The 56,687-nt window shown below is 52.3% G+C and overlaps 23 protein-coding genes across 23 annotated transcripts; 10 read left to right on the top strand and 13 right to left on the bottom strand.

The window, feature by feature from the left end:
- Positions 1 to 374: 374 nt before the first annotated feature.
- On the bottom strand, positions 375 to 2,036 carry CDV56_106079 (putative amino acid permease family protein; the record flags this gene model as incomplete). Its single annotated transcript, XM_026759698.1, has 2 exons — positions 375 to 1,822; positions 1,892 to 2,036. 2 exons carry the CDS (start codon positions 2,034 to 2,036, stop codon positions 375 to 377), a joined length of 1,593 nt encoding a protein of 530 aa, XP_026611947.1.
- Positions 2,037 to 2,707: 671 nt separating this feature from the next.
- Positions 2,708 to 3,530, bottom strand: CDV56_105972 (putative GPI anchored protein; the record flags this gene model as incomplete). The annotated part of the gene is made up of 2 exons (XM_026759591.1): positions 2,708 to 3,268; positions 3,414 to 3,530. 2 exons carry the CDS (start codon positions 3,528 to 3,530, stop codon positions 2,708 to 2,710), a joined length of 678 nt encoding a protein of 225 aa, XP_026611946.1.
- Positions 3,531 to 4,024: 494 nt separating this feature from the next.
- Positions 4,025 to 5,928, bottom strand: SED2 (S53 family peptidase; the record flags this gene model as incomplete). Its single annotated transcript, XM_026759424.1, has 3 exons — positions 4,025 to 4,750; positions 4,797 to 5,773; positions 5,823 to 5,928. 3 exons carry the CDS (start codon positions 5,926 to 5,928, stop codon positions 4,025 to 4,027), a joined length of 1,809 nt encoding a protein of 602 aa, XP_026611945.1.
- A 2,471-nt stretch (positions 5,929 to 8,399) lies between these two features.
- Positions 8,400 to 8,788, top strand: CDV56_105594 (uncharacterized protein; the record flags this gene model as incomplete). The annotated part of the gene is made up of 3 exons (XM_026759213.1): positions 8,400 to 8,499; positions 8,590 to 8,695; positions 8,749 to 8,788. The coding sequence occupies 3 exons, from the start codon at positions 8,400 to 8,402 to the stop codon at positions 8,786 to 8,788; spliced, it is 246 nt and encodes an 81-aa protein (XP_026611944.1).
- A 155-nt stretch (positions 8,789 to 8,943) lies between these two features.
- Positions 8,944 to 10,716, bottom strand: CDV56_105444 (putative tannase; the record flags this gene model as incomplete). Its single annotated transcript, XM_026759063.1, has 1 exon — positions 8,944 to 10,716. One exon carries the CDS (start codon positions 10,714 to 10,716, stop codon positions 8,944 to 8,946), a length of 1,773 nt encoding a protein of 590 aa, XP_026611943.1.
- A 2,995-nt stretch (positions 10,717 to 13,711) lies between these two features.
- CDV56_105130 (uncharacterized protein) lies at positions 13,712 to 14,662 on the bottom strand (the record flags this gene model as incomplete). The annotated part of the gene is made up of 2 exons (XM_026758749.1): positions 13,712 to 14,323; positions 14,378 to 14,662. 2 exons carry the CDS (start codon positions 14,660 to 14,662, stop codon positions 13,712 to 13,714), a joined length of 897 nt encoding a protein of 298 aa, XP_026611942.1.
- A 2,544-nt stretch (positions 14,663 to 17,206) lies between these two features.
- On the bottom strand, positions 17,207 to 18,201 carry CDV56_104855 (uncharacterized protein; the record flags this gene model as incomplete). Its single annotated transcript, XM_026758474.1, has 2 exons — positions 17,207 to 17,887; positions 17,941 to 18,201. The coding sequence occupies 2 exons, from the start codon at positions 18,199 to 18,201 to the stop codon at positions 17,207 to 17,209; spliced, it is 942 nt and encodes a 313-aa protein (XP_026611941.1).
- Positions 18,202 to 18,464: 263 nt separating this feature from the next.
- CDV56_104632 (uncharacterized protein) lies at positions 18,465 to 20,845 on the bottom strand (the record flags this gene model as incomplete). Its single annotated transcript, XM_026758251.1, has 6 exons — positions 18,465 to 18,918; positions 18,967 to 19,497; positions 20,265 to 20,416; positions 20,513 to 20,646; positions 20,699 to 20,750; positions 20,804 to 20,845. The coding sequence occupies 6 exons, from the start codon at positions 20,843 to 20,845 to the stop codon at positions 18,465 to 18,467; spliced, it is 1,365 nt and encodes a 454-aa protein (XP_026611940.1).
- A 148-nt stretch (positions 20,846 to 20,993) lies between these two features.
- On the top strand, positions 20,994 to 23,933 carry CDV56_104346 (heavy metal translocating P-type ATPase; the record flags this gene model as incomplete). The annotated part of the gene is made up of 2 exons (XM_026757965.1): positions 20,994 to 21,074; positions 21,135 to 23,933. The coding sequence occupies 2 exons, from the start codon at positions 20,994 to 20,996 to the stop codon at positions 23,931 to 23,933; spliced, it is 2,880 nt and encodes a 959-aa protein (XP_026611939.1).
- Positions 23,934 to 25,379: 1,446 nt separating this feature from the next.
- Positions 25,380 to 25,739, top strand: CDV56_104165 (uncharacterized protein; the record flags this gene model as incomplete). The annotated part of the gene is made up of 1 exon (XM_026757784.1): positions 25,380 to 25,739. The coding sequence occupies one exon, from the start codon at positions 25,380 to 25,382 to the stop codon at positions 25,737 to 25,739; it is 360 nt and encodes a 119-aa protein (XP_026611938.1).
- Positions 25,740 to 27,350: 1,611 nt separating this feature from the next.
- CDV56_103859 (uncharacterized protein) lies at positions 27,351 to 28,800 on the top strand (the record flags this gene model as incomplete). Its single annotated transcript, XM_026757478.1, has 4 exons — positions 27,351 to 27,746; positions 27,824 to 28,057; positions 28,280 to 28,539; positions 28,632 to 28,800. The coding sequence occupies 4 exons, from the start codon at positions 27,351 to 27,353 to the stop codon at positions 28,798 to 28,800; spliced, it is 1,059 nt and encodes a 352-aa protein (XP_026611937.1).
- A 1,785-nt stretch (positions 28,801 to 30,585) lies between these two features.
- Positions 30,586 to 30,810, top strand: CDV56_103655 (uncharacterized protein; the record flags this gene model as incomplete). The annotated part of the gene is made up of 1 exon (XM_026757274.1): positions 30,586 to 30,810. One exon carries the CDS (start codon positions 30,586 to 30,588, stop codon positions 30,808 to 30,810), a length of 225 nt encoding a protein of 74 aa, XP_026611936.1.
- Positions 30,811 to 32,756: 1,946 nt separating this feature from the next.
- Positions 32,757 to 32,981, bottom strand: CDV56_103428 (uncharacterized protein; the record flags this gene model as incomplete). The annotated part of the gene is made up of 1 exon (XM_026757047.1): positions 32,757 to 32,981. The coding sequence occupies one exon, from the start codon at positions 32,979 to 32,981 to the stop codon at positions 32,757 to 32,759; it is 225 nt and encodes a 74-aa protein (XP_026611935.1).
- A 958-nt stretch (positions 32,982 to 33,939) lies between these two features.
- Positions 33,940 to 34,961, top strand: CDV56_103214 (uncharacterized protein; the record flags this gene model as incomplete). The annotated part of the gene is made up of 2 exons (XM_026756833.1): positions 33,940 to 34,520; positions 34,577 to 34,961. The coding sequence occupies 2 exons, from the start codon at positions 33,940 to 33,942 to the stop codon at positions 34,959 to 34,961; spliced, it is 966 nt and encodes a 321-aa protein (XP_026611934.1).
- A 631-nt stretch (positions 34,962 to 35,592) lies between these two features.
- Positions 35,593 to 36,361, top strand: CDV56_103050 (SDR family NAD(P)-dependent oxidoreductase; the record flags this gene model as incomplete). The annotated part of the gene is made up of 3 exons (XM_026756669.1): positions 35,593 to 36,057; positions 36,112 to 36,280; positions 36,333 to 36,361. 3 exons carry the CDS (start codon positions 35,593 to 35,595, stop codon positions 36,359 to 36,361), a joined length of 663 nt encoding a protein of 220 aa, XP_026611933.1.
- A 634-nt stretch (positions 36,362 to 36,995) lies between these two features.
- On the bottom strand, positions 36,996 to 39,849 carry CDV56_102622 (uncharacterized protein; the record flags this gene model as incomplete). Its single annotated transcript, XM_026756241.1, has 6 exons — positions 36,996 to 37,803; positions 37,855 to 37,985; positions 38,030 to 38,239; positions 38,283 to 38,964; positions 39,457 to 39,676; positions 39,738 to 39,849. The coding sequence occupies 6 exons, from the start codon at positions 39,847 to 39,849 to the stop codon at positions 36,996 to 36,998; spliced, it is 2,163 nt and encodes a 720-aa protein (XP_026611932.1).
- A 242-nt stretch (positions 39,850 to 40,091) lies between these two features.
- On the bottom strand, positions 40,092 to 41,333 carry fhpA (flavohemoprotein; the record flags this gene model as incomplete). Its single annotated transcript, XM_026756050.1, has 1 exon — positions 40,092 to 41,333. One exon carries the CDS (start codon positions 41,331 to 41,333, stop codon positions 40,092 to 40,094), a length of 1,242 nt encoding a protein of 413 aa, XP_026611931.1.
- Positions 41,334 to 42,672: 1,339 nt separating this feature from the next.
- On the top strand, positions 42,673 to 43,727 carry CDV56_102108 (aquaporin; the record flags this gene model as incomplete). The annotated part of the gene is made up of 3 exons (XM_026755727.1): positions 42,673 to 42,984; positions 43,035 to 43,335; positions 43,387 to 43,727. 3 exons carry the CDS (start codon positions 42,673 to 42,675, stop codon positions 43,725 to 43,727), a joined length of 954 nt encoding a protein of 317 aa, XP_026611930.1.
- A 1,458-nt stretch (positions 43,728 to 45,185) lies between these two features.
- CDV56_101649 (putative GABA permease (Uga4)) lies at positions 45,186 to 47,125 on the top strand (the record flags this gene model as incomplete). The annotated part of the gene is made up of 8 exons (XM_026755268.1): positions 45,186 to 45,279; positions 45,329 to 45,474; positions 45,525 to 45,572; positions 45,619 to 45,766; positions 45,812 to 46,344; positions 46,391 to 46,477; positions 46,534 to 46,918; positions 46,965 to 47,125. The coding sequence occupies 8 exons, from the start codon at positions 45,186 to 45,188 to the stop codon at positions 47,123 to 47,125; spliced, it is 1,602 nt and encodes a 533-aa protein (XP_026611929.1).
- A 247-nt stretch (positions 47,126 to 47,372) lies between these two features.
- CDV56_101533 (putative GPI anchored protein) lies at positions 47,373 to 47,990 on the bottom strand (the record flags this gene model as incomplete). The annotated part of the gene is made up of 1 exon (XM_026755152.1): positions 47,373 to 47,990. One exon carries the CDS (start codon positions 47,988 to 47,990, stop codon positions 47,373 to 47,375), a length of 618 nt encoding a protein of 205 aa, XP_026611928.1.
- A 1,167-nt stretch (positions 47,991 to 49,157) lies between these two features.
- Positions 49,158 to 51,535, bottom strand: CDV56_100986 (glycoside hydrolase family 55 protein; the record flags this gene model as incomplete). Its single annotated transcript, XM_026754605.1, has 2 exons — positions 49,158 to 50,786; positions 50,840 to 51,535. 2 exons carry the CDS (start codon positions 51,533 to 51,535, stop codon positions 49,158 to 49,160), a joined length of 2,325 nt encoding a protein of 774 aa, XP_026611927.1.
- A 1,834-nt stretch (positions 51,536 to 53,369) lies between these two features.
- On the top strand, positions 53,370 to 55,922 carry CDV56_100251 (threonine/serine exporter family protein; the record flags this gene model as incomplete). The annotated part of the gene is made up of 1 exon (XM_026753870.1): positions 53,370 to 55,922. The coding sequence occupies one exon, from the start codon at positions 53,370 to 53,372 to the stop codon at positions 55,920 to 55,922; it is 2,553 nt and encodes an 850-aa protein (XP_026611926.1).
- Positions 55,923 to 55,975: 53 nt separating this feature from the next.
- CDV56_100097 (uncharacterized protein) lies at positions 55,976 to 56,380 on the bottom strand (the record flags this gene model as incomplete). The annotated part of the gene is made up of 1 exon (XM_026753716.1): positions 55,976 to 56,380. A coding segment is annotated over one exon (405 nt), but the record flags the coding sequence as incomplete, so codon positions are not given.
- Positions 56,381 to 56,687: the final 307 nt, after the last annotated feature.

Genomic DNA, 56,687 nt, shown 5'->3' with positions numbered 1-56,687 from the left:
ACGGGGGTGTTTGTGAAAGCGCTGGTTGAGGGTCCGGCGGGGAGGTGGGTGTTGGGGGCTGATAGCTATCTCTCTGTTGGGGAGGTTGTGGAGGTCTGGAAGAGGGTGACTGGGTATGAGGTCGAGGTGGAGGAGGTGGATGTGCGGGTGATGCATGAGCGATTCAGGATCCCGTGGGAGGTGCTGGAGGCGCCGCAGTTTATTGCTGAGTACGGGTATACCGGCTCACTCGAGGTGATGATGCCCCAGCAGCTGGGGATACAGACGAAGCCGTTTGAGGAGTGGCTGGCGGGCAGGAACTGGGAGGAAATGATCATGAAGGGCGAGGAGGAGCTGAACGGTGTATCTGATATCTGACAAGATAATATGATAAATCACATCTTTTTCTGGGGCTCCGGCTCCAGCTCTAAACCTTGCGCGAGAATCAGCTGCGCAATCGCATCCTCCGTCTGTAGGTACGTCCGACTCCCCTGCACAAACCAGAACCCGACCGCCACCACGAGCATCACCCCAAAGACCGCAATCGCGTAGTTCATGTCTCCCGGGGCCGGGTTGGGCGAGCCGGGGAAGAAGAAGAAGACCGTCGTGATGGCACAGTACACGATGCTGATCCAGTTGACCGTCGTTCCCCAGCGGCCGAGGCGGAAGGGCCCAGGCGGCAGCTGGTCCCGGCCCGCAAAGAGCAGTGCGGCGATCGGCAGGGCGTACGAGATGGTCAAGGCGATGGTGCTGACGCTGAGGATCGCTTCGAGGACGGTGTTGGCAAAGAGGTAGAGCACGCCAACCAGCGCGATCAAAACCCCCTGCGCCCAGAGCGCGCGCACAGGAGCCTTCCAGGCGGGATCGACCACCGTCAGGTACCGACTCCAGGGGAGACCGCCGTCCCGGGCGAAACCCCAGGTCAGCCGGGATGCAGTCGTCAGGATGCTGATGCCTTGTCCGACGCCGTTGAAAATGAACAGAGCGAGCAGAGTGGCGCCGCCTTTGAGGCCGACCGTCTCGAGCATGAGCTCGATGAACGGCAGTCCGCTGGGCGAATCGACGACCTTGTCCACGTCCTGCATGCAGAACAGACAGACGACCATGAAGATGAACCCGGTGATGGCGCCGAACAGCACCGCCAGATACGTCACCCTCGGCGCGTTGGTCCTCGGCGCCGGCATCTCCTCGACCATGTGGATGACCGCGTCGAACGCAGTAAGCCCATACGCCGCCTGCACCAACCCAGTAAACCACACCACCCCGTCGCTCCACCCCGTCTGGTTGAGCCACGCCCCAAAGACAAACCGTCCCGGCTGAAACGACAGATCGGCCTTGGTCCCGACGGAGATCAACAGCGCAAGCGAAAGCACAACAAACAGCGCGCTGAACCACACCCCGACGAACCCATTCAACCACGGCAGGGCCTTCTCCCGTCGACAGCCCACAACATTCACCACCGTCAGCACCAGCACCAGCCCCAGATAGATCACAAACTGCAGCCAGCCGATCCCGGCCCCAGCCCAACTATCGTCAAACATGACCTTCATACCGAGCAGAAACTCCGTCATAAACGCAATCTGCGACGCCGTGAGCGTCCACCACCCGAACGTGTTGATCCACGCACACAGGTACGAGACGAAGCGCCCGGTCGGCGTATGCCACAGCCTGTAGACCCAGTACGCCTGTCCCAGCGCCGTGGGCATGCTACTCGTCAATTCGCCCAGCGACACGGCAACACAGAGATTGCACGCGGTCACCAGGACAAGACCCCAGAGGATAGTGATGGGGCCGCCGTTGGTGAGCCCGCTGCTGAGACCTTGCGCGAAAGTGGAGTACGTTCCTACAACCTTGTCCTTAGCATCATCGCATCCATCGCATCCACTATTCCCGAGGGAAGAAAGGGATATACCTAAGACGCAGAACGCAAGCGCGAGCATGCTCCACAGATCGAATTTGCGGGTCAGGGCCTGGTCGTGGCCCATGGTGGCGAGATCGCGCGCATCCTGCACGCTCTGGTCGACCGAATCGACCGGTTTGATGTTTTCCACGTCCATCAAAGACAGTAGCTAGGGGATGAAGTTGGGAGGTGATGGAGGATGTCCATTCTGGGCTTGCAGTTGCGGCAGGTCATATATGCCAGCGGCACAGACACTTGACACTTCCCCTCACGGAAGCGACAGGGGATATCGAGCACAGAGATAGAAGAGATACGGTCTAGATACTGACTCGGATTATTGGTAATGCGCGATCATCATCTTGGTGATGATATTGATAACTGGCTGATAACCGGCGCAGCGAGTGATTTGTCGGCGGCGCAGAGTCCGCACACTAAATTTTTTTCACTTTGCGGGGTTTGTGTTCTTCTCGGCTGGACCTCCTGACTGGGGTTGGCTCTTCAGCATCCACATCCGAGTTGATAGGAGCTTATTGTCACGGGAAATTCAATTGACCACTGATAATTCCTCTAAGATCGAAGAAAAAGGAGTAACCCTGAAAGGAAAGTCGATGCGAGTCGACCGAGTCAGACAGTCCGCGATCTGCAGTCTCCATCTACCAGAGAGTTACTTTACGTCCTACATCCATGATCCAGAGATGAGCCATTTTTTTCCGCGTCTGATGAGAGTAAATGCGGGGTAAATATTCATTAGGCATATATATTCGTCCAGCCGTCAAAGGACACAAGTAACGATCGAACATCGATTCATCGCTCTTTCAACCATGCTCCTCACAACAGAACAGCACCCAGAGCGACCATTTCAGCCAGAACGGGTATCCCCAAACCCACACCCGCGCTAGATCCCCCGTTATTATTCGGCGACGACGAACTCTGCGAGAACCTCGCTGTTGTCGTCGGAGTCGAAGCAGTCGTTGTCGTCTCGGTCTCGGCCTCGGTTACACTCGTGCTCGTGCTCGTGCTCCCTGCAGAGGAACTCGACGCGGACACGCGCGAATGAGAATGCGAAGTACTCTCACTCTCACTCCTCGATCTCGACGTCGTGGTCGTGGTCGCAGACGCCGTAGCCGAAATCGCCGTAAACATCTGCTCTGTCGTCGTGGTTCCCGTAGCCGTAGCAGAAACCTCAGTCATCGCGCCGAGGGTAAGAGTCGAGTAAGGCGTGTGGACCGTGACTCGTGTTGCTTCGCCTGTGCAGCCCCTGCGAACATCAACACCAACACCCTGATATCCAACAACGAAAAAGGGCCTGGGCCCACCCGAGGAAATTCCCACAACACCCGACAAACACATCCCCCTTGAACTGGCAACGTTCTGCGATCCCGCAGCCCACTTTGTCGCGTCATTAGTCTAGGAACGTAAACTGACGGGGACCGGGGAGCTTACGACCGCCATTATCCAAGGCGCAGCAGTTCATCGCGCATCCATCGCCGCAGCACGACCCCAGGAGACACGAGGTGCCATCTCCACAGCTCACGCGTTTCTCGAGGGACCCGTGTTGGGATCCGTGGCGGGAGTAGAGAATCGGCGGGCTGAGGTTCGTCGCTACCGCCAGCTGGAGGATTGCGGTGACTGTGACGAGTGAGAGGAGCATTTTCGACGCGGTCTTCCTTGTCTGCAATTGAGCAGTTTTAAGAATGAGAGAGTAGAGAATCGCTGTGCCTTTATGTTGATAGGGGTGTGGCTGATGTGCCGTGTTGCGTTGGACGGGACAAACTCGTATTCCTGCTTGGCGGCTTCAAAGTCTAATGCGCATAGGTGTGAGGATTGGGTAGTTCTCTGGAATACGAGGTCGGGCGTCGATCGCCTTGAAAATGATGAGGCTGTACTCACAACACTGACTCGCTTCTGTTGACCCATCGTTCGTTCTACAGGGTTGACTCGGCGAAGCGCTGACAGCACAGTGAAAAAAATCGCAGCAAAGTGGATATAAAGGGCATGGCAATCAATCAGTGAGTCGCACGGATCGCGAGTGGTACGAGCATGGTGCCGCTCGCTTTGGTTGAACGATTGACGTGGTTACTTAATCTCATACGATGCAAGGAAAATATCATTCAATACGCTGTATTCTTCGAAGTATGCCAGTGACTATCTCCGCATAGCAAGAGGCAGAAGCTTGCCAAAGTCAGGAGTACCGAGGCCAGTGACCGGGTCCCAGCCAGCGGTGGCATTCCAGCTGGCATATGGCACCACAGGACTGCCATTGGGAGTGCCCCCGAATCTGTTGCGACCATCGCAGCCCTTGCTGCCCCCGTTGACGATATCGTTGAATCCCGTGCTGGCCTTGCTGTACAGCCAGGGGTTCAAGAAACCCATGACGGGCTTGTGAGCGCGCAGACGGGCATCGTTCAGCAAAGCGATGATGGCGCTAAAGGTAGGAGCCGAGCAAGAGGTTCCGTCGAACTGGTGCAGCACCCCCTTGTCGAACACGGCGTAGTTTTCGGCCTGGGCAGCAACATCGGGGAAGGCACGGCCCTTTGGGTTGTACAGGCCTTGGTACCGAGGGCCAAGCTTCTTCAGATAGCTCTTGACCGCCCAATCCTGCCAGGAAGGACGATCCCACAGGTCGGAGAAACCGCCCGACGAAAAGTACACGGCCTCCTCGGGCTGGGTCTTGGTCGTGCCACCCACCGAGGTCACCCATGGGCAGGCCGCAGGAAACTGGGGAGGGAAGTGGGTGCGGTTGGTGCCGTCGTTGGTCAAGCAAGCCGCGCCAACACCGGAGTCGCCCGACGAGAAGATGACCGAAACACCGCGGCTGCCGAGCTGAGCGTACAGGTTGCAGACCGAGCGAGCATACGATTCGGGAATGGTCTAAAGAGGTCAGTCTATCGATATATCATGGAGAGCTGGCAATTACCTGTTCATCCTCGCCATATGAGGTGGAAATGACCTGCGGAAGCTTGTCCTGGTCCATCTTCAACACATTCTGCAGGAATTCCAGATAAGGCTCGTTGCTGTTGTCGTTGGGGTCGGGCTGGCTCAGGTCCGGAACGAGCTTACCCCGGCCACCGGTGCTGAATTCGGTAACAGGAATGGGAGCGCTGACACCAACAATATACTGCAGGTCGAGATTGGCCTCGCCACTGTCACTGGCGGAGTTCTGGTCGTTCAGACCGCCGTTGTACTCGATGACGCTGAAGTTCTGCCCAATGGCATACGGGGCCAGCTTCTCCTCGAACTTGGCAAGATCGTCGTAGCGGGCGTATTCCTCCAGAAAACTGGCAAACGCGACCTTGCTGCCCCGTTTGGGGTCGGCCTTGTAGTCCCCAATGTTGTAGAGATCCTTGAGGCATTGAGGGGTAATGATCTGATCGCAAGTGGAGGTGTTGCCGGCTTGGATGGCCGCCGACAGGATGTCCGCATCGACCTGCACGGGCCGGCCGCGCATGGTCGCCCGGTTGGCCTTGATCTGTCCGAAACGAGTGGTGGGCTGAACCATGTTGACGTGCGACGCGACCGACTGGGGGAGCGAGTATGCCAGGGTCCTCAGACGCTCAATATGGCCCACCTCGTTCGCGTACCACTTGAAGTCGGCATCGAGCAGATCATTGGCCACGCCCACTGTCGTGCGGAAGTTGATCCAGTCTGCATCCTCCTCAATATCCGTCACTCCAGCGGCCTCCAGCCAGCCACGGACGGACTCGACCGCCTCCTGGGTGGGCAACAGCATCCGCTTCATCTCGTCGTGAGATTGAAAGTGTTTACCGTAGTTTGGATGGTAGGGATCGGACATTTCCAGGAGGGCGGCCTCGAAACCGTCGACGTCATGTTGTTGCAGGGCGATCTGGAGGCGGATGGGATCGCTGTCATTGGGGGTGTGGGAGTATTTCCATCCTTGTTGTTTGTCAGTCTCATCTCCTCTTACTGATGCAAGGAAACGAACCTTGTGGCACCGTGGACAGCTTCTCAAAAACCTCTGCAGCAACGGAAGAGGAGAGGAGAGAAACAACCGCGAGCAGAGCTCCACGGTTCAAGAGCGACGAAAACATGTCGCTGCCTGTCAAGGGACAGATTGAGGAGAGGCGATGGGCAAAGGCGAAGGTGAAGAGTGTCAGGAGGATTGAGGAGGTGGCAGAATATTTATAACAGTGACAGATCACTGATCGGCTGCATGTCTCCGTCACCTACATACCTGTTCCTACAGTGGACAGTGGAAGTGGACGCTGGACAGCTCCATGACGGTTGACCCGAGGCCCTGAACAACAAATCGGAGGACCGACGGGATCCTGCTGGATCCAGGAAGTCGTCGCACTTCGATTGGATCTGCCCTGGCAGGAATTCCGGTGGTCCTGCAGAAGAGTTACATGGCGCGAGGGGCTGGTCTTGGTGTCTTGGAGGCTGGCTTATCAGGGAGGGGATCGTCAGGAGAGCTCCACCTGGAGACAGACCTCATTTCGGCTAGGGCAGATATGCAGTGTAGGCTGTAGATAGCCTGTAGCAGACCATTTAGCATGATATGAGGATCCATGTGCGATTGTCATCTGCTGAATTGATGAATGAAGGAATGGTGTGATGTCGAAGTAGTTTTGCTAGGTCTTTGATTGTTTGTTGATATTGAAACCTTTGAGAATTCGCCAAGACTGATCGCCCAATCGGGATATGAGCCAGGCTGCCAGGCACCAATCCCTTGTTGGCCTGAGCACGCACAGATACAGACTGATCCTGTCTTCTTGACAGTAATCAATTATTGAACGGTCGACGGCTACTATTGATGTGATCAAGGAATACTTTAATCGTTACTCTGTACTCCGTACACCTTACAGCCTGTACCTACCTCGGTCCAAGGGTGAACACTCCGTCCACAGTTGCATTGTCGGCCACGTCCGTACAGCCACTGTATGGAGATGGGGTAGGTAGTATCCATTATTCAACACGAACAACCGTCGCCGATAAGACGGGGGTGATAAGATGATGATTGATGAATATAGACCTATGATTGGTCTGGTCTTGCCATTCGACTGATAGCTCAGCCTAAGCTTGATCACTACAAGCATGAGTGGTCGAGGCTTGCATGGCTTGCTGTAGTTGGCCTCCGCTAGATGAAGGACTATATTAACGAGCTTGGCATCAGACATGGCACAATTTCCGTCCTGGCATCTCCTCCATTGGATTTTGTCAATATGCTCTTTTGGACTGGAATTGCTCATCTCTTGGCAATGGAGCTATATCACATGAAATATGGCGTGTTCGGCTACTCCCAAAGTTGCGTCTATCCCCAGTGGCATAGGTAGCATCCATAGCTCTGAGCAGAATAACAGAGTGCACATGTGATATGCTGGCTTGCATATACTCTGGAAGTCAGTATGAACTCTGGATCAGCCATTAGTTCCCCTTAACACATGTGGTTCCTCTGGTTGCATCCATACCCCAGAGCCTGAACCAAGGCTGTGTTTAACTCAATTATATTTACCTCTGTTACCTCCCTTGATCCAGACACTAATCACAATAATGATCAATCAAGTCACCTAAGCATATAAACATTTCCTCCGGTAAGAGATAAGATCACCGACAGTCAAGCCTCGAATCTTAATATATGTCGCTATGGCTCAGTGCAAATTACATTGGTAGTGCATATCATAATATAGCATCTGCATTAACTATACCACATCTCGTGGAGAATCCTCCGTGCTAAGAACCTGCTTCTGCACAGTATATACATGTTACTGTCATGCTCAGTCTTCGCGTCAATATCGAAAACTGACCATCATGCCAAGTCATCCCATCAATGGTTATTCCAAGGCGAAAGGATGTATCTTGGAAATATCAACCAGACCTTCGCTTGGACCATGACACCATTGATGTCTTCATCTCTTCTCTTGGCTGAGCCCTGAAGAATACCCAGACCCTGTCGCGTGGCTCAGAGTGCTTTCTACCGGTGAAATATCAGCTTGGCGCTTGGCCATAAGAACTCATCAACACTAATACCTCTCTATCCAAGGTATCCTGCCTGCAACAGAAGTCCAAGATCATGAGGCTTGTCGAACGTCAAGGTACTCCCTGTAGCGGTAGGCGAACGGTTTCACCTAGACCCAACCAGCTGGTACCTTACCTCAGGTATCCTCAGCCATCAATCACACAGAAACACACACCTTTATAGTAAACTCTTAACAACATGCATAGCCACACATCTATCATCCTCGTGAGCAATCACCATTATTGCGTGCGCTGCATAAAATCAAATTCCCTTGGCCACCCCCACATCCACCCACTATGACGCACGCCACGCACCTCCAACCACCCAGAGCGCAGTCCAGTTCAAGTCCGCATTTCATCAAGGATCATCCTACCTGAAAGAAAGGTAGATCATGATGTAATTATTCCTCAATCCTGGCTTGCGTATATAACTACCTCACCCATACCCCGGACACATCACCATCGCCATCACCATCATTTCATCTATCCACTCGCACGTATACCGCACAAGAACGAAAACAAAGCAAAGCGAAAAGAAACAGATACAATGGATCTCCTCCAGAAACACGGACACCTCAAACACGACCGCGCGAAATCCCTCGCCCAGAAACAAGAGGCGGAGGAGCGGCGTCATCAGAGTCAACAGGGTATGTCTCTTTCCTTTCCTTTCCTTTCGTTTCGTTTCCTTTCCGGGGTGCATATGAGGAGATGCTGACGGCGAGGTTGATGTGATGTAGAGTTCAACGAGCTGCTCGGGAACTTCGGCCAGTCGCATCACGATCATCCTGATCGGAGGAGTAGTGGCGCGGGGAATATGGCGAGGGATATTGAAGAGTTTAAGAGGTTTGTCTTGTGACTTGGACTTGGATCGGGGACAAGAGGCTAATGTGGTACAGGAGACTGTCGAATGGGGAGAGTTTGGAGCAGAAGGAGTGATTTGTCCTGTTCTTAACTGTTGATTTGTGGAAATGCCTTACGAAATGTTTGTAATATGTCACTGAATGACTAATGGTTAACTGAATGTTCTACTGTACATGTGCATAGTAGATAGAAGTGAAGAACGAATACAATTCCTGCATCAAAGTGATAGTCTAGTAGACTGGAACCTTAAAGGCAGGGAAGGTGTAGGTCCAGCTCTCGATCGATTTCTCGTCGCTGACACAGTTGAAGGTCGAGTTGTCCTTCCACAGAGGACGGGTGGGCCACTGGCAGAGCATCTGGGTCTCGCCGGCGTAGTCGCCAGAGGAGACCGTGGCGTTCAGCCGGGTCGGCTGCACTCCGTTCTCCACCCAGGCGATCATGATGTCCATGTTGTTCTCCGGGTAGGGACCGGGCTGCAGGGAGTTGGTGCCGCAGTGCGCCGCACCGGGAACAAGGTAGAACTGGTACCACTCCTGGAGCTCCTTCAGACTCTTCGAGGCCGACACACCGGGGTACATGATCGAGCGCACGGACTGCCAGTAGTGCACGGAAGAAGCCGCAGGGATACTGGGGTCGGATTCACCGTGGTAGTGCAGCAGCTTGCCGCCCGAGGATTGGAAAGCGGTAAGGTCCGGGACGGTGGTCTGCAGGCTGTCCAGGTAGCGCACCATGGCGGTGTTCATCCATTCGACAAGGGTGTCGTAGGTGACGTTGTCGAGGTTGGACAGGTTGTCGAGATCCAGAAGCTGGACGAACTTGGTCACGAATTCACCGCCGGTGGACGGGATGCTCAGCTCCCAGGAGCTGGTGTCGTTGTTCCACTCGGTGGTCGCGTCGGAAAATTCGGAGGCGATCTGCCAGGAGAGGTAGGCGCGCTCGCCCTGGGTGTTGTGCAGGCCATCGTAAATGGCCTTGGCCACAGCCACACCTTCCTTGGTGACAGTGCCGTTCTGCGCAGGCTGGTAGCTGGTCGTGCTGCCCTCGGCCTGGCGCTTGCTGAAGCCGAAGCCGAGCGAGGTGCTTATCTCCGCCGCGCAGTAGTATGGTTCACCGACGATCTTAGAAAGATCAAAGTGCAGCTTGCAGAGGTCGGTCCGGGAGACCACACCGTCCGTGCGGCCGTCGAGAGGGTCACAGGCCTCGATGGTGGCGTTTACAATTTTGGCCAGTTCGCAGGGGGGAGGGTAGTAGTCTAGGGTCTTCTCGACAGCCGAGGAAAAGACGTGGTTGACCTGCTGCTGGGCGTAGCGGAAGGCTGGGGCGCCCGTGATCACACCGTCGTACTGATCGCCGTAGCGCTGAACCTGGCTCATTCCCTCACGACCACCGTCGGAGCATCCTTCGTAGTAGGTGTAGACCTTGGCATTGCCGGACAGGCCGTAGAAATTTCTGGTCAATGTCTTACCGAGAGTGGTCATCTCACCCAGGGCCTGGTAGGCGAACATGTACGTGGCGTCCCAGTTGATCGATCCGTTGCCGTACAGAACCACCTCGTCGTAGCTGTAGCTGAAGGCATCGTAGCCCGCATCAGTGGCACCCGACGCCGCACCGTACTGCAGACCGCCGGTGGCATCGCTGGAGAGGGAGTAACCACCACCACCGGCAACGTAGAACCGGTTCTTGAAGTCGGAAGGCTGGGGGAAGGCATACTTGACTACCACCTTGTCGCCCTTACCGGGGTGAGTGTAGCTGACCGTCACATTGCAGTAGGGGTAGTTGGCACTGCTGCTGGCGCCACCACCCATACCACCCATGCCGCCGCTGGAGGTGGTGTTGTAGACCGCGCTCGCAGTCACGTCGGAAGGAATCAGGTTGATACCGAGAAGAGTTCCGTTGGAGGGAAGGGCGGACTGCACGTTGGAGACCGTGCAGACGTCGGCGAGAGATGCGGCGTTGGCTGCCGCTGCCAGGGCAGCAACAGCTATGCCGTGGGAGGTACGCATGATGAAGTCAATGAGTGACACGAACGAGTGATGGATTGTAACGAATGGAGAGTTGAGTTTGGTCAAAGATTGGTATGACGATGGGGGTATTTATATGAAGCAGCTCGCCCCAAGCTCATGCAGATCATTTCTATGCATTGAGCAGACTTGGACCCATCTCAGCTGAGCTGCGAACATGGCTGAGAGTGAGACCTCACGAATACGTAAGTCTGTGTTTGGGAAGAGACTACTGGCGACGGACCTGGAACACGTTAGATGATGGAAATAGCCTTTCAGACACATGTTGCCTCCTTCATAATTCTTCAGGATATTGAAGTACGTATACCCATGGAAGCTCAAGCATGCAGATGTGGGACTGATAGCCGTTCCTGCGTCAGGTCCTGGCCGTCCCGCGCCAGACCTACTGGTTTCCCACAACGAAGCGACTTCGGATAAAGTCGTATCCGGTGGGAGGTGAAGAAATTGTGGGGATTTGATCATCTCGAGCGGTGTTCCTCAAGGCTGCCTCCCTCAAAGAGTCGAACTCGCCCCAAATCGGGTGCTGTGGGACAGATCGGCCGCGTCATTGGCTTTCTCGAAGATGACGCGTCAGTTGAAAGAGGCCTCATGGAACTAACGAAATTGAACCTGGCATTGATGCCTCAAATAGAAAAGGTCGAGATATCAGTGGGGCTTGCATCTTATCAATCTATGCTTATTCTTCAGTCTCCTGAGCTCCTTAGATCCTGGAGTGTCGGGTTCTCCTGTTGTCTCCGCTACGGACTCTCACCGTCGTTCTAGCAGATCGGTGTGCTGATTTCGTTGGCTTCTTGATAAGTCATTGAGCCGCGGTCAGAGCGACAGAGACATGTAAAAGCCGATGACGATTTGATAGCTGTTTGAGCTGGCAAGATGGTTGACTGGGAGCACTGAAAATTACCAGTGCTACTGACAAGAGGAACACTCAGAGGCCACGGGATCCCATCAGGAATCTTAGAGACGGTGAGGGATCAAATCTGTAACGACCATCACGATTGCTCCAGGTCTTATTGAAAGCAACTATCGAGACGGTTTTCCAGCTGAGCGTGTCAAGCAAAGATCGTTGTGTCTCTCCTTGTGTGGAGGATCTCACAGTCTGTGCAGCACATTTGTGATTATCTGGCTCAGAACCATCCTTCTCAAGCCTCATTTAACGCTATCAACTACTGCTATCTCCTTTTTACCATGCAGATCGGCCAAAGCACAGACGTCTTTTGCCTCGATCAACTCTGACATTGTCTGCTTGGTCTGGATTCTGATTACTGCCCATGGATTTACTTTGTACATTATGCAGAGGAGACTCATCTTTCAGATACATGTGAGGCACCTCGAAAATGCTGCCTTGCATAGTAACCTCTTCACTAAATGCTCTCTGCTCGACCAGATACTGCTTTTCGACCCCTCGGGATAACGCAAAGAAACCCGACAAACATCGTGTCAACCTCATACCCTTCCAGCCCGTGAGCCCTCAGCGCGTAGCTAGTCATCGCAGAAATGCAACCTCCCCAGGCCAGTATTCCAGAAGACGCAGGCACTGGCCTCTGTAACCACTCGCATTGGCTCCTTGTACTCAACTTTTTCTTCACATGGACTAAAGCACTATTCTCTCTCCAGATCCCGCCCTTGCAAAATCCAGGCCAAAGACACTACACAGACGACATGTTCCTAAAAGCTTCCCTTTCCAATCGCGGAACCCGGCGCCAACGCCGTGTCTGTATACCTGGTTCTCTTCCTGCCGTTGTCATTGCGGTGCATGTGTGATTCCAAGCCGGAGAGCCGAGCGAGTCCGGTAGCCCTTGACCGATGGAAGAGCTTACCGGGTGCATGTCCTTCTCTCATTGTGGCATCGGAGATATTGCAAATCAGGGTTTGAAGGGACTGTGCGTCCTACATGGTTGAGGGTTGTTGCTGTCGGCCTAATGGCACAGTCGTCGACTCCACGAACCCTTGTTTTCATAATTGTCAAGTCACTCATTCAAGAGACGGCGGCAACCTGGCATGACGACTGAGGATGCTTCTCTGCACCTATTCCATTGGTATGAGAACTGAAAAAAGGTGGATAAGCGACTAGTCCCACGCCGATCTTCAATTTGGGAGTGGTACTCCGTACGCGATATATCGGCTCTCCTGCCTCGATTCCCTGCAGCATTCTCGGCGAAGATAAAGATAAAGTACAAGCGATGCATATCATCAGTCGCATTCGCATCCACATCCACCTCCACGTTCATCAAAAAACAAACACAAACACAGACACGAACAGCAGGGATCAAGCGGAAGATCCCGACTCTACCCGCCACAACTATTATCCATCCACACACTCTGTAGATTTCTTCTGGCAATAGTCCTAACCCTGTAGGCTGTAGTAGACATGGATGAGACGAGCACATGCCCAATGGAGCAAGTATCCATTGCCCTTAAAGGGTAAATCGACAAGGTAAGTACTTGCCAAGTATCCTTGGTGGACTTGGCCAGGGGAGCAAAGTACTTCGTGCTCAGTAGTCAGGACAGGCTGGGATAGGGTCTAGGTCTAGGTCTGGTCTAGATCCGCCACGGAGTGCGGAGTCCGATCTGCATGGAGGTGATTGCGTTACGTTATTGATCACTTGCATGGGGTACTTTCATCTGTCTCAGGCTCTCATATATTAGCTTGAGGATACGGGGGTTAGGAGCGGAGATGAGGTACCTAGCGACTGCGTTGTTTTTCCTGCATTTTTTGCTACGAATGTTGTGGGAATGGTAATTTGCTCATGCTCATGTTTTGGACGAAGGCTGGGACTCCACTTCACTTAGGGTACTTACCAGGATTGATTGTGGTCTAGCATTTTATGAATAGGACAATTGCATAAGTGAACTTAACTTTTGGGTATATTAACTAGTCAGAGTAATCCCAGCGCCGACCGATAGGAGAGGAACCCAATGAAAAACAAGATCATGATAGTCATACATCGTCATAAGAAGAGACTTGCAATGTGATTCGCTACGCGCGAAGCTTCTCACTTTCCTTGTTCTGTCGCCACAGCCCGCCCGGGAGCAGATTCTGTTTCAGAAGCGCCAGCTCTTTCTGCAGCGTGGCGTTCTCGTCCTGCAGCTCCTGCATGTACGCGATCGCATTGGTCAGGATCTCCGACTTCTTCAACGAGGCGGACGCCGACCCGCCCTTGGTGGGTTTTTGGACCCCGCTGCCGGACATGGCCTTTTCCAGCGCGACGAACTTGGCGTTCATGTTGGTGCGGTACCGCTTCTCGATGATGTTGTGGGCAGCTCGCTTGGCGGCGTTGCGGCCTGTTGCTGTTTGCGAGTCGGCGGAGAGACTGCGCGAGATCTTGCGGGACGTTGAGGCTGCGGGGGGAAAGGCGGGGGTGGGAGCGGGCGAGGTGGTGGTCTGTGAGGTGACGGGGTATTCTTGCGGCGTGATCTCAGGACTGGAGGACCAGCGGGGAGCTTGTTCGCGTTTCTGTGTGGCTGTTCTGCGGCGGCTTGTTGGCTTTTCGGTTGTGCGTGGCGAGACGGCGGGGGCGTCTGCTGCGGCCGAGTCGAGTGATGAGACACGGCAGGCGGGAGACCATGGTTGATCGTCACTTTCCAGATCCTGGATTGTCCTTGTTAGTACGATTGTAGAGATGACAGTAATATGAGAACATACCGAGGAGAGAGAGTCCTCGCCAGAGTGGGAGATTGCAAATCCGCTGATATTGGCCGGGGGAGCGAACAGATCCACAGGGAAATCCTTAGGATCGAGCAGCATATCATTGGGGATGTCGAGAGGGAAGGTCTCGGGAAGCATGGTGTTGAGCGAAAACAGATCGATAGCGCTGTCGTAACTCCAATTGGCCGATAATGGATCGGGGCCTTTGGCTTGTTGGTTGACGAAGCGGTCATCGTTGTCGAAGGTGAATGCCGTTGAGGCATCAGGTCTGTTGTAGGCCATGGTGGAGTGATGGATTATTGAGTACGGAGTTGAAAGGGACAATTGAGATTGTAGCTGTAGCTGGGGCAGTGATATAAATCGAGCGTCTCTGATTGACAGATATAGAACCGTGGATCTGAAGATGATCTAGGTCAGAAGGCCGCGCCGAGATATATATAAAGCCTGTGCACAAAACATACATGTAGGCCGAGAAGTCGACCGAGGTGATGTCAGGCATCTAGAACAATGCAAATAAACAGCTAGGATAGGTAAACATTGGCTTGTCTAGCAATCAACCTGTCACCGGTGACGCGCAACCGAGATCACCCCAGCCGGATGCAGGGTATTCCAGCATCGGTCGGCTCCGACGAGAGCCGTTGAAACCAGGAGCATCTTCTTGCATGAAGACAAAAACACACCGACGTCAGAGGTGACAGGTCCAGATGTCAGAGATCGGAAGTACCATGGTGGCTGAACGATGATAACCGCATAGTGGATGTAGGAAATTCAACGGATGAAAATGAGTGGACGAGCAGCTGCACTACAACCGTTAGACAAAAGGGAGAAAACGGAAGACCGTCGACTAACCAGGAATGGGTGAATAGGGGCCGATGCCAAGACGCTTCGGCCGAAACTCGTCAGAACCAGGCTGTTCGGCCCCGAGTCCACGGCCGGTATGTATGCTGATTACGTGTATTATTGCTTCTGGCATGCAAGCAGCAATACAATACAGTTCTCAGAATACGGCATCCATGCTGAAACAGCGCCTCGATATTAGGTATTATTACTCTGAGCATTCAGCCAATTGCCTTGATTCTGGGCGGAATTGAATTTATCCTCCTAGCCTTACTCTTGTAGCTCCATCAATCCGACGGGATACAGTACGGATGTGTTGGTCTGGACAGCTGGAGTCGCTGGAGTCTGGACAGAAGCTGTTGTAGATCTCGATGAGTGGTCATGGTTTATCTCGCCATCAATCTCAGTATCGGTAGAATCAATCAATGCTGTAAAATCTCATCCAGACGTATAGGATTCTATCTAATATAGCAAGTGTAGTACAATACAGCAAAAACACATACTCGCAAGAACCATTCAAATCCCCCTAGTCTACGACTGTTCAATCATTGTGCGTTCTGCACATAGTTCTGCCACTTTGTAGTCTGTACCTATGAGGCTATGCCTAGCTGTAGATAGTGGCTCGCGTACCCCAGATAGCGAACCGACGCCGTTGACGATGGATCCGTCAGAAAACAACCAATAACCACCTACGCAATTCCCATTACGAGCTCAATTGCCCTCATCCTCAGAGTTTTCTCGGGTGCATCCGCCAGCAGTACCCTAGTCCTACTGTCCTGGAGACAGTCAGTGCCAACCAGATATCCACGACCCAGTCACCGAGCCGGCACGGATGCCGGGTCTCAAGGGTCTCTCTGCATGCCACTCAGTGGTGTGATCCCGGATCTCTGATTGCGAGGACCCATCTGGTGCCTGGCACGTCAGCGGCGTGAGGTTACCCTTCATTGGTTTTCGTGTTGCTGCGCCGTGGCTGTTAAGGTTGTGGCCATGGTTTTGACCGGGGGGCGTGGATTTCGGATTCCGTGGGCGTGTGATACAACTGCATCATTGGGGTTTTCTTTCGGATCTGTATGCTTGCTGGAAGGTAAGGTGATTTTTCTGCGCTGATTCCGAGTATCTCGTCCGAGAAATTTGTGAGGAGCGTGTGACCTTGCCTCACGTTGAGAACATGGCTGGGATAGCGGACCGGGTAAGATATGTATCCTAGATGTGGCCATCTGCCATGACGGCTAGGGTATCGGATGGCCTGGTAGTCGAGCTGACTCACATGCATTGCTCAGCCCTATCGGTTACTTGGCTTCTTCAGACTTCAGCATCACTTTGCTTGGGGGATCGCACTATGGTCTACCGTAGTAACGCATAATGGCCAAAAGGGGTAATCCTCTTAGGCTAGGTCAGATACTATGACTCTAGAATTAAGTCTTGAGTGATGCCAGGTAGCTTTGATCTTCTACATGCTCATCTACTTCCCAAAGCTGTCAACCACTGATGCACTGACATTGGTACCTGACTCCTGGGTACAGCGGGGCATAGTACTATTTACTTCCCCAGATCCTGAGGAATAGACAGTAGACTATTTGCCTGACGTGCTATGACAGTAAGAAGTGGAGTCCTGTCAAACTGCTACTGGTTGACCAGCGGATGAGAATATTGCCGCAGGCCAGCCGAGCCCAATTGCTGATATATATTTGAACCTCCCAACGAGCATACTGATCCTTTAGTATATCTGGGCCGCTACTCGGCTGCCGTGGCGATGATTCCCGGCGCCTTACATCTTGCAGCACTATGAACGAGGATGAAGTGATATAGCAACCCAACTAGTCTGAGGTTGCTATGAATTGCTAGTCTGAGTCTATGCAGAAAGGGGTTTCCTTTCTCTATACCTCATGGAACCGCTGCAAGCATCAGAGCTGGAATCTGGTGTATATTGGCTAGGGGAGACCTGCCTGAAAACCATATCGCACGGAATCATCCCATGCTTGGCAGCGTCTACTGTCTACCCCCGACCAACCCCCGAATCGTAGTCTCAAAATCCTCCGGCTCCCTCCCCAGAATCTCCGCCAGAACAGGCGACACAACCGCCGTCTCCCCTGCCCGGATCGCCTCCCACGCAGTCGCCCACTCCCTCGCCAGATTCACCCCGTGGTACGTATGCTTATCCCCAACCTGCGGCAGCGCCGCATACTCCTCCGGCGCGATCTCCCGGATCCGCACGGGCTTCCCCACCACCCGCCCCAGGATCTCCACCGTCTCCCTCAGACTCACCTCCCTAGCACCAGAAAGCAGCACCACCCGGTTAAGATACGGGAAGCCCGCCGGGTTCTTCGCATACGCATAGATCATCTTCGCGGTGGCCTCGCCCAGCTCGTCGCGCTTCGCCCATGCCACCCCCGGCCCCGTACCGTTGTGCGGGATCGTGATCTCCTCGACTGGATTGTGCAGGTCGAACCACGCCGTGTAGATCGGGAAGGACTCGGAGTATAGGCCCTCCCGGATGGCGGTGTAGGTGAAGCGGCCGGGGAGTTCGGCCAGGTACTTTTCCGTCGCGAGGTGGGCGCCCATGACGTGCGCGAGGCTGGACTCGGCCAGGTCGCCGGCGAAGGCGAGGGAGGCGTAGAAGATGTGTTTGACGCCGCTGCGGCGGGCGGCGTCGATGGCTGCTTTGTGGGCCTGGTTGCGTTAGCTTTGAGCAGAGGAGGCGGGGGTGGAGGGCTGAGGAGTACCTCTACTCGGTATTGGATCTCGAAGGAGGCGTAGGAGATTAGCATGAGCACGCCGACGTTGTCGAAGACGCGGTCGAGGGTTGCGGGGTCATCGTAGTCTGCTCGGCGGATTGTTGCGCCCTCGCGTGAGAGCGCGGCTAGCTTTTCGGGATTGCGGTTGATGAGGATGAGTTGTGAGGCGGGGACGAGCTTGACGAGGTGGTTGATGATGCTTGTTCCTAGGCCTCCGGAGGCTGGAAAGACGCCGATTTTCTGGCTCATCTTGTCGTGGTTGTGTAGATTGCTATGATGTAATGGTGATTGTGGAGAATGGTCGGATGAGGGGAGACTACTTATATATCAGTTGCAGTATGCGGCTGAGGATATGGCCTAAAGATAATTATTAATACATTGATGCAAATGCTGATGTCTTGATGCTGTCAGTTAATAAATGATGCGGATTACAAATCGTGGTGCTCCACTGTTGATCACCATGAGGTGTTCTATTCCAAGGGAACGCAAATGATAGTATAATACAATGCTGGCTACATCTTGTTATAAGCCAGAATGAATTGCTCCCCATCATACTCCGTCACGGTATAATACTCCTTGCGCACCTTGTTATAGCTCAAATCCTCATTCCCCGCCATGAACCATCCACTACGCAGTTCCGCCATTCCTCCAGGCTTCCACTTGAACATATCCCCGGCTTTGGGTGACCTTCCATTGCTGCGTGAGAGGTAGAACGTGTTGCCGTATGAGAAGCCGCCCTGCATGCGCAGAAAATCGGCGCAGTACGCCCATGTGGCTGTGACGATGCTCTTGTCGTTGGTCTTGAGCTTGCCAGTGTTGCTGTCGAGTGGGTACTTCACAAGACGGATCGGGTCTTTGGATGAGTCGCGGATGAACTCCCCGACCAACAGCGTATCGTCGCTGCGATCGAGAGAGACCCAAGAGAAGCGGAAGGGAGACGAGGACCCCGGTGTCCATTTGTAGGATCTGTCGACGTCAATAACAATTATCTAACCATCGCAGAAATGAACTTACCGAATCTGAGGAAGAACATAGAGGTATCCCGCTGCAGAGTACTTCCCACCATTCTTTCCAACATCATCACCATCCTCAACCTCCCAAATCTTACCCAAATCTAACACCCGGATGCCATGCGACGTATCCACAACATACAACCACTCCCCGTACCACGCAATCCCACCCGCATGCACTGGCACGGCAGCAAAGTTATCCTCCGCAGTGGGCTCCACCAGGAGCACATGGCGGTACTTGTGCGTCTTGCGGTCGACAAAGCTCACGCGCACGCTTTTATCGTCGTCGCGGTGCCAGCTGACCAGCCACATCTCGCGGCTGTCCCATTTGCCCGAGGCTGAGGCATCAGCGGAACCGGTGATCCTCTGCGGCACCCATTTGGTAGTCGCCATGTCGCCAGAGTTCCATTTCCAGGCTTCGACCGGGCTCGTCCCGACAGGAGGCTTCCCCTTGACGAGGTCACGGTTGGCGGAGTCAAGGACGTGAGAGATGCTGACATTTTGCCGGCGGAAGAGAACATATGAGAGAGGGAGGCTAGATGCGGGTTGTCATTGGTTTGTTGGAGGGTAAAGGCTGAAGCCGTGAGAGGGCCATTCCCTTTGGGGCAGAGACGGGGGTCTGCTGCAGTGGTAGAGAGAAGGAGAGAGAGGAGACTAGTAAGGGCGAAGATGGACTTCATTGTGCGTTGTTAGATTATTGAGCTTGACTATTGCAGTTTCCATTACCCTTATATAGTCCTAACATGGATGCTTGTTGAAATGATTTCTTTCTTGGCAGAGCTATGTTTAGCTGGATACGAGCTCGTCATGTTGCGGATATGCGAACACGAGGATCAACACAATAGGGCTCAATTTCAGTTTCATTACTCGTGTTCATGCAACCTGCTCTGTAGCTTTGAATATCATTATCAATGCCCTAGAATTATCAACACGAGTTATTTCTGTAGAGTCGGAACGAGAGACATATTTAGCACTGACAAAATTAAGGTTGGACCACAATCCCAGTTTACAACATGAGGACTAGCATGGATTCTGTCGGAAGGGATGTGAACCTAGAAAAGAGAGCAGAGAGCTGCATGATGAAGTTCTCATTACATACAATCATTAACAATATCACCATGTGGTGGATGTTGGCCAAGTCGAGTCCGAATCGACATGTGTTAGTCCAGATAAATCTCCCCAGGTCACATGAGTCTTGCCCAATCAATTAAGTTCCCCGCGTCCCCTTCGTTTTCTTCCGTTCTCTCATCAAGCCTCAATTCCGTCTTTCGACCCCATCTTTGTATCTCCTAACAACCTCACAGCCAGAGTCCATCAGCGTTTGCTTTCTCTTGGTCTGATCCTAGAAAGCCGTTCCTTGGATCCAGCATGCCTTGTGGATCTACTGCCTCCCCACCTTGCGGGAGCTCCCGACGCTTGCCACCGCCACAGGACGGTTGTTGTGCCGATGGGGGCTGGTGCGATAGTACGACTAGTCCATTATGAATTAAGCATGGGTGGTCCTGCTAAATCTCGATGTAGATGTTTGCATTGAAGTGGCTGCCTCTTACGAATGTGGCCATGCTTCCCACCTCACCGAGGCCGATCGAGGATGTGACAAAGCATGCTGTTCCAAGACTGAGCAGACGTGCGATGGTCGCGAGGATTGCTGCAGCACCACCCGGGTGAAAGCCCCCGAGAATGCCTGTACCGACCAGCCCTACCGCCCAAGCAACTGTGGAACCAGCACGCCTTACGCAGGGAGGTTTGACGGCGATGATACTTGTGGCGGCCAGGGCTGTCGGGACGCTGACAACGATCACGCCTCAGTTGGGGCGGAGAAAGACAATTCAATTTCTAACTGCCAGAGTCAGTGCTGTAGCCCTGTAAAAGGTGACAGGCATGGACAAGGCGAATATGCGACAGCAAGCCGCGATGACAATGCAGATGTCAAAGTTGACCTTGGCTGCCAGATCACTTGCTATGACAAACCATCTGATAAGGAAAAATGCAAAGAAAATGACGGTCTCGATAGATGCAGAATTGACAACGATGGGGAGAAGTGTTGCGCATCTAAGGTTGAGCAAGCCGACGGAGTTCGCAACGATAATTGTTGTTCCCCTGGCCGTAGCTGTAGCCTTTCGAAAGTGAGCATTGATCATCTGCTGAAATTCAAGCTACTAATTCATATAGGCAACGCGCCAGATCCCGGCAGAAAAGCAAGCATGCGCAGGAAAGACACCGTTTCGTCAAGCCTGCGCCTCTCATCTGAGACTTGCCTTCGAAAAGTATTCCTCGTATCTCGAGACTGGGCGTTGTATCTGCCGAAACGTATTATCCCAGGCCAATGTCTGCTGCGACAAGGAAGTTCGATCCGCTGCCATCAGCGCTGGCACGAGTTCGTCAGTGGAATTGGGCCCAAGTAGATCCACTGCGGCTGTTTTGACCAGACGTCGTGATGCCCTACTTGATAAGCAGTCCACCGAACTAAGCGCTAGCAAGATACACTCCCGCTGTTCGATCGATGAAATCTCAGATAGGATATTGCCTAAAAGTGCTGAAGTCTTGACCAAGCAGCCCGACCCGGAGATGGCTGCTGCTCGCGAAACAGTCCGATTCAGTATTACAGGCATGACCTGTACTGGATGTTCCAACAAGGCTTTGAAGACTCTTAAGAATTTGGACGGCGTTTCCCGAGCTGAAGTTGTTTTCATTTCTTCCGTCGGAGAAGTAGATATCGACCCCCATGTCACGTCGGCTGAGACCGTACTTCGGCAACTTGAGCGCGAAACTGGATTCAGGTGCACCCGCATTGTACAAAACGAGCAAGTTCTCGATGTCATTATGCCTGCTCATTGCGCAAAGCAGTTGCAGGACAGACTGCCCACGGGATTCAGCTCAATCACCAAAGCCGGTCAAATCTATCGTGTCACCTTTGATCCTGTGGTTACTGGGGCTCGGTCGGTGCTCTCGACCATCCCAGATGGCAGATTGGCTCCGCCACAGGATGCCTCACTTTCAAAAGGGAAGAAAGAGCTTCAAAGATTGGCCTGGAGCACTGGACTGGCAACGGTGTTTACTGTTCCCATTCTTGTCCTTGCATGGTCTGACATGTCCACATCCTATTCTATACGCTCAATCACCTCGTTGGTCCTTGCCACCGTTGTCCAAGCAATTGCAATTCCGGAATTCTACGTTGGTGCATTAAGGTCGTTTTTATTCAGTGCAGTGGTCGAGATGGACATGCTGGTTGTCATCAGCATTACTGCTGCTTACGGCTATTCAGTTGTCGCTTTCGCCTTGACCCATGCCGGTCACCAACTGGAGCAAGGTGAATTCTTCGAGACCAGCTCTCTGCTCATCACCCTTGTACTTCTAGGGCGGTTGATCGCAGGTACCGCAAGAGCTAAAGCTGTTTCCGCGGTCTCTCTCACGTCCCTCCAGGCGGAGACTGCCTTTCTTGTACATGCGTCTGGTGAATGTCAAGAAATCGACGCACGACTACTTCAGTTAAGTGATACAATCTTGATCCGACCACATTCGCAGATTGTGACGGATGGTGTGATCGTCAAAGGCACCAGTTCAGTCGATGAATCCATGCTCACAGGGGAAAATCTGCCTGTCGCCAAAGGCCCTGAGGACCCGGTCATTGCTGGTACCATGAACGGTCCTGGCCCTCTTACCGTTCGCCTTACACGCCTGCCGGGACAGAACAGCATCAGTGATATCGCCAGACTGGTAGAAGATGCCATAGCAACAAAGCCTCGGGTGCAAGATCTGGCCGACAAAATTGCTGGTTGGTTCATTCCCGTCGTTGTTTCTATTGCGATCATTGTTTTCGTCATTTGGATTGTGATTGCCCTCGAGGTCCGAGGGAAAAATGCCAGTGGCGCCGTTGGCCAAGCGATCACTTATAGTATCGCAGTACTGGCAATCTCCTGTCCATGTGCTCTTGGCCTGGCTGTTCCGATGGTCTTGGTGATTACAGGCGGGGTTGCCGCTCGAGCTGGTGTTGTTGTCAAACAAGCCGACGCAACGGAACGAGCCTTCAAAGTGACTGACGTCGTTTTCGACAAGACTGGGACACTTACCACCGGTGTGTTAGAGGTCGTTAGTGCGCAGACTTTGACTGAAACCTTTGGCTCGGGAGAAATCAGTTCTCTTGTGTGTGCCTTGCTCAAAGACAACAATCATCCTGTGGCGTTAGCCGTTCGGTCTTTCCTACAGCAGGCACCGGTCTCACCGCTGGAATTAGAAAGTATTGAGACAATTCCAGGAGCTGGCACTCAAGCATTGTGGAAAGGGATGGCCATCAGAGGGGGCAATCCCTATTGGCTAGGCATTGAAGATGAGCCCTCAGTGACTGCACTTGCTGCTCAGGGCATGACTCTTCTTTGTATCACTGCTGGTCCGGATATATTAGCCGTTTACGGCTTGAAGAGCGTTATTCGACAAGAAGCGACTGATGTTGTGGCCAAATTGCATCGCAACGGCATTACTTGCCATACCGTTAGTGGGGATGGATATCAGGCTGTCAAGGATACTGCTTGTGCAGTTGGAATTCCTCCTGACAACATTACTGGCCGTCGGTCGCCCGCGGAAAAACAACAGTATGTCAAACAGTTGATGGACCAGGGCAAAACTGTCCTCTTCTGTGGTGATGGAACAAACGACGCGGTTGCCATTGCGCAAGCCAGCGTAGGTGTTCAGATCGGTTCCGCTTCGGACGTCACTCGCGCTGCGGCGGATGTTGTCTTGCTTGGTGGTCTCGAGGGCATACTTGTTCTGCTGGATGTGTCTCGCCGCGCATTCAATCGGATCGTTTTCAACTTTGTGTGGTCGGCCGTCTATAATCTCTTCGCCATACTGCTCGCGGCGGGAGCTTTTGTCACATTCAGGATTCCTCCAGCATATGCAGGAATTGGCGAGATTGTTAGCGTCTTGCCTGTCATCATCGTTGCTTTGTCATTGGCATTTATCAAGCAGTTCTGATATTGCAGCAAGCTTTTCATGGAGCTTCAATGGAGGAATACCATTACACTGAGGGTGTCTGCATGATTGATTACCGGGAAATTACTGCCCCACGCTCTTTTCATTATTCTCTGCTTACTGAACGGATTGCCATAAAGCATCGATTCATGCTGGCGCAGGTGTTCTGATCTCAGGCATGAGAAATCCCAATTATCTGTTTATGCTGTCCTACATTCCAGATTAGATATAACTTTAGGTAGCAAAGTGCAACTATCCATTAACATTTCTGGTGCCACAGTCCTACGCAATGTTCATTCACTTTCCATGTATGGCTTCCCACTTTCGGCTGACAGCATATTTATGCAAACAGGACTATTCCCTGAATCATCAACCTTTATGAATACCAAACCGATTCTCAGCATGAATCTATTCATTCTTTCAAAATTACCACTCTTTGACAGCTCTATTCACCGCTCTTAGACTCATTTCCTGATTCTCTGACATAAAAGCGGCTTCTTCCCAGGGGATGAACCCATCTTCTATTCACTATCTCAGACATTCATGCAACCCATTCCTCCCCCATATCCTTGCCCTCCCTCCTCTACATTATGAAACCCTGCAACCAGGGCATTATCTAATCTCGCCGTTCAAGAATGATCAGTAAACGGAGCTTCCTCTTCCGCTCAAAGAAAGCTGAGAGTGCGCTACGCGGAGGCAGACGACGAGGACGCTGACGCCGATCCGGCCATCCTACGGCCTGATGATCAAAGCTTGCTCATGTTCTGGATCCTCGAATGCTATAATGCCTGACCAGTCAAGGCCCTGGGCGCAGGCAGGATCCATACGACTGCATGTTCTTGGGTCCCAGAGAACATTGCAAGTGAGCTGGACATGTGAGTCCGTTTGACATTCTATGATATGATGGCACTAAGAATGAACATAGAAATGAGAAGTTCAAGATGACTTCACACATGCAGAGACTGAACCTGCCAAACGAACCTACCAACAGTTTCATACCGAAGAAGTCGAGAAAAATTGGGATCCGATGGACGTACGCCCTTAGTTCATCGATTGCGTTATCGAGCATAACACATCCACGCTGTGTTGGCAGTATCAGGGCCCGTTGCTCGAAATCGGGTACTGGATCGGCGCGGAAATTGGGACAATTGGAGCCAACGCGGCAAAGTACCAGCATCAACTAATGTTTGTGCGGACTAGTCAAGCAGCGCAAGGCAAGACCATCTCCAAACGGATATACAGTGGAATTCCCTGACGTTTGTTGTTCTGGTCCAGAGTCAATTTCAACTCTTTCACCGGAACTCTTTGGATTCGAATCATGCCAACGCAGCTTTATGACGTTCACCAGAGATGGTTTGGACATGGTCGTGGCACCTGGATCTTTGATGGATTGATAAACCAGTCTGAGAATAATATCGACAGAAGCACGAAAAGGATCTTGGAAGTAAGATGGCGGCGGCCTTGTTGCTCAAGTGCCGTCGCCTGCTCCTCGCCCCGCTGCGCCTGCGATGTTCTGCTATCGGTGCCTTCAAGCACCAACGTTTCGCGCAACGGGGGTGCTTCCTCCCTGCTCGGGATACCCTCCGACAGGGGGGAAGTGTTCCCGTTGCGCCAGGATGCATCAGTCCTGTCTTTCGGTACGTTGGTTTTCCGTGTTTCTTGCTGGACGCATCTGTTGACTTTGCTCTTTGGCAGTTCCCGGCACGTCGTGTCGTGCTTTTGTCCCGTGCCGCCGACCGCGCCCCCGCCACCAGCAAGGCTGCGTCCTTGCCGGCCGTCGTCGCCGCGGCCCGGGCCTTCAAAGCTTGAGCCCATGGAAGTAAGTTCTTAATGCTATCTCCCTCGCTATATACCACTGCGGCTAACATGATCTTCATCTGTGTGGAAGTTATCAGAATGACCATGGCACTATTGCTGCGAATTTATCACCTCACTGAGAGGTCGTCCTCGAGTCAGAGAATCGACCGCCAGTACCCTCTGTACGGGGCTCCTTGCTTGGGTCCTGCTGTTACAGCAAATGAAAATGTCCCATGTCCACCAAGAAGTGGTATGGGGTCGCCGAGGCTTTACTGAACGGCGATACATGCTGCGTTTGTGGCTGTTGCTCTGCTGGATCAGCCTGGTAAAAATGCTACTGCTTTAAAAACACCTTAGGATACAAAGCAGTATGAATGGCAGGGTCGAGGTTCAACGTATAAACTCAGAATCGCCTTTCCCGGGCTTCGCATCCGGTATATAGGTATACACAGCACTTCAGAAACTCAAAAGACTACGGATGTGGCTCATGCCGCACCGTTCCTTTCGTGATGTCAAGGATATCGAGCAACTGTATCCTCGGAAGCCAAATCTTTTCAGACCTCGTACTCCCATCACGTCATGATGCATGAGAAGAAACTGCGAGACCTGCATCAAGGGTACTCTCACCCTGTGCCGATAGAATACGATGGCTAGAGACGGTTAAACCAGACCACCCAGATGCCAGTCAGTATACAGATGCCATTGAAGTCGCCAGGTCATTTGTTAAAAGCGGCATTGATTGGGATTTCCACCCAGCGTTCAGAAGTGCACTTGCCCTACCCAAGTACGGTAACATCAATAAGAATTGTGACAACCTCATGTTGAAGGTGTACAAGAAGGAGACCTTGCAACGCCTTTGCAAGTTGAAGAAAATCTTTGAGGTGCCGACTTACGATGATGCTCATGAGAATTTCATGGTGTGGTCACTCAATGACCTTTATGTGGCGACCAACCCAGTCTTCAAAAGTGACACAGCCTGAATGCCATTATGTCTTAGTGGACATTCAGGCAGCATGACCATGTACCCGGAGAGCTTATTGATGACATGTTTCAGATCCCGGATGCCGTCACATCAGAACCATCCCAACACTGCATTGCCAACATGTACCCCTTTAGCCGCCCCAGACCCTCCCAGAGACCGTGCTGCGTCTGAAAATCAAATGCCAAAAGAACACTGATAAGATGCTCGCTCAAGTCAAGAAGAAACTGGATGAAACCTGCAACATTAATGGCGATAAACTTTGGTTTAATAGCCACAGTCGGGACCTTAGTCGCTGAACTACTTACCATTAAAAGCAACCTTAGGTGGCCATACCAGCGATCTGAGGAAGGACTTTTACCAGTGCCCCTGAAGCAGAGACGGGACCGAGGACTCCTCAGAAGCAGACAGCCAACCGACCACTACTCGCCACACCAAGTTCTGGAACAAAAGCGACCTTCAATGCATGAATGTCTGACGCGGAAAAAGCAGCGCTAACAACACAGGGAAACGCACTTTGGGTGGCACTGGAGCAGAGTGTCTCAAATCGCCATACGGCTATAAAGGAGCTAGTGGAGTTCTTAGACAAAGTCGCAGGCAAAGGATGTTCCAGAATCATCACATCCCAGTCATTGTTCATTGCAATGATCTACGACTCTACAACCAGCCGATATAAGGACCTAAAGCGCTTGGCTAAATGCAGATTCACGTTTAGGGGAAATGAGCTAGCCTTGCAGATTGCCAAGTTCGGCGATCCCGGCAATAATGGCCCATACACCTACATCGTTGACGCAGGACCCGACATACAGGCGGCGCTAAACACCAAGTTTAAAGCCGGCAATGGAGGAAGCATACCAGCCTACGAGATTCGAGAAAAAATACGCGCCAAGAAAGGACGAAGCACCGAGGAGAGATCCAATCCGGAACAGATCCGCTCAGTGTATCATTTATTTGGAACGATTCAAGGCACCACATTGGCAGCGCATTGTCCAATTAGTGGTGAAATCAACTTGGCCATGCCTCAGTGGGATCATGGAAAAGTTCAATGACTCTGATGAGCTCGTATAGCATTCTTATATCTATTCTAACTATGGTGAGATTACTAACTATGCTCTAGGAGAAAATTTGGATGCCATATTCCCCTTGGGGTGGAGTGACTGCAACAGCGAATTTCTCCCAAAACCGCGTGCTCCAGAAAGTCCCGTCCATCAACACGAGTATGAACCATTCAACGATGGCCCTTGAGGCAACCATCTATGGTGCCCTTTGGCACTACCGTGAGCTCAAAAGGCTCATGTTGAACACACTTGAGTGGGGCTGGAAGGCCAACACTGTCAAAAAAAAAATCGAGGTGCACCTAAAGTCATAGGCAGCATAGTGAGTCAAGGGCCCACAACTAATCTAACTATGGGGAGATACTTATCTATAGTAGGAGGAATACGGGGTTTTTATCGTTCCAAGAACGTTCTGCGATAGCTACCGAAAAGGCTTTCCTCCTGGTCTGCAAATTCAATGACAACATATCCCGCCGCATTGACATCGAAGTCGAACTAAATGAATCGGGTACCATCAGTGGCATGTCAAACCGGCGCCCTCCACGAAGGTCGATGACTACGACTGGCTGGGAGTGGTCAAGGGGATGAAGGAACTCCTTCAAAACCTCAACGCGGACTCGACCGTCAAAAGTGCGGAAGCACGGGGCCCGTTGTGGTCAATATGCCTGGAGTCGAAAGGGGCAGCCTCCGCTGCGGCGGGAAAGACCCTTTCCCTGAACGCCAAGGGGAAAAATTACAAGGTGAGGATAGAGCCTTACCACCAGGGGGGCCCGACGAAGTTCGTCTGCAGCTCGATCGGCCGGTGGACGACAAGGCTCTGCTTCACTGAATAGCGAAGGAGATACCCAAGACCAGATTCTATATGCATAGGATGGTCCATGGGGAGACGCGGGGCCCTAAGCGGAGGGTGGTGTTCGAACGCCCCCCGGGGTGTATCAAGTTCGAGCTCCCCTTCGGCAAGGAGTTCTCAGATTATGTTGTTCGGTTCTGGCCGGAGCCGGTTGACGGGCCGTGCCACTTCTGCAAGGGCATGGATTGAGAACGCGAGATTAGACTGGCTATCATCCGGCAGGATGGGTGGCACTCGAGAAGAGCACCGCGAACCGACACGCTGCGATGAACGCTCTATTAGACTACCTCAACGGAGTGGCAGGAAAAGGCTGCGTTAGGATTGTAACGCCAGCGTCATCTTTCATAGCAATTATCTACGACACTACCACCAACCGCGATAAGGACCTTAAGAGAATCAAGAAGTGCATGTTCAAATACAAAGGCAATACGCTCCCGATCCAGGTCACCAAATTTGGCGACCCTGGAAATTCTGGTCCGTTATGTCTATGTAATCGATGCCGGCCCGACAGCAAAGAACGCAGAGGTCCAGGCAGCAATAACCGCCAAGTTTAAAGCTGCAAACGAGTCTGCAATTCCAGCCTATGAGATTAGGGAAAAACTGAACCTTGATATGTCCAAGTCCTTACGGTCTTGATATGGGACTAGTAAGTTCACGACCACGTTTGAACCGCCGAGTTTTTAAAATTGTGGATGGTGTTCTTATTCTATCGGTATTCCCAGTTATCAAATTTGTTCAGGGCCCATACAGTCGTTCCCGGAAGCAGGCAGACGGCATGATCAAACCTGTCGGCTACTTTGACAGGAAGCATGAGTCAATCGAGCTCAAGACCCATGCTGAGCTTTCTTTACTGCCAACCATGCCCCCAGGATTCCTACTAAACCTTCACGTGGTGCCCCTGTAGGGTTGAATAATAGCCTTGCGACTAAGGGAAACCTGAAACAAGTAAAAACTCGTATTGCGTTCTTGGAAGTGCGAGTACTCAGTGCCAAGGGAGAAAAAGAGCTCATTACCTGGCTTCCAATTCAGGTCCACTGTTTGGACAATATTCACACACGCATTTACAGGGGCGAATTGGAGGATAAGTGCTTTACCTGCATTCATCCTCATTGGAAGCGCCTATTTGTTGCCCATATGAAGGAGCAGCTCCTCCATCATAATATGCCTAAGACTTGATCCCTCCCTGTTCATTAGCTATGGTCTAGCGGCATAACAAGGACAAATAAGTGGTGCTCCATTTCCATTATCAAAACATATATCATTCATTCCGTTTCTTTTCTGCAATGTATGCATGGCTAAGTATGAGTAGAACCCAGCAATATTTAAAAACTAGAAGGGGGAAGACACCCTGTTTAACCTCAGGAGAATCACTAGGTTCTATAGATGCACAATCAAAAGGCACAGCCAATCCTCCGACTCACATATGCATGGGGAGTATTCGCATCGCTTTACCATTCTCAAATATGAGAACAATGAAGACTGGTTTGTCAGGAGACACAGACACCAGCGACAGTGTAAAGCTACCCATATGCGACACAGCTTCCTCAATTCGTGCAGCAGCTGTATGATGTGTTGCTCTCAGTGTTCTTTGTTTGTTTTCAGCTTTATCTCTCTTCCAACTTTTCCTTTTTGCAACATCTCCTCCTCTGTACCCTCACCTCTGCTTTACCATAGCTTCTCATCCAGTCTCGTTTCATTCTGAACACTTCAATATCATCAAGCTGTTCTTTTTCGATATGTCAGCTCTTACCCCCGTCAACCCGCTGATACGCTGCTGGCAACCAAGTTTTGGTGTATGCCGTGCCTGCGAACCGCGGCGAAGAATGGGGATTGTAGCGATCCACGTCCTTTCTTTATCAATTGCCGCATCGAAGAAAGTACTTCCACCCTGTGCAGGCACTTTTCCACCACATCGGTACCGCCACGGAGCTAGCCACTGCACAGGAATGGCCTGACGGAGCAACACAACTTAACATGATGCCATCCCATATGCGCACACCCGAAGAAGACGTTGATAAATTCCCTTGGGGAAAACCGGCCCAGAAACTCTACGATGCTCTCCAAAAAACGGACCAGTTCGACAACGACACCCTATACACCATCCAGAATCGGACTTTGCTGAAAGAACTTGAAGATTGGTATTTCCGCCAGGAAAAACAAGACCGTGAGAACCTTGCGGACAGGGACGGTAGGACCTAAAGGAATAGAAGGTCTCCCGTGCTCTGAAGCAATCGATCAAGAACAGCATCAACAGCCTTACTGACTAACGACGTCGCTCCGCATGTCCAACACTCAGATTGACAATTTGCTTACTGGCGTTTCGCTTTACCGTTTGATCCCGTCTTCCTAAGGGGGGGGGGATAATGTCGTGTCTCCTATCTCCATACTGTATCATGGTGGTGTTCCCTACAGCGCTTACCTTCCTAGTTCTTACCTAAGCATGTTCATATCTACGGATACAGTAGCAGAGATAGCAATCCAGACTTTACAACATCACCATATGGTACCTACCATCGTATAGGCCTTCGCCACACGTTGTGTGAACCCGTACGTTTCGATAGCCTCCCTATTGTGTTAACATGATAATAGCGGTGCTGGCTAGGTCGCGCCCCAACTAGCTGGAAATGCCCTTGACCTTTCAGCGGTGTTCCAGCGGTACGCTTCTTTCACCTCATGGGTTTCCATATTGTATATGGGGCCCAACTCATCAGGCTGCTGATGCAAATTGTGAAGCTCTTCTGAAGCTAATGGGTTCGGTCTCCCTGACTCAGCAAAGGTCAAGAGGGTTTCCATATTATATACAGGGGCCTAACTCATCAGGCTGCTGATGCAAATTGTGAAGCTCTTCTGAAGCTAATTGGTTCGGTCTCCCTGACTCAGCAAAGGTCAAGAGCGTGAAGAAGGTGATTATCAACTGGTCGCGAGATAGGAATGTCCTCCCCGCCGTGACGGCACCAACCCACCACCAGGTCGGGGTGCTACGATTGCCAGCTCGCCGTGCTCTGGTTTATTATGAGGTTGATGCGCACCAAGCCATCACTGTTCCCTCGCACCTAATTAGATGATGAACCTCGTCTACTAGACCCCTACTAGACGATCATTGCCCTGGCGAAGTATTCCATCAGACGGAATAAATGTGCCAGGGGCATCGGGATCTGTTCTTTGTATTGGTCATCTAGTAGATTCTGAAGCCCGCGCAGTCGTATTCCAGAACTTCAAAGGTCCTTTAGACTACGGCATATAGGGATCGACAAAGATCTACGAGTCAGAAATCCAGTTCGTACGGAGAGTACAACGGCCCCAGATTTTCTCTATTAGAGCCTACGTGGCTCCTTATCGCTAGGCCACAGTTTTCCGAAAGCCGTGGTGTGACGTGCGAAAAGTGCCAGCGCAAGGAGATTTGCTTGAGATAGCCAAGTTGAGAGTAAAACCATGGCGTGTCGTGAGAAATATGCTGCCGGAAGGAGGTTTGCTTGAGATAGTACAGCGGACTATTTATACAAAAGGAACATATTAAAATTCTAGAACAAGAACCACTGGAGTAATAAAGCTTCATTTTTAACTATAGAGGTAGATAACTGCGGTTCAATAATCTGTCCTATACTCTTCTTTAGGCTTGTTATGCCTGGTATAAAGCTTAAAGGGTTGTTCTAACTGACCCCATCCCAACTATTTCTAGCACATCGTCCCGACAACCTTAGAGCCATGGAGGAACTGGATCACACGATGACCCTCATGGTAGCGCTGCAGATACTGACGGATGGATTGTGCTTCCACCATTACCCATAATCTAGTCCACTACATCACCCATCTAACTCTCTCATACCATAGTGTCAGCAATAACAGCGCAACGGGGTCTTTCCGCCGCAGCAGGTCCCGGAATGAGTTTTCCATCTGACTTGTGAACGCCAAAATGTTGGCACGGGAGAACCCTGCCATGCGGGATTCTGCAGCCGCAGGAGCGTCTGTAACGCGGTGAAGTACGGATTGCTCTCCGGGGAAGAAGCTGGAGTGATGTTGCAAAGAGTTAGCAAGTCCCCCAGAGCAGAAGCGGCTATGAGATGCGGGCCCTCGGCTAGCATCTCTGCGTACTCGTCATTCATGGGCTGGAGCAAACTCCTGGGCCTCAGCGGCTGGATAAGATTCTACACTGCTTTCTTGCCCTTGGCTATGTGTAGCCACTCGGGGTCTGTATGGTTGGAGGGCCAGGTCTCCTTGTGAGCGGATGAGTGGACCGAAGCAAAAGTCAACATGCCGAGAAATGTCGCTGTAAGCCACAGAGCGTCCCGGTCGTCAGTGTCTAATAAATCTTGTGATAACCGTTGGTTGAAGAGCGCCAGGCTCTGGGTGAAGTGGTAGGTCTCGAACATGCTGGGACTGTCCGGTGTGAAGGAGCGCAGGTGGCGCTCGTGCGTGGCTGAGAGGGCCAATACACTGTGCATTAAATAAGGCCTCTACGTTTCATTCCATGGTCATGGCCCATCGCCGTCGTAGTTGGCTCAGGATAGATAGACGGTTTAACTGATTCAACGGTGCTGCTAGGAGGACTAAACTTACCGAATGCGCCAAGGCAATGACCCCCTCCGGTCGAACTTTCAGTATAGTCTCGACCGTACGGGTTTGGAATCGGACAAGCTGGTGGATGACTTGATTGTCCAGGCCCCAGTGAGACAATAGCCTTACTACTAGCTGGAGCCACCCGGTTCTCGTGGGACATTTGGAGATCGGGAGCGTTTGACTGGTAGTTGCACAACACTCCATATAGAGAGCATGTTTTGCACGGCGGCCTCATCTCGTCGCACTGCGTAGTAGTTTTGTTTAGAAGCCATACATGACTGGATGAGGATACGGGGGATGGGAATGATCGGCCTGGGGCTTACTTTCACCCTCCACAGCTTGCAGTTGCGGCAGCCATGGCGCGACCTGGAGTGGGCTTTGCGCCTTCGAGGGACAAACTCGTCGTTCGCAGGAGCCATGGATCACAGGAGAAGATTCGAATTGAGGCAATCAACTGACCGGTCATGCGAGGCTGGAGGGGGATCAAGTAGGAATATCATCAGTCCCTGGCGCTAACCACCTCTCATATAACTTTTCTGTTGAATTTCTAAGCGTCGCAGCCTTGTGTATCTCTTGTTCTGAAGCACACAAATGAAGATGCGCCACGTCAGTTATACGAGAACTAAAGAACCTTGTTTATGCTCAGACATCCTAAGGTAGCGGAGACTAGGCTTTGATGCTTCTCTACCCCATACTTTCTAATATCAATCATGTCAGCACTGACGAGATGGTATACAGGAGTACATCTCATTTATTTTGGTTCCCACCAACATGACCATGCCATGGATTCTTCTGCCTCTATTTGCCCTTTTACCCCTTTCACTGAGCCGTCGAGAAGAAGGCGGCACCCAGTTCATCACCTACAACGGCACTATTGCTGGCCATTTTACGCACCCAGCATCTGCACCTCCAGGTTGTCCCACCTACTACTTTGACTCCCTCAGAAGCTCATTCATCGGCATTGACGTGAATCCGCCGTGGGATACCAACCCCTTGTACTTTGACCTTGAACATCGCGGTCAAGAGGTGGATTCCTGCATTCTTGTGGGTTGTACAGCCGACCCAATCTATAACCTGGTCTTCGCCACCGTGCATTACCTTTGTTTCGCGGATACCGGACATCCATGCGGTAACATTGAGTATGACTATCATTTTGCTCCACAAGAGGACCTTGATTTGACCAAATCGACGATGGTCGAGTATGACTGGGGAGACGCAGGGAAAGGATACAGCATTGCTGGAGACCAGTCAACATTTCGCGGCAATGGAACTCCCTTGAATTCCTTTGACTTCCAACGACCCGATAACTATTCCTGGCAGCAGGGCTGTGCGGACGAGTTGAAGTTCCAGTGGTACATACTTTCCTTCTGCTCTGCTCCGAGGCGAGTTCACTACTCATCACAATTAGGAATTCCACAACGCCATTCACATACGCAGTCAATTTCACCAACACGACCGCCGAGGTACTGTTCTCCCTGACCGCTCCACTTGGTTCAGTGACATTCTCCTTCTCCGGTACCCGCGTTGATAGAAACAGCGCCGGCTCGCCAATCGTGGAGCCATACAACAACGGCAACTATACCCCCATCGCGCTGAATACCTCAAATCCAATGGAGCCGACTTTCAACTTTATAAACGGCTCGCAGTTCATATGGAAGAACTACTCCCATGGAGAATGGTCTGCTGTCGCAACGTCTGCAACAGGACTCTCCATTGATAAGAACCTTGCCCTGTGGTTGAAGTGGCTGTGGCTTTTGTTCATGGTGGGGACTGGGGGCCTTCTTTCACTATGAGGGAATGTAAATTCAATTATCTGGAAGATGAACTAAATAGCTATTTACGAGGCAACTTCTTATTATATCTAATAGACCAACAGCCAATATAGCGTGGTAGAGCTCACTGGCAAAAATAGGTGTAATTAGGGCTGGTGTCTGATAAAAATTTCTAGGTAAACGACAAAATGATAATATTTACTGCTTTTTTTTTTTTCATAACTGCAGATAAATAATATGTAATAAAAGTAGATACCCCTTTAGCTAACGAATCGGAGTATCTCCTAACCTCTTAGCAGTGGGCTGCTGCAGCCGCAGCACATATCGCAATTGTTATTAAGGATTTCTCAGCACTAAATGGTAATCTCTAGGTAGTGGCATAGATAGAGGCGAACTATTGGTCAACTCAGCATTTTGGACTATTCCCCCATTCGTATTCATCACTCAGGAATTACCCTGATCAGGAATTGATGATGAAGAATGGCAGCAGCAGCAGCAGCAGGAGGAGAAACCGTCGGATAGCCATCCAACAAACATATATAAACCTCTCCTTTTCAGCTTCAATCCAGCATACCAGGCAACTTAGAACAAGTCAGGTATCTCTGATAGGAATCAGCATTATCTACAGCAGCATCAGCAACCCTGCCTCAACATGCCCCTCAACAACGATTTCCCCGTCCCCAAGTCCTTCACCAAGTCATGGCACTCCAAGCCCTACCCCTTCATCTCTCCCACCCGGCCAGAGCTATCGATGTCCGAAAAGAACGTCATCATCACCGGAGGCGGCACCGGCATCGGCCTGGCAATCGCAACCGCCTTCGCCAAAGCCGGCGCGAAATCCATCGCAATCTTAGGCCGTCGCCGTGAACCCCTCGAAAAAGCAGTGACCCTCATCTCCAGCCTCGCCACCGCTACCAAAGTGCTCTATGAGACAGCTGATCTATCAGACCGGACCCATGTCGACGCCGCAATGACAACCATCGCACACCAGGTCGGCAAGATCGACATCCTCGTCTCCAACGCTGGGATGCTCCCACTCCCTGGTCTGCTGAGGGGCTATGACGCAGAGACCTTCATGCAGAGCTTCCAGGGAAACGTGCTCACCACGTTCAACGCAGTGCAGGCCTTTCTCCCCCTGGCGGGGCCGGAGCCGATCCTGCTGAGCACGTAGAACTCCATGCTCGTGCCTGGCCTTGCCCCATACGCGGTGAGCAAGGCGGCTTGTCTCAAGATGCTGGAGTATCTGGCGGCAGAGAACCCGCAGTTGCATGTTGTCAGCGTGCAGCCTGGCTGGGTGCCGACGGATATCAATGGATATCAAGCGGAGGCCCCTGACAGCGGTATGTTCTTTTCATCTCTCTCCCCTGTCTCTTCCTCTGCTAATGAAGCTAGTGGACCTTCCTGGCGAATTCTATGTGTAGCTTGCCAGCCCAGAGGCCAGATTTCTGAAGAATAAATTCGTCTGGGCCAATTGGGATGCGCAGGAATTGCTAGAGAGAGCTGAAGAGATTGAGAACAGTAGGCTCCTCCAGTGGGTTGTTGAGGGTCTCTAGAGCAGAGCGCTCGTCTGGTAGATGTACCTACAGCAGGATCGATGTATCGTGCAATCAATTTCAGAGTCTCCTTTATGGTGAAAGCCAGAGCACAAGGTCAGGTAGTCCGGAAACTGATGTTTCTTGCTTATAACAGCCATACGCCTAACTGGGTGTGTAAAGAGCGCAATCATCCAGTTCTATAACTCCTAGAGAGTATAGTAAGTCACCATCTTTACCAACAACTAGGCCACTTATTACGCCTACCGGGACATTCAGACGGCCACTAGTCCATTATATACAGTGTTCTTATCCCCCGCGCAGTTTGTGGATCATGGAATTTTGATGCACTGACCGTGCACTGTTGCCAATTTAACTCTGGTGAGCTTGTCCAATATGGATCCTTTTATATACAGATACAGTAAGATTATGGTTATGTATCTCTGACCGTGCGGTTAATCCGAGAGCTTTGTCGTCTCAGCTGAGTATCCGAGACCATTGAATCGACCTGGACTCGTCCAGTCTACCACATTCTATCCATATTAACCTGATTCAGCATTCCAAACAACCCGTAATCAACCGGTAGAGAGTCCAAAGCAGGAGGTAAACCAAGAGTCGACGGCAGACCTTCTGTATGCTGATGTCTTAGTCCAAGATCATCGAGAAAATCCGCGTGTCCCGTGTTCTCCTCGTTCACAAAATCGAACCCCATAGGCTGAGATAAGCGATCATCTGCAGTCTGAGACTGCGGCTGGCCCTCTGTATCACTCCCTGAGAACTTCAGGTTATACCTCGCACTCAGCAACCGCCGCAGGTTATTCCCAATATGCCTTGCGGGCTGCCACGATCCCGCCAGCTCCTCAAGAACACCCACACATACCTCCAACCGGCTCTTCTGCGACGGAAGCATGTTCTCCTTCCCACCGATGTCCTCGAGTAACACTGTCGCCGCGGAGAGCATGCAATGCGTCGCGGTGATGGGGCTGAGATGGAAACTGCCAAAGTGCTGGCGGTATTTCTGGGCGATGGTGCAGATTGCGCGGGCGGAGTCGGCGGAGACGGACTGTGCTTGTGTTTGTGTTTGTGCTCCGTTGGCGTCTGTATCGCTGCTGGAGGCAGATTGATGGGTGAGTTTTATTGTGAAAGGTTTGGTCAGGAGGATTCTAGCGGTGTGGTAGACCATGTGCAAGGTATATGCGTGCGGAAGATGATTTGGCAGGTCGAGCCGGAGCGCTGGAGGGAGATCGTAGAGCCACGTTTTTAGGTCCAAAAGACAGGATTTGAGAAAGGCGGGTCGTTGGTGTTGGTTGAGGGTGGGTTTTGGGGCCCATCTTGCCGTTTGTCAGTTTCGTTGATGTGTTGTGTGTGGAGGAGGGACGTACAAGGACATGAAGATCTTCTCGTAGATTTGGCAGATGCGGATTAAGGCTGTCTGTAGAGAGAGGATGGCTTGCTTTCGGGGAGATGAGGTCTCGTCTGCATGACTGGGTAGGTTGACGGCGCCTTGGACGTCCTGTGTCTATTAGCGAGATTCAGACACGGACGACGGGAACGAACCAGCATGGAGCAGACGCGCCCTGTATAGCTCGCGGAGAGCTTGTCATGACAGTATAGAGTCCAGTAGATCTGTCGCCGGAGCTGCATTTCTTTAGGAGACAGGCTCGCGGCTCCCTCGAATGCAGCTGGGTCCAGGTTGAGTCCCATGTCCAGACTTAGCCTGTTCGCCATGCCGTGGTGCAGCCACCCGGCTGCATCAGCGCCTGTGGCCTGGACAGTCAGTCATCGTCCAGTAAGGCGTAGCATAACTCACAATGTAAAACATCCCAATGAGGCCTAATGCCTGGATGGTCGTCAGACTTGGTCGTTCCATTTCCCGGTGAAGTAGAGTCTTGGCTTGTTCGAAGAAGAAGCGACCGGCTGTGTTGGGATCGTTTGCGTCTGTACGGGTTTCGACGCGGTCAGAGTACCGTGACCCTATAGCGAGAATGCTGTACAGAAGCAGGGGGGTGAAATAGCGACCTCTGTTTGCCATGCTGTCGCGGAAGAGATCCTCGTCCACGATCTGGTACCATGGTTGCTCCCAGGTGAAGTACAGGTCGATCAAGTGTGTTTCAAGCTCTGTGGGAATGAAATCGTCGTATGCTGCTGATCCAAAGGTCAAGCTATTCACTGGATGTTCAACGTGTGCCTTTGATTCTTTCTCTGGCGTGGCACCCTGAGCAGCGAACTGGAGACGTCCACTCGTCGGCCCAAAGAATCGCATCTCACCGTCGGCGTCGAAATTAAGAGACTCGTCGAGCGCAAGATATCCCTTGAATTGATCGCATAGAGCATCCATATATTGTGAATCTTCATCTACAGCGTCGATATTCTCTCTTTTCTTCTCAAGTGCCTTCTCCGTGTCTGGGTCAATCCCGCGTTTGGCCAGAAATTCCTCGAGGAATTGTATGCGTTGACGTAGCAAGTCAACGTAGGACTTGGATGCAGGGCGTCTGCCATCTTCATTTGAGGAGTATTGGCAAGAGATACTCCATTGCAGACAGCGGGAGCAGGATGGTTTTTTCCCGTCGCACTATGCACGTCAGATGAAGGGATTAAACTCATCGGTCACTGAGTGACACTGACCTTTGCTCGCCGACGACGACACTCCTCGCATGCTTTGGTGGTATATTTCCCTCGGGATTGTTTCTTTCCAGCCAGTGGCATTTTATCGACTGTTCAAACAATATTCAATTCAGATACACTGTGTCCTGTTGATATCGATCGCAATCTCGCGATGACCAACATTAAATCTCGCATTATTAATCAACTCTCCGTCTCCATCACCGTTTATCTTCCACAACAACACACGGTCACACCCGACTAAACATCATTCTTCTCATCTTCGTTTGAATTTCTACTTGGTATCACTATCCGGCACATGCGCCACAACCTCAATCTCAACCCGCATATCATCCTCCCCCAACCTCGTAACGCCAACACACATCCAGATCGGCTCATGATCAGGAACCCACTTCTTGAAATTCCGCACCATCGCCTCCAACGCCTCGTCGTTGATCGGCACATGGTACGAGTTCACCCGGTACACCTGGCTCCAGCCCTTCCCGCCTGCGTTCCGTAAATTCATATCGACGTTGGCGAAGGCTTGGTCGATTTGCGCGTTGATTTCGCGGTGGATGATCCCCGTGGTGGGGTCCCATCCTCCTGTATAATATCATATCGATCAGTGATGAGGGCGATAGGGGATGGATATGGGAGGGGATACCCTGTCCGGCGCATTCGATGCGGTCGCCGACGCGGACGGCCTGGCTGTATTTGAACTGGGCTTGTTTGCTTTTTCCGACGCCGTCGTAGTTGTAGTAGGTTAGGTGGGACATTTTGGTTGTATGTTGTAGTTTGGACTGGTTGTGAGTACTGCGTAGGGTGAGATTGGCTCTTATATCGTTGTCATTGATGTTTTGTAGCGGAATACATATTCCGCTGTATACTCTGCTGCTGATGATGTCATATATATTCTAGGTATTGACGGGGATGAAGTGGTCTAAGTCGTGACTCGTGATTAGGAGATGATCTATGCTATATACAATGCAATGCGATCGAAGTGAATACGAAAATGAATTCAATGAGGAACACCACCAGTTCCAAACAATTCCAGCTTCACCCGGTCCTCGCTCACGCCCTTGGACTTGAGAACATTCAGCATATCAGTCATGAACGTGTTTGGTCCGCAGATGTAGTATTCCGTCGCGGCATCATCCAGGAACAAATCATGGTTGCTGTCCAGCTTGCTCAAATCCACACGACCCTTGTGCTGGTAGTCCTCGCCCTCCTTGTCCTCGTCCGTGGGGTGGCTGGTGAAAAAGGTTGATTTGAGGTTGGGCAGCTTCTTCTCCAGGGAATTGATGTGGCTCTTGAACGCACGCGCCTGGGCGTTTCTGGCGCCGTGGATGAAGCTGATCTTGCGCTCTGGGGACTCAGAGGTCAGAGTGTTGAGAATCGAAGTCATGGGGGTAAGACCGACACCCGCCGAGAGGAGGACAACGGGGTTGGTGGCCTTGGCGTCCGAGAGGAAGAAGTCGCCGAACGGGTGGGAGACCTTGATGGTGTCGCCCTCCTTGATGAAGTCGTGCAGAATGTTCGATATGTAGCCTGGATGCGCCTTTGCGCCGGGCTCGGCGGGGTTCAGTCCAGCCTCCTTCTTCACGCTGATGCGGTAGTAGTCTGACCGGGGCATGTCGCTGAGAGAGTACTGGCGCGCCTGGAGGCAGTTGAGCTCGGGGACGTGGATCTGCACGGAGATGTACTGTCCAGGACGGAAGGTGGGCAGAGGCTTGCCGTCCACCGGCTTCAGGTAGAACGAGGTGATTTCCGAGGATTCAGGAACCTTCTGCGCGACAGTGAAGTCGCGGAAGTCAGTCCAGCCTTCGGATTGCTCATAGAGCTGGGCCTCGCGGCCGATCATGATGTCGGCCAGTTGCCAGTAGGCGGTGGCCCAGGCGTCGAGAATCTCCGGGGTGAGGGCGTCACCCAGGACCTGTCCCATTGCTTCGAGCAGGAACTTGCCAACGATCTTGTAGTCATCAGGCTTGATGTACAAGGAGGCGTGTTTATGGCAGATGAGCTCAACGGCGGGTCCAAGAGCGCCCAGGTTGTCGATGTTGGAGGCGTAGGCGACGAGAGCGCCGGCAAGAGCACGGGGCTGGTGGCCGCTGACCTGGTGGGCGGTGTTGAAGACATTATGCAGCTCGGGATGGGCAGTCAGCATGTTCTTGTAGAACACCGTGGTGATGGTAGTTCCATACTCTGCCAGCACAGGCACAGTGGCCTTGATGATTTGAACTTGCTCTGGTGTTAGAGGCATGTTGATGCAATTGATGTGTTGTGATAGTAGTTTGAAGACTGATTACTGTGAGAGAAGATATCAAGCCCACGGTCAACGCCCAAGACCACAGTATTTATACATAGCGCCACTTGATGGTCCGTATAGTCGTGCCATATCGAAAATTTTCTCCTTAAATTTTTTTATCCGCAGCCGAAGTGATGGCGGTTTGTGGTACCTTTGGTAGAAGACATCTCCGCGGAGGCTCTTTGTGTGAGGTCAGAAGAAGCATGCAAGAGACACAAGGACTCGAGTTCACGCTCAACGGAGGAATCAACGTGCGGGAATAGTTAGGCAAACTCCACCAGATAGTCAATACTCTTGCTGTGAGTTAGTTTCACAATTAGCAGTTAAAAAAAGCCCTCGATCATCTTTATTAACATAACCAAGGGGATGCTATTCCAAGAGGGCGAGTTAGATATTAATCGAGAGAGGGGGTCCTGCAAGTCAATTTTGGACTGCACAGGTATTCTCCAGACTCCAGATTGTCTACTACAATGCGACTCCGTACTATTGATCTCGTCCATCATCCCATACTCCCAAGTTTTCGCCTATTCTGACTCTTTTCAATCACTCTTACTTAACAATTAGTAGTTAATGAATGGCAAACGTCAGGCCACTTGCGAGCAGATCCCGGCGCGAGGATTTTTCGGACCGGCGACTCCGGCATTTCTCGGCCCCGAGACCACGTATATTTGGTATAAGATGCATAATTACTCAGCACTTCTTATGCTGCTTATGATGGTGTGTGTGGCTGACTGTGTGATTTCACTAACCGACAATCTCGTAGGCGAGAGACCATCGTTCAGAAAATAAGAATAATATTACAATCATGATCGCTGGATCTTGGATGAAATCAAATTTATAAAGCTGATCATCGAGAGTCGATGACAAATGACTGACAGATGCAAACTCTCAACTGCTGAGTGGTGTTCAACTTTGATTGAGCGGAACCGAGTGTCTGGACCCTAATCGACCATTGGAACTTGTAGTGACTTCTTTTGAACCTGGATTGACCACAGCAATTAGTAGTATCTCGGATGGTACCCCAGATGGCCGGAAATGGTGGTTCTTCGCCTTGATCCAAGGATTGGAGAGCAATTAAGATCAAGAACATCACGACAAGTTCAACGGACACGCCGGTTGTAGATTGTCATGGTTTTCCACAGGTCGTGACGTCTACTACAACAAAGCTAGAATATATCCTGCCTAGCATATAAGAGAATGCGAGAGATACATTAGCTCTTGATTGCTCAGTCATTTTGTCCCATTACCCTAGAAATCCGTACTGTATCTTTCATCACATCAAAGTCAAGATACAATGGTGCTGTTCGGTAGACGTAATGGAGACGAGCGGCGTGTCGTCAGAACCAGCCAGAGTCAGCTTCCCATGCTGGGTCTGGCGGACAGTGCTCGAAATAATGTCATTGCTGTGACAGGAGAGTTTGTCGGCACGTTCCTCTTCTTGTTCTTCTCTTTTGCGGGAACTCAGGTCGCCAACACTCCCAAGCCGGTTGACGGTGCCCCTCCCAACACCTCTAACCTTCTATATTCCTCCCTATGTTTCGGGTTCTCCTTGACAGTCAACATCTGGGCTTTTTATCGGGTGACGGGAGGTCTATTCAACCCTGTGGTAAGTCTGAACAACCGTACAACAGTGCAGCTCAGCTACTAACAGGACAGGTCTCGTTGGCACTATGCCTGGTCGGAGGCATGCCGCCCATTCGAGGCGTCTTCGTCTTCGGTGCACAGATTGTAGCCGGCATTGCTGCGGCAGGCGTTGTCAGCGCTCTGTTCCCGGGTGCCCTCAACGTCGGAACTCGACTGGGTGGAGGTGCATCCATCTCTCAGGGCCTGTTCATCGAGATGTTTCTCACCGCCCAACTGGTGTTCGTCATCATCATGCTGGCCGTCGTGAAGCACAAGTCCACTTTCCTTGCGCCGGTCGGAATCGGTCTCACTTTCTTCGTCACGGAAATGGTTGGTACGTGGATTTCCCAAGACCCATCTGCGATGCTGAGGCTGATGACAATAGGTGACTACTATACCGGAGGCTCGCTGAATCCCGCTCGCTCACTCGGCCCAGACGTGATCAACCGAAGCTTCCCTGGCTATCACTGGATCTACTGGGTCGGACCATTCCTCGGTTCTCTTCTGGCCTGTGGATTCTACACCTTCCTCAGGATGTTCAGATACGAGTCCGTCAACCCGGGGCAGGACTTCAACGAGTGGGAGGCTAAGCTTGGACATGGATCGCTCGACGAAAATGGCAGAAGCTCAAGAGCCTTTTCGGATTCGACCGTTGGCGGACGAACCCATTCGCCCCATGGTGGAAATCAACATAGTGGACCAGCCAACGCAGCGGAACAGGTTTAATCGGTGGGTTGTAGGTCGACGAATGAATCACACAGTGATGCAAGGTAGTTCACCTTGAACACATGAGAGGCATACCCAACAGCAAGAGAAACAGGCAAGGTGTGATATTTGTATTTGGGTGTGGAGCAGAATGTTTTGGCCAGTCTAAACCCACCAAAGCGGTCAGAAGTGGCAGTAATAGTATGCTAGACGAAGGCTCAGTCCCAGTCAGTAGAGGTGGTGGTACGTTCGACTATTCATATTTGTAAGTAAAGCATTGGTATCCAGCGATGTATCTCTTGCTATTATCAATTAATCAATCTGTACAATTTGTATTGTACACTTCGTGTCGGTCTTGACTTGAGGGACACGACCAAGCCGGCCGACACTCGTCCGCACACGCCCACAATCCACAATCCACACTCACTGGGCCACAATCCACAATCGATGAGCAAGCTCAGATCGCGGGCTCCACTGACCCACGAACGTTGGAGAAAAACACGAGCATCATTATTCATCTGCTCCGTACATTTTACAGGCTTACAGCCATCCTGCTCCGTCCCTTATTTTCTGGGAAGACTTGGTCATTTCAGATATGAAACTGGGGGTGCATCCTGGTAATCCGCAAGCAAATACGGATACATTGCACCATTGACTTGTACTCAGGGGCTACGGAGTACACTAGAGGGATTCACTCAGGCCTAGCGAAGAGTAGGCGATCAATCAATCAATAAAATCAGGTGAATTGACCATGTCTTCTCCACAGCGTCACCACTATGAAGTGCATTACGGACACAGAACGTGCTAACCAGAATCCTCGCCTTAGCCCAAAGACCACACCCTCCAATTTTCCGACGACGCCGGCCAGGCCAAGACCATGCCCATGGAATTGGCGCATCGGTTCAACCCTGATCCTACCCAACCGTGCGACGAACTCGAGATTTTCCAGGTCCGTGGAACCACGATACACTTAACGGTGTGGCGAATGATTCAGAGTAACATCGAAGGTTCACTCAGCTTATCATTCTGGGGAATTCGGTGGATGACCGATCAGGGGCCACGAAAACGCAAAGTCTGAAAGTTGCCATAATACATGGTTTCACGGCTAGCCGGTCGATTCGTCGGCCCAGAAGATGTGGAGTCACTAATCAAGACCCCATATCGTTGTCTGAATGGTCCGCGACGATCATCTCCCGCTTTCTGAACGCCAATCCATTCCTAGATACCCCCTGTTTTCCACCGTCCAACTTCCACGTCCAATGTCCTCTACGGACGAGCATTTTGACTTTGCAAGTGCTCACACCTGTCGGTCTAGTGCGCGGATAACTGTTCCCTGGTCCGAGCCGGTGCAGATAACTCATCGTCCCCGCTGGGTCGACCTCTTCCAGACTTCAGCGAGAATTGGCTTCAATCTTCGTTCTCAACATCAGCTTGATATCCATCGTTTCTGCAGTCATTTGAGACTGCTTCGACGTGAAGATGCCCGCGAAGATGCGCTCGCAAACGACCGTTGATGCCACAGGCGCTGAACATGGCGCCCATCGAAATGTGGTGGATGACACGCAGCTCCTGGGTAAGTGGCAGTCTTTGGCTTCAGACGCGCAGCATACTAAGTATAACAGCCGAATTGGGGTACAAACAGGAGTTGCGACGACAGTATTCGACTCTAGAAATTTTTGCGGTTGCGTTCAGTATCATGGGCTTAGTTCCCTCGATCGCATCCACGATCGCGTTTTCACTTCCAGCTGGGCCTGTTGGGATGGTTTGGGTTCGTTAACTCCGCTGGATTTTTGGATACGCGACTAATGAAGTTGATAGGGATGGTTTACCGCGAGTATACTCATCTTCTTTGTCGGTCTTGCGATGGTATGCCCCTGATGTCCTCGATTGCGCACAATATTAATGACAGCAGGCGGATATGGCGTCCGCGATGCCTACGGCCGGAGGTTTATACTGGTGGACACATTACTTTGCGGGCGACAAGTACAAGAACGCGTTGAGCTTCTTGGTCGGATACAGCAACACCCTTGGATTGATTGGAGGGATGTGCTCGGTCGACTGTATGTCCACCGCTCAATAACTAGGCATAGCTCACAGGTCGACAGACACACTCTCGCTGTTACTGCTCGCGTGTATCTCGATCTCGCGTGACGGAGATTGGTCCGCATCCAACGGGGTCATCTACGGTGTTTATGTCGGCGTGATTCTCGTGCACGCCGTCTGCGCGGTGTTCGCCGGGCCTATCATGCCCAAGATCCAAACGTTTTCGATATTTGTCAACGTTGCGATGATAGTGGCAACTGTGGTAGCTCTTCCTGTCGGCAAGATCAGCCGAGGCGGGTCCCTCAACTCGGGCTCGTTTGTATTTGGGGATGTTGAGAACCTCACGACGTGGCCGACGGGCTGGGCTTTTATTCTGTCGTTCCTGGCACCGATCTGGTCTATCGGGTTTTTTGACTCATGCGTGCATATGAGCGAGGAAGCGCTGCATGCTGCCAAAGCTGTGCCTCTCGGGATCCTGTGGTCCTCGGGCTGCGCCACTTTCCTGGGATTCCTGGTCTTGTCCGTGATTGCCGCTTCGATGAACCCGGATGTCAGTGCGACGATGGGCACAAAGTTTGGACAGCCTATGGCGCAGGTAAGTCATCTTCGGGACGTATCCGGCGGCAGACTAACGGCCCCAGATCTACTATGACGCTCTCGGCAAAAGAGGAGCACTCGGCTTTACGGGTGTTTTGATTGTCATTCAATTTCTGGTCGGACTGAGCTTGGTAAGACTCCTGCGACTGGCTCTGCGAAAGTAGGCTGTACTGAATCGACCAACTAGATTGTGGCTGCGTCCCGCCAAGCATGGGCATTCTCCCGGGATGGGGCCCTCCCCTTCTCCGGCTACTTCCGCCATGTCAGCAAACGCATCCGCTACCAGCCGGTGCGAGCGATCGTCGGGCTGGTCGTCGTTTGCATTATCTTTGGACTGCTGTGCCTGATCAACTCGATCGCGGCCAATGCCTTGTTCTCACTTTTTGTGGCGAGCAACTACGTTGCCTGGGGAACACCGATTCTATGCCGGGTGATCTGGAGCAAGACGCGGTTCCGGCCGGGCGAGTTCTACACGGGAGCACTGAGCCGGCCGATTGCCATTGTGGCCACTGTGTGGTTGGTGTTTGGGCTGATTTTGTCCATGTTCCCCAGCGGAGGGCCGAATCCAACTGGTAGGTCTCTGGCGCCTGTTTTACGGATTACTGCTGACCTGTCCAGCATCGACTATGAACTACACGATCGCGATCAATGGCTTCGTGTGGATTGCGTGCATGACGTATTATTTCCTGTTTGCGCGGAAATGGTACACGGGACCCAAGATGACCATTGATTCATCGGAGGTTGTCTCATCTCAGCCGGAAAAGCAGGAGTCCAACTAACCGATAGAATGGTTTGTGTATATGCAGGAATCAAACTAACCGATAGAAGGTTTGTGTATATGGGAATGTCAGATGCTAGTCATATTGGTTTAATAATCATCATTCAGAGGTACATGTACAGGTTGCAACCACCAGGTATTATAGACATGAAGCGTCGTAATCAAGGGAAAGTAAGAAACCAAATCAATCCCCACCCCATTCCCAATCATTTCAGAAAGATAGCCCAGCTCAATCATTTTAAATCCATCTACAGGGCAGCCATAACACCAAGCACACCGGCCACACCAGCAATCCCGGCGCCAAGGAAAGGCGTCGCCTGCGCACCCGCCCCCTGAGACGTGGACGACGATCCCGCCACCCCGGTACTGGTGCTCGTGCTCGTCATGGTGGTCGTCATCGACCCCGACGTCGAAGTCGTAGTCATGGTCATGGTAGCAGTGGTGCTGCTGCTGCTGGTGCTGCTGGTGCTGCCGGTCTCACTCGCGGAGCGGGTCTCGGTAGCCGTGGGGGTCCCGTTCGTGCCGGTCAGGGTGGTCAGGTAGTCGCTCCAGGCGGAGGAGGCCTTGCTCGCTGCGTCGGAGGCGCGGGACTCGGCGTCCGATGCGACGGAGGTAGCCCAGGACTGGACGTTTGAGGCGGCGGAGCCGGCTTCCGAGGTGAGGGAGGAGACGGCCGCTGCGCCGCCGGTTTGGAAGGCGGAGGCGATGGAGGTCGCGTCGGCGACGACGTTGGAGGCGACGTTTTGGCCGTCCGAGGCGATGTTCTGGGCTGCGGAGACGAGCGAGTCGACTGCGTTGTTGTTGTTGTCCTGGGCGTAGGCGGAGGTGGCCAGGAGGAGGGCGGTTGTGAGGTGGACGAGTTGCATTTTGGCGGTGGACTTGTCTTGTCTTGTCTTGTCTTGTTCGTTGATTTGAGTTTGGGTGTTGAGGGTGGGAGGGTAATGTAGTTGCAGTGGATGAGATGAAGGGTGCGGAAAGCAGCGAGAAAGATCAAGGCTTTATATCCGGTTGTTACACTGCCAACAACGACGCCATAAATAGCTCCCAGTCAGGCGTTCAGGGACTGGGTCGGGGGCTCCACCTCCAAGGCGCAGTTCAGGGCCTGCGTGGCGATGATGCTGCGTACACTTACACTTGCGGACTCCGAGGACTCCATACACAGATCACAATATTCCAAACCCATCCACAGTACCTTGTTTGACGTTTGACTGGAAATCATCGAATGACGACTCCCACGGGTCGACCGGACGAGGATGTGCCAATCACAACATCCTCAATCGTCAATCATCCTTGGCGGGTCCACTGCTGTGTCAGGCTGTTGGACAATTCCTGTATCATAAAATTGATGGTGATGATGTGCACAGCAAGCTGGGCTAGATGCAATTGGCACAGTCAGCTTAGACCGAATACATCATAATTGATCTTTCGACCGCTTAGTGTCTTGTCTCCAAGTTTGCTTTGATTAATGAGCGCAGCAGGGCTGTACGACTGGTATTTTCCAGAATCGAAAGCCACAGATCCACTACGCGTCGTTTGACCACACCAGGAATAGCTCTGTGGGGGGCCTGGGAATTAAGGGGAAAGAAAGCAATATGAATGGTTCTTGAGACAGAAGATCCATAGATCGTCAGCTTAGTGAGACAGGATAGTAACCATACCGCCAATGGTTTTTGTAACACTTGCAAAATGATATTGTGCTGCCTGCGATGCCAAGAGTGATGACGTTGCTGGCTGGGATTTCCTGGATTGTGATGCATCTGCATAGCATCATGGATTAGATATAGAGTCTTATCGAATATTTTTGCCAGAGGTAGAATAGTTCAAAGTGCCAATGACGATGTCGGGGTACTGGGGTAATTAGGTTACTCGGTTTTCTCCGAGTACAAGGGCAGGACTGGCCGAGGTGTGGCAAGGAGCGCCACAATGTGGCGGTGATGCATCGATTTATGGCTCGAGTGAAAGTGAAATGTTACTACATTTAGAAGAAGACTATGTACTCGCAGACTAGATACAGGAAGTTCCAGAGGGGCGACTTAGGCAGCAAATTGCCGGTAAGCTTGAATGATGGCCTCCCATCCTCCCGGGTGATTATACTCGGTCGGATTCGACTGTCCATCCAACACCATCACGTCTGTCTTGCGCGTGTTGATCGAGTACCACACCAGGTTCTCCGGGTTGTTGCTCACCCGCATCATGTTGCTCTGGCAATTTCCACTGCACTGGGTGCCGTAATCGCCGTACCACTCGCCGTCGAAGAATGCCCACGCCGCAGAATTATACAGCAGCACGTCCTTGCCGCCGTCGATGTTGGTCGCCAGCGCCGTTCGGCACTTCTGGTCGCCGCCGTCGCACCAGGAGAAGTCCGGATCACCAACCGCAGAGTCCGCCGTCCAGGGCGCGGGCGCCGTCTGAGTCGCACCGCTGCCCTGCATGTAGGGACTCTCGGACTGGAGTAGACCTGCATACACATTTTGCGCGTTGTGGAAATTGTAGTTATATAACCAGTGGTGCTCAGAGCCAGTGCCCGTCAGCCATGTCCCCTTGGTCGACTCGACCAGCACCCCGCGGCCTGTCGAGATGACAGTGTACCCCGACCCGCCGTCCAGGTTGTGATCCGCCGTCCAGCCCCAGAAGTTCTCGATGTAGGCCGACGAGCTCTCGGTCAGGTGCATCACCATGTAGGCCGCCATGCACTGGGAGGTGTCCTGGTTCGTGCACCTGGTCGAGACGCTCGTCTCGGCTGTGCCGCCGACAGTGACAATCGTGTTCCACAGGCCCACATCGCCCGGAGCGCTGCCGGCCATATTGACTTCGACAATCTTGGCTCCCGGGAGGACCTCCCACACGCTGAACCGCATATCCTGGATTTCTGCAACGCCCACCTCGCCCGGGTTGCCGATCTGGACAACAGCCTTCGGGTTGCTGGCATCCTTGAAGGCGTCGCCCGCGCCGGAAATCACCGACCAAGCCTCTCCGACGATCCGAGAGCCCGGCGGAATGACCAGCGTGTCCTTGACAATGTACACACCGTATGGGAAGTAGCTGATCTTACAGTTGGCCGCATTATCGGCCAGAATGGCGTTGAGGGAAGCAGAGTCGTCGGTGTATCCATCGCCCTTGACGTCGTGGCCTGCGACAGCCTTGACGTTGACGATCTGGTCACTGGCGTACTCGGCATAGGTCGGCTGGGCTTTCATAAAGAACTTGCCCTCGGACAGCAGCACGTCGGGACGCCTGGTGTTGAAGCTGGTTCCCGTCTCGTATTGGCCTGGAGTGACGTTGCCCCAGACCCAGGTGTCGACATGAGAGGTGCTGGCCAGTTTGACGTTGCCGTTGCTGTCTTCGGCAATGGCGTTTCCATTGTCGTGGGACAAGTTCTCGATCAATATCTGGCTATTGCGCTTGCCACCATCATTGGACGAGTCGTGGAACTTGATCGTAGGCCCAGAGTTGACAGAGGTTGAGTCTAGCAGAACCAAGCTTCCGAGTCCGTTGCTGGTCATGTCAATGCCCACTCCGCAGTTCTCGAAAGTAGCGCCTTGAAGCAGAGCAGTGTGTCCACCAGACGCTTTGAAGGCGGTTGTACAGCCGTTGAAGTGGATATTCTTGAAATTGACCTGCTGATTGGAGTTGTCGATACCAACGACACCTCCATTGATTTCCTATAATCGTCAGCTGGATGGAACATTCATTGCACCCAAGATGGAGGACGAACCACATCGGTTATCGCGATAGTAGACCCCGCCTGGACGTGAATACCAGTATGACCGGTGGAATAATTAGGCATGATGATTTTGACGTTGGTCAGACCCGAACCCTGCGCCACACCCCACTGCAGAGCCGTAATCTGAGTATCAGGTCGGAGAGCAGTCGTGTCCAACACCACGTTTTTCATGAGCGTCATGAAGCTGGTCTCTGGGGGACCATTCTTGGAGTCGTATCCATTCACGAGCGTGTCGCCGTTGAAACCGGCCGCCGCCTTAATCACAGGCGGGTTGATTGGGTCTCCGACAATGAGCGTGCCAACCCGGAGGTTGAGTGTGCTCCCCAGCTGGTAGGTACCACTCGGAAGATAGACCTGAGCTGGGTACCTAGTGACACCGGAGCTCTCACGGCTACCACCGCTGCCATTGTCGTTGATGGCGTTTTGCAAGCTGGCAGTCTGGTCGCCGGAGCCGTCATTTTTGGCAGAGTAGTCCAGAACATTACGCCAGACGGGGTAGTTGTAGTTCCCTCCCGCGTTGGGGGCATATCCGCGGGGATTTCCGGTGTGGTCCTGTTCAGCGAGCCAATACGTAGTTGGAGAGCTCTTGACAGGACCGGTGCAGGAAGGAGCACGAGCCCCGATGGCTGCAGATGAGGCCATAGCCAGCATGCTGGCCAGCGTGGTCAATGAGAGGAGACCACGCATGCTAAGCAAGCTAATGAGTGACTGTAGGCGAAAACAGATGAATGAATGAAGGAATTATGGTCTTACTGCCAATTCGAGAAGACGGCACATCGCTCATATATAACCCTCCATCTCTAGCTACATCGTTTCGCAGCCCCACGAGCAAAGAGTGTTGATTCCTGCATGAAGCTAGAAGGATTCGGTTATCACGAAGCGGAATAAACATCGCGAAGAAAGACCGGGCCTGAATATGACAGGGTTACACCCCATCTGCGACAAGGAGAGATAGGAGTTTCCTAAGAGAGAAAGGTGATCGTCAGTGCTAGGGCAATATAGTGAGACGGCGCCGAATTGGCCCCGATTTGAGACGCCTACAGATGAGGGTGCTTCCCGATCAGGGAAGTGGTGTTTGTGGATAGCTAAGATAACCCAATCATTCTGGCCAGCAGACGGCAGAGGGAGACGCCCCTGCATCAGGTTGATTATTGAACAGAATCAGATGGATTGTTTAAAAAGATTGCAGACTTGATGATGGAATTGGTACCTGCATCCTAGGTATCATGAGGGGCTTACAACGTAATACCATGTAGAGGTCTAGTTTCTGAGGACTTGACATGTAAATACAGTAAGAATATTTCGCTTTCTCGGACCAACGTATATCCGTCAGGGGCAGGGAACATTGGTCAGAGTGCCTGATGAGTGCCTGATTCTTCAGGTTCCGGATCAATGCCTCCCACAGACGACGATATCGTTGCCGACCTGACCCTCGAGAGATTTTAAGATCGAATAGCCTCCAGTTCCTGAATCAACTCACCTCGTGGAGTAGGGCATTCGGAGTCAATATACAAATAGTATTGCCTTCTCAACACGAACTGAAGACCGAAAGGTGATCAGCACAAGAATTAAATAATCCGATCGCTTGATCTGCAGATCGATCAACTCAGCCTCATCTCGCAGACGCCTACCAGTTCGGGGATCGGCCTTTGATTCTTCAGCTGGTCTAAGTCTCAGCCGAATCGTGATGCTTAACCTGGTCTGAAGTTAGAAGTCATCACTTCTTCTGCATGATACTGCACAAAATGGCATGATTTCTCTGCAGTGTGCTTTCCATGTCTTGTCTAGGGATGGCACAGTTGTTCATTGCTGACATTCGGCTATCGCTTAGGAGCATGATACGTGTCTTTGACGAAGCAACCTGGCAGTCTGTAGTCGACCATGGTTCGTTCGCGGGCTCGGGAATCTCCTCCGTTGTTGGGGCTGACATCCACGCAACAACGTCAAAAGGCTACCAAAGTCAAATATGATTCGAGATTATGTTCTCGCGCAGCTCGATTAATGCTCTTCAGGTTGTCACTCGATGCAAGCCCACTCCTTCAAAAGTAGGCCAACAACAGCTCGGAAGACAATCACTCTAACAATAGCCATGATAGTTCTTATCCGTTGCTCGATGAAGGTCTACTCACTTGCGAAACACAAATAACGACTGTTGCCTCATTTTCTGACATGTGATGTGGCCCATTGGTCCATGACGTCGGGCAGACGGAGCTGGTGTGGCCAACGCCATGGATAGGTGAAGTCACAGGTGACTTGAATGAAATTGTAGCTCTGCTTTTCCGATTAGCCACACCCATGGCGAACAGTGTCATCTTTCTTCCTTGAGCTGGCTTTCGTGGAATCTCCTCTTCGTTGCCTCTGCTACTCTGAGTACGACACAACAGATCAAGCTACATTGTTCGTATGTACCCTTAGGTGTTCCTTACTTCCTGTCAGGGTACGTACACAGCCGTGACTTTCCGGCGCTCTCTAACAATAGGTAGACGTATCCAATCAAGGCTTGTCATCCTGAGGTTGCCATATGTCTGACTCCAGGCGCGAGAGTGAGAGTTCGTCCATAACCTATCAGAGTTCATCCGATCCAGGAACAATCGAAGACTCCGGCAGCTCTGAAAGTCAAGGTTCACCACCGGCTCCGCCAGGAAGTCCACGGTCGCCTGAACAGCCGAGCAAGGATGAAGACGGCCGAGAAATTCCCACTATAGAGACCACCCCGACAAATGGAGAAGCATCACAGAGGAGACAGCGGGTTCGCTTCCGGTCCGCTCTCAGTGTCGACTACGCTAGTCCCGAAAGCAGTGAAGATGAAAGCTCTATTCGAGAAAAGGAAAAGAGTGAGCGTGACCGAGCGCAACGCGAGGATCAGCCACATCTCATTTCCACGCCCTACGTCCATGGATCGCTAGACATCACAGAAACTCCTCTTCGCGAGCGGACAACGGGAGAAGACCTTCAGCGAGCGGAAAAGACCTCTGTTGAGGAGAAGCCAGCAAGCACTCGGGCAGCAGAAGCCGTCGGCGATGTCGGTCGCACAGCCAAGGACAAACTCCGATGGCTGCGGGACACGGTGCACGGCAAGTTGTCCCGGTGGAGTGATCGGCTGGGACGCCCTGAACCAGGTGGGGATAACCTACAACCCGGTGTCTACCATGCCGAATGGGCATCAGGCGGCGCGGCGCCTCTGGGAGATGTGACTGACAACAAGGACAAGACTCACGAGGAAAAGAAGGCAAATCAAGCCACATCCACATCTGAAGCGCACCGCCTGGTGCGTGAGCTGACGCAGGACCAGTCCGGTAATCGGCGCAGTGCGCAGGGGAAGCCATACCCACACACCGGCACCAATTTGCAGGGCGGCCAGAACGACTATGGACTTGAATCGGGTCTGCGGTATCGAGCCGGTGGTGGGGGTGTTCTGTCGCAGCTGATGAAACTGAATGGCGGCCTGCAACAAGGAGGTGGACAACGATCGCCGAGCATGACCTCTGAGCCCGGGACCTCGGGGACCACAACTCCGAAGAAGGAAAAGTTAAAGTGGTACAAGAATAGACCGCAGAACCGGTCGACGTCGACCCTGGTTGGCGCTTCGGGCAGCCTGAGTGGCGCGAGCACTCCTGTGTCTAGCGAGATCCTTTCCGCCGCGTCGAAGCGCCGTGGTGGACAGCAGCCCCAAAGGGGGTTGCGGCTGGAGGACGAAATCCAGGTGACGGTGCAAATCGCGGAGATCATTGCGCGCCAGCGGTACATTATGCAGCTGTGCAAAGCGCTGATGTCGTGGGGCGCCCCGACGCATCGGCTCGAAGAGTACATGCAGATGACGGCCAAGGTTCTCGAGGTGGACAGTCAATATCTGTATTTTCCCGGGTGCATGATCATGTCATTTGACGATCCGTCGACGAGGACGACCGAGGTGAAGCTGGTTCGGGTGGCTCAGGGGATTAACTTGCAAAAGTTGGCCAACACTCATCGAATCTACAAGAATGTAGTGCATGACGTGATCGGGGTGGAAGAGGCCATCCAGGAACTGGAGGAGATCGAAAAGAAGCCGCCGCGGTTCAACAAGTGGATCGTTGTGCTGGTGTACGGATTGGCGTCTGCGACTGTGGGACCGTTTGCGTTCAATGCTCGGCCGATCGACATGCCCATCATCTTCTTCAACGGCTGTCTGCTCGGGCTCATGCAACAAGTGCTCGCACCTAGCTCGGCGCTCTATTCGAATGTCTTTGAGGTGACGGCCACGGTGCTGACCTCGTTTCTGGCCCGGGCCTTTGGTAGCATTCCAAAGGCCGTCATTGACGGCAAGCGGCAGTATCTCTTCTGTTTCTCCGCCATCGCCCAATCCTCCATTGCGCTTATCCTGCCCGGCTTCCTGGTGCTGTGCAGCAGTCTCGAGCTGCAGTCTCATCAGATCATTGCGGGGTCGATCCGAATAGTTTACGCGATCATCTACTCCTTGTTCCTTGGATACGGCATCACGGTAGGGACGACCATCTACGGACTGATGGATGGTGCCGCGGTATCCGACATTAATTGTCCCAAAGCCGGGGCCTTCAAAAACCAATACGTGCAGCGGTTCCCCTTCGTGGCTCTCATGACCGTTTGGCTGCTCATCATCAACCAGGGCAAGTGGAAACAGTTACCCGTGATGTCGACAATCGCCATGTCCGGGTACATCACCAATTACTTTAGCACGAAGAGGCTGGGGTCCAACTCGCAAGTCGCCAACACCGTGGGCGCGTTCACCATTGGCATCATGGGCAATCTGTACAGTCGGCTGTGGCACGGACACGCGGCCACGGCCATCCTCCCCGCTATCTTTGTGCTGGTTCCCTCGGGGCTGGCAGCGTCCGGGTCGCTGATCACCGGCGTAGCGTCGGCCGATCAGATTCGGCACAATATTAGCACCCCCTCGGGGTCCCAACAGCCGGGGGCGGGACTGTCCACCAATTCGTCTGTGTGGACGCTGGCGGTCGGGATGGTACAGGTGGCGATTGGCATTACGGTTGGACTGTTTCTGGCTGCGTTGGTGGTGTATCCGTATGGCAAGCGACGGAGCGGCTTGTTTAGTTTCTAGCATCCTTGGGTAGATTATGTCTATATGTATATGGACTGGCCTGCCAGTTTCGTCTATGATCGAGTATGAGTCCAGATAATCTCCCCGACCAACTCCAGCAGATATCGCTCGCGATGTACGAGAATCCTCATCCCGTCGCCTTGTAGAAAGCGCCGACACTCATCCAGCATTCGGGCTTGCTCCCTTGCCGACCCTGCCATGAAATCTCTCGGTGCAACACCAATGTCTTTAGTAGATGTATCAACCATGAACAGATGATGATCCTTCCATCTTCTGCCCAACCACTCGCAAAACGAGTCAAACATTTCATTCCGCACAATGAACCCCATCAGCGAATCCAGCGGCCCGTTGCCAACCAGCTCAGGCAATCTCTCCTGCAGATCTAGGGTCTTTTTCAACTCACACACCACCTCTCCTCCGTCCCCATCCTCCTTCTCCCCATCCACCTTCCTGGGACTCTGAGTGCATACAAGGCGGTCATACCCCAACCTCACCCTCCAGAACCAATTCCCCGCAATCACCACCACCACACACGGAACCAAAACCACATACCCCCACCACATCCTCGCCGTCATCATGCTCGCCATCCCGGCCACCAACCCAGTCACCCCGTTCACAACCCCATGCCACTGCAACCTCCTGTACCGGGCCCTCACCCTCCTCCGCTCCCTCTCCCCCAACAGCGCCCTCCCAGCCGCACCAGCCGCAGCGCGCACCCGCCCCTCCAACCTCCACCCCCGCCCCTTCTACACCTCTGACCCCCCC

This window comes from Aspergillus thermomutatus, assembly GCF_002237265.1.
Source record: "Aspergillus thermomutatus strain HMR AF 39 chromosome Unknown NODE_197, whole genome shotgun sequence".
NCBI lineage: Eukaryota > Fungi > Ascomycota > Eurotiomycetes > Eurotiales > Aspergillaceae > Aspergillus > Aspergillus thermomutatus.
The sequence above is the reverse complement of the archived record's forward strand: the minus strand, read 5'-3'. Positions and strand labels throughout refer to the sequence as shown.